Raw genomic sequence first — 72,089 nt, forward strand, 5'->3', positions numbered from 1 at the left:
AGCAAAAACAATTCACAACAATGTTAATCATCTAAACCAGGTTTGTGTGTATGTGGTAGTGTACGTGCGTAGGTGATTTATTAGCATTCACAAAATAATATATCACGTTCCTAAGACTGTTACTATGAAAACGAAAACTGATTCTTAGGGCAAAATCACACATGGTTATTTTGAAATAAGTGTTTATAATTTAAGCAGATATGTTTGAAAGTCAGTATACTTTTCACTACATGTCCGGTCTAAAAAGCTAAAATACCGCAACGATAGGATTCGAGATACTTTGACTGTGTCACCGAATGATGGCAGGCTCTGGCCCACGAAGAGCTGTTGGGTCGCCGAGTTTACTTTATCATGATATCCCTTTACAATTAAAAAACTGCCGCATGAATTTCAACGAATTCACACGTGTCTGTTGATGAACATTTTATTGAAGTTACTGGTTCTGAATCTTATTTTAGAAGCTACTATATTATCATAACTAATTGGCATTCTTCATTCAAATATTCTCAATACTGTGGAATATAGATTGTGATCAATCTTTTGAGGTGAATCTGTTGAACTATCTCCATGATAGTTGACTTGATAATTTATTACAGTTACAACATAAATAGTAAAGAACTGACTTTGTAAAAATGAATGAGAACATAACCTTGTGGTTTCGTACTAAACGAAAGTTGGGAAATTATTATTAGCATCTATTAACCTTTACAGTACTTCCCTTTTAAAAAAATACAAATGCATATAATGTTTTGATGCCCCATAAAATGTAATATAAAACTTATAAAATGAAGGAAAATTAAGTACAGTTTGACATTTGGCAATGGATACAGAGAAGTTTGCATAGTGAGCAGAAACTATTCCTGCCTTAAAGTATAAAAGTATTATCTTCTGAAAGCAGCAAAATTAAATCCTGTAAAACTGTGTAGGTCCTTGGGGAAAAGCAGTGGATTTTGTATGCACCACCAAACTATCATCCTCCAATTACTATTGTGTTTTCTAATTGCAAACGGCATGTTAAGGATCTCCGGTATTAAGTAAAAGGCTCTACTCCCCGTGTCGTATGTCTTCAATCTTTGATATTTCCACGGGTAACATTCATAAAAAGTCTCTTCCGCCTTTACCAATCTCTGCAAATACTACCTTTTCTAAATCTGAGATTCACAAGTAGAAAACTGAAATTGAAAGGAATCTGTTGCATGCATAAATATAGCCCAATTTACAAGCATTCTTATTTCAGAAGGTTTTGGTGAACTAGAGAAACAGTTGAATTATGTGAAGACTGATTTTCACATCAGCTACCCAGAGATTCGCGAAGTGTTGGATGAACAGATACTTCCCACCAACTTTTGAGTCGGCTGTCTCATTTGGTCTGAAAAATCATGAGATTGGTATGGATCGGATGCGAACCACATAAAAGGGCATTCAGTTAGATAAAAAAAGGAATAAAAAACCGACGAGGAACCGTATCGGAACCACAATGCAATTTGGTTTTCCCTTCTGTTCCTCCTTTCCTTTCCAAATGTGGTATGGGTAATCGTTCGGTACACGCACATCCTGAACCAACCGACCAACCTTTCCATGCAACTCGAAGATTACAACTTGCCGGCCGAAATCGATTTCAGGCGAGCAGGGCGGAATGAAGATGGCAAGGAAGGCGACATGAGCTGCTCCTGAGTGTCCCGGGCAAGGGAAAAAGAAAGAGGAAATTGACGGTTTAAGCCTTTGCTTCAAAATGAAAACGCGTTCACCTTTACCTTAATTTTCGTTGGGTGCGTCCATGCCAACTTCATACAAGCAAAACAGTAAGGAATCTGCTATCGGCTACAGCGCTACACTTTAAAGGGTGGTTTTTCCATGTCGAATTCCAAGGGGAGTGATATCCCCGACTGTTCCTCCATTCTGCAGAACAGATGAGGTATAGTGGTCCAAGTATATCCGCTTTTCAAGCTCTAACCCTGTCGATTTGTTCCATACGTGTCTTTAGACGAAATAGTTATTTTAAGAAGTCAACTTTTTAGATCAGAATCAAGTTCATAATAAGATTCCCTGTCTCAATAACGGAGTGGTTAGCATAGCACCCTATCATCATAGCTTATCATAATTCACCATTCATTAACCTACAGATGTAGAAAGGCGACTAAAATAACAAAGAAATACAAACATATAGTAGAAATAGATTGGATAAATGCCAAGAATGTTTTCTGCCACTCTTATTTGGGTAGTAAATAATTGTTATAACAGTCATAATCACTAAGTGGATTGTTTATAAATGAACATTATAGACAGAGATGGGTTTCGAACCACTCAATTTGCGTCCCAACCTGGGACCGAACCCATGAACCATCACAAAAATCATCAAATTCTAACTAACTAACTAACTCTCTAGGCTTCTTAAACCCGAAGGTTCATGGCTGCAGGAACACAGGCCTTCCATCTGTCCCTATCCTGAGCAAGATCTATATACTCTTTTCCATCCCTACCGATTTCCTTTAGGTCCATCTCAACGTTATCTCTCCATTTTCGTCTTGGCGTTCCTACTGGTCTTTTACCATCAGGTTTCCCAAAAGGAATCCTATAAACTCTTCTTTCCTCTCCCATTCGTGGCACATGGCGTTCCCACCTAAGTCTTCTTGATTTAATCATTCTAATAATATCTGGACATAAATACAAATTATGTAGTTCTAATTTATGTAACCTTCTCCACTCACCTGTCTCCTTATCTCTTTTAGGTCCATATATTTTCCTAAGGATCTTATTTTCAAATACTCTCAATTTATGTTCGTCTTTCAATGTAAGGGACCAAGTTTCACATCCATAAAATACATCAAATTCGGTTATTAATATTAATAACATAATTGCATAAACATAACTCTGGTGTGTAATTTCTTGCAAAGGTCTGGTAATTCATCCAGAATTTTCAGATTGGAGGTGTAATAAAATATTAGGTGAAGTGTAAAGATATACAAAATTATGGAAGGATTGGTCCAAATGATTTGTCATCAGTAGATCGTGAGGATGTCTCATTTCGAGCTGGAAAAAAATCTCGCCTTAGAAGAAAGGATTTCCATTTCCATATAATTATAATTAGTTGTGTGAGTGTATGCTAAATCGAGATTACATTTTCATCTTGTCTCAACCAGAGTCGAGGAGAGAATCGTATCGTATTACGAACTCAGTGTGCGGTCACAGACAGAAATAGCTATTTATTCTCTATGCAATTTCATTAATGAGTTGTAGCCCAACAAAGGGCACGATAATACTGAATTATACCCACCCACACACACAGAGAGGAGACGTATCAGGTTTTGTCCACACTTGACCACGGAAAACGGATTTCCCATTAACAATAATATATAAGGAAACTGAATTTCCTAATATTCTATAAAGTTGAAAGAAAAAACAAACCATGCAAAGCTGATTGCGAGGGAGACTGTCAATCCTCCGACGCAAGTAAAGTTGCCAACTTCTGAAGTGAAGTGTTTAGTGTATCGTACTGCGAAGCAAGGCGTCCTTCGATCGAAACCTGGGTAATCCGTGGGAGTGGCTTTGATTTTTCATCTATTTCGTCTATTCGCCATTCATATTTAAAGTCTCATTTAACTCGCAGAGATAGAAAGAGTAAAGAAAAATAACTGAAAATAGTGAAACACAACTCAACTCTTTTATAGACAGAATTGCATCGATTTTCCTTTCCGTTTAATGAAAAGAGCTATCGCATTTTCTTACTTTAACAACTGGTAAACTCATCAAGGCAGCCTCTCTCATGTGTGGAAATATAATCTGGCTATCTCCAAACATTTGGTGCCGGTCCGGAAACATGCTCTTTTGTTCCATATGTGGAAAAAAACATTTGGGGTCCAGATAAGTGCATTACAATATTATTATACAAAATCTTTGTACAGTCACGGACTTTACTAGGTGTCCATTGACTTTCAGTTTGATCGTTACAACCTAGAAGTGTTCTAACTGTACTTAAAGTAGAGAAGTTATTATAAGTAATATTATATTTACAGTAATTGCAATACTGTTTCTTCTTTTTAGAATGCTATAACGTAAATTGCTTTGAAACATGTCAAATATTATAATGTAATGGAGTTTTGTAGTATAGCTGGTGGAGTACTTTCAATTAAAAATAATATTAACCTCTCACCTCAAAATTTAACAAGTGTTTTGAAAGTTTAAAACAATAAAGTAAAATTTTTCACATACAATTAAAAAAAACACAATAAATATGTGTTCCTGACCAAACATTTGTTTAATTATTCGACAGATAAATGACTGTTAGATAGCAACAATTTTAAAATTAACTCTCTGAAAGTTACGTAAGGCCGCTATGCATTTTTTTAGTTTATGGATACCAAAACCTCAACCACAATTTTAAATTCATTTCAGTAAATCAGTTTATTTTTTAGCGTAACAAAATTGCGTCCCACGAAAAATTAATTCAATTTTAATCCCATTAACAAGGAAAGTGAAAGAAATTGAATCTTTATTATTTGAACACCAAAGGTTAAAAAGAAATAAAGATATTAAAACAGGTTTTAAAAATTCTTGTAACAGAAAGTATGCAAGTAAATATGGTATCTGACGAAAAACAAGAGAGTAATGTCTTCTGACGCTTGGATATTGGCCATACACAAAAGGTAATTGTTGTCTACATTAGGCCTCTCCCTCGCTAACGGCGAGAGATATTGCAACAGCGTGTTCCATAACGCCGCCCTTGTATTGACACGGAACATAATTAAAGCACCAATAATTGTCAACCGGCTGAATAGAACGTGAGAGAACGGCAGGATAAACAAGAAACACAGTTAAATTTTACCACGGGTAGAGCGGAAAAACGACAGGACATGATAAGTTTCACTAATGAAGCCAAATAGTGATCTGCGCGGGGAGAATTTCGTAGATGAGGCTGCGAACAATATTGAAGATAGTCTTGTATCGGTTTTTATCAATCCATGAGAAGAATGTCGTTTCTGATAGAAAGTGTATGTGCGTAACTAACAAACTTTTATATATTTATTATTCTTGAGCACAGAAAATAACTGGATCACGGACATTATCATTTTTTGTTCTTCATTTCATGCAGCCATGCTTGTAAACTTATGTTTCTTCGTTCATTCAGCACACACTCTTCTCGTTTATTGTATGAGTTTTGTTTGAAGTCCACTTTATGCAGAGGTGGGTTAATCGAGACTGGAATTACAGTTTAAAGTGTGATATGAACTACTATGTGCCTCCACTCTTCGCTGTTTGTATACATGGTGGTGTTATTGTATATTTGTTGCTCATGACAGAATTCCTATGACCTAAAAAGCACCAAAATCTGCAAAATAAAATATGCACTTAATATCTAAAAGTATATGTATGTTTTCTTAAGCGAATCAATCAAAACATCTGATTATGTTCAAAAGCATTATTGTCCTCGTCAGCTGATGAAACGTTTGCCCAGTGGAATAAAGATGAACGTAATTTCAAAAATTATCTATCTTCCTTATGTAATATGTGCGTGCCTTCCTGTGTGGAGGAAATTGTCACGTTATAACAGTATGGCAGTATGTTTCCAGAGACGTGACTACCATAATACCTTACTTTACATGGCATGTAGGTAGCGTCTGTTTGGTAGATGCCTCATAGAACCTCGGTGAAAAATACGCTGTATTTACTTTCGAAAAATGAATTTCAGTGTTTTCTATTGAATTGATTCAATTTTTTACAAAGATCGCCCTGACGAATGGTAATGTATTCTGTTCCGAGGCACAATAACATGACACGCACAACACAACGTTTTGTTCTTGTCCGTTGCACATTCCTGGGCGCCTATTCATTTTTTTGTCTTGTAAAATTGTGTGCATTGGACTTTGAACGTTTGACATTTTCGCTTTTCAACTATTTTCAGTTCCACAGTGAAGGCTTTTGAGTTCATTTGCTTTGTTTGTTTATTTTGTCAAGTTCAGGGGAATGCAAAACATAACACAAAGAGGACGACCTGGCGTTTCGTTTGAAAGCAACCGGATACATGTAGCTATTTGTATATATATACACACGCACGTACCTTGTTACACAAGATACCTGCTCCTAATTTGTGTAAGATTAGTATCTGTATTTTGCCAAGCCTTCGGTATAATTAAATTAACCCATGATCGAAGCGAGTGTTTTTCTTGTATATAAATGGTTTGCAAATTGAGAATTTATAAGAAGATGTGAGAATCTCTGTGTGTGTGTGTGTGGCTATGTAAAAAATGCAGTACGTCGAATTTCGGGAAGGAAAGGGTTGGTTATGATCAAGGTGGATTGGTTTATACCAGGTTGATTAAATCAAGATTTAAATCAGGTGATTTTTTTCACTGATTTAAATCACTTTAAATAAATAACTTATAGAATAATGTACATAACGCTTTTGTAGATATCAGAATCACTTTTGGTGAAATTACATTCATCTCGTAATCATTTAATGGTATTTATTAGGCTCTAAGTTATACGAAAGGAAATGTAAACACACATTTCTCCTGATTTAAAATTCAATAATTTTATAGGCATTAATAGCAAACCTTTTCTGTAGAAAAGTATACAAAATACTAATAATGTTAAACCATGAATAGTGTCATTATCATTTACTTCTCAAACTATCATCAAAGTAATCTCCAAAATTCAGCTACAAAGACTAGAAAAATATTTAAGTTACAATTATGAAGTACATCCAGAATGTTTCATTTTCACTGGAAGAAAAGTTACTGAAATTATTATAGTTTCATTAGCACATTCAACAAAGATTTCCACAATAGGTACAGTATCAGAAACAGAAAAACGTATATTTTTTATTTGCTTTAATCAAACTGTTCAAATATTTTACAGGACCGTTTACTAGAAAAAGCCTTTCTATAAAAAAAAACATATACGTGATATATGGTTCCAAAATCCATACAAGGAATTTAAGCGTGTCTTTTTTTTAAAAAAATCTATTTAAATAAAAAATCAACAAAAATTATTTTTTAAATAAAAATCATGATTTTTATCCACCCTGGTACAGATAAAAACGTGTATACATGTTTTCATAACATACTGAATCATCTAAAATTTATTTTATTTTGTGTCATTTAAATTCGAATGTGGATGGATATACGGGCCTTTTCCACGGTTTCTGAGGAAGTTTTTAGTGTTTCCTCATATTTTAATGTGTTGTGTTTGTTCTGTGCAGGTCCCTTTACAACTTTGCACTTCTAACCTTTCTCAAGGGGCTTTTTTTACAGCCTTTTTTACATTCGGGTAATGATTTTTAAATAAATGTTTTTTTTCTCGTTTAATTTAAAGGGTGCAAAATAACCATATGTGTCGATGCATACCAAAATTTTAACTCATTCATTCATTCATTCATATTGAGCCATTCAAAATTTAGTTTATTTTGTATCATTCAAATACTAATATTGATATAATAATTATAGAAATAAAAATGGATAAAACTATCCTTTGTGAATTGCACCATGCCATGAAGGCACATACATACAGGGTTCGGAGATAGAGCCTCACATATTCTCTTTTATCTCCCATTGTTGTGATGTTATCAGCACCACGCTCCAGCCGAATTGCCGCCTCAGGGTTGCCACCAGTACCCATTGATTAGAGGTTGTGCGTGTTCAAGAGTCGCTTTATGCGGGAAAATTGTCGGTAAAATCCCCACGTGAGATCAGCTACCCAGGGAATCGAACCCGGGTGTCCCGTGTGGCAGTCAGATGCCCTACCGAAAGAACCAATGCGGCAGGGTGTAAGCGCGGGCCTTTTCGGAAGACGCTCAAATGTTAACCTCTCTTCCGCATGATACATCCAGGAAACAGCATTTCTGCAGGCTAACGAGGCTCTGGCACGTTGACCAGCACCGAAGGATGGTATGATTCTAATATTCGTTTTCTGTTCGTTTTGTCCTAACTTGTTATTACTACGTGAAAAGTAGTTGAATGATCAGCAATTCGACTAGTTGCACCCATCGTCAGATAACCAGAAAGGTGGAAGTTAGATTTTGGCACAAATAATACGTCAGAATTAAAAAAAAAACAAAAAACACTAAAGTTAAGTTTTGAATAATGCATAACAAAATAGCAACAACCATCGAGGGTAATGGTTTTTAAAATACGATATTTATGGATATGTATGTGCAATACAAGGCAACGGAAGAGAGTGGAAACTATTCAAAATACAGTTATTAAAAACTACTACTACTACGTATATATTAATGAAACCTTATGTGGCACCGAAATTGTATTTGTGTCATTAATATATAATGAATATTTTTCACGTATTGAAAACAATATATAATTTATAAGTTAAAAGTGGTAGAAAAGCGACGCTAAATAACAATACAAACAACTCGCAAGGGACATCTGTGCAGGGAGTCGACCCTTGGCGAGACCGGAAGCCGACCATATAACATACTCTGCCACCGAGCCGGCATTTGGTTTGCCGGACATAATACTTCTTAAATATCTGAACCTGCAAGAATGATCTAGGTTACACATACATTTTCTCTTTATTTACGTGACAATTGTCATCACTCTCTTTCTCCCCGTGTATTTTGCTAGAAAACCTGGAGGTTTTTTCATAAATTCCTATTCTCTTATGCTTATCAAAATAACACAATTAACATATTCAATAGTTCCGAAATGAACTTCTAGATACGTCCATGTACATTTAGTAATTTTAAAAATAGAACCACATTCAGCGTTACAAGTAAATATTTAAGAATGATGGTCGTGTGTTTTGTCCTTTAATGTTGATTGGCTAATCACGAAGATGAGGATGAATGGTGATGGCATGGATGAAGGGACAATCACAAAAAGTTACAAACGACAGAACACAGGTCCTACAGAGGATTATACTGGCTGTGAGCCCAGACGCCAGAGCTTCACTACTCTGCAAAATGTAGTGCAGTGTGTATTATGTGGAAGAGAGGTTGACATTTAGGTGTCACATGGAAGGACTGGGGTGCAAGGGCCGACCCTTTACAGTGTATTATTATAACACGTAATAATTCTAAGCTGTTCGGGTAAAAGCACGTAAGTCAAAGAAATGTATATGTAATTTTACAGCAGACAGTTTTTAAGTTTATTCTTATAAAAGCAAACATTACAGTCATGATATGCATGTTGGATCATCACCGTTTAGAATCTTTGCACATGCCCAATATAATATTATAGTTATAATATTTTCTATAATTGATTCAGTGAGACTTGAAAGAAAGCAACTACAGTTTAAATATTTCATATTTAAGCATAAAATGACAATTGCATTGTATATTTATGGTAGAGAGAGAGAGAGCAATACAATTTTGCTTCATTATTTCTATCTAATGTACTGTAAATGATTATTTTTGTCTTTCCAGCTTTTCTTGTTTTTGAAGTGACTGCTGACCGGACCTTCATAGGACTTCAGAAACAACGGTAAGCCATAGAAAAATTTAAATGATTAAGAATCAGTCTTGACATAGAAAAAAAAAAACTAATATTAGAAAGCTAGGTTCTCGATGTCTAGAAAACCTTTCTTATTTATGGTCCTTTAATTACAGCATTTTCATACAGTGTGTCTTTGAGTTGATGTTTTAAGTCCACTTTATGCACAGTAAGGCTAATTGGGACTGGACCTACAGTTTAAAGTGGGATCCGAACCACTATGTACCTCCACCGGGTATCGAACCCGGGACCCCTTGATTACAAGGCGACGACGCTACCACTGCGCCATCGGGGAGACCCTATATATAGTGTGTCAAAAAATACCAAGAATAAACCTAAATAACGGTGTAATGGAGAGGAATTAAAAGAGTGTAATATTTATTGACAGAAATTTGCATTACAATATACTCAATGTGTTCCTTTGAAAATTTCGTCGAATGCTTTGAATATTACTTCAGTCTTTTATGTGAAAGACATGCAGCAATGAGTTCGCTCATCGAAGACTGATCCTGTATTGCGAAATATTTTAATTAGATTAGTCTAATCTAACTACAACGCTTAAGTTTGTATGGATTTCTATCCTCACCTTGTCCCGATTCACTGCGGTACGATATTCCTTCCCCCAATGAATATACGTACCTCCATGTCATACATTTTCATGTTCCAGACTTCTGGAAAGACAAACAACAACCAAATTCAACCAATACATACAATGTTAAAGTCGCCTCACATTTTGTGCACTTGTTGGGGTGTCATTTCTGTTCAAATTTGGTCGCTACACTTTGTAACAGCCTGTATATATATGATTTGTTATTTAACTGGTATGTGTTCTAAAGCTCAATGCCCGAAAGTGGTGTCACATATTATAAATTGTAATTTGATCTGAAGTAATGCCATTGGGCATAATGTCATGCACAACTTTTAATTTCACAATTAATCATGTAATAATATGTTCAGGCTTTCCTTCTTATTAAGTGTTATATCTTAGGAAAGGCAATTTTGTAAGCACTTTTACTTGACTCTGTACAGTCAGAAGCGAATTAGCGGAGCAAAGCAGTGCGCGCTGCTGCAAAAGGCTGCAGGAGAGTTTTCCCCCACATGCACTTGCTTCCCCTCTCACGCGTTCATTGGTCGAACTCTCTGGTGGCATATTTTCGTTCGCTTACTCCAGAGATTCCCTGGACAGAGTGTACTTAAACGTTGCCAAAATAAATCAAATACATTAAGGAAACAGGTACCCAAGAGATTTATTTACTTCAGATTATTAATTCCTTTATCGTTCTTGAACCTGCTTCTTGAATAGCTGTTAAAGCTAGTGTGGGTGGTTTTGGTAGGAGGTGCAGGCGAAGAAAAAGTCCAATTTCTCACTCCTTTCTGCGATAGCCGAAGTTATCTCTCAAAAAGCAAACTCCGTGGCCAAAGTTTCAATGAACTTCTCTTGTTCATCGTCTCACTTCACTGAACACGTCTCACGTCTGTTGTGTGTGTGTGTGTGTGTTAGATACAATTCCCAAGTTTGACAATCTAGCAACAGGTTTTGATGCTTTCGTTCTCCTTATTGAGACATTGTTTCAAGTGAATGAAGAATCTATACAGCTCGCTTGAACCACAGCCATTGTCGTCGTTTACTAAAGATTTACGTCTGGTTAAACGCGTCAACATTTACAAATTGTTTCTGGAAGACTTGTGCTTTCGTCCGATTATGATTCTTTTTGAGTTGGTGTTTTAAGTCCACTTTATGCACAGTAAGGCTAATCGGGACTGGACCTACAGTTTTTTAAAGTGTTATCCGAACCACTTGTGCCTCCACCGGGTATCGAACCCGGGACCCCTTGATTACAAGGCAATGACCCTACCACTGCGCCATGGGGGAGGCCCACATGATTCTTTTTGAGACTTGATGTGTGTATATAATGTTGTTTTCTGTACATTATTTTTTGGTTATACGAATTTATATCTTTTGCAAGTTCAACACCTAATTTCTGCTAAAGATGTATATTCAATGTTGCCAAACCATAAATGCCATCACACATGATGGCCGCGCAGGCAGAGACAAACGCTGCAGGACACAGACTAGGCTCTGTTCCGGGAAGCTGTGGAGCAAAGGAACGGAATCAAGTCTCTGCGCAGGTAGGGACTCGCAATGAACGCGCGAGAGAGGAAGTGAGTGCATTTAGGGAGAAACGCGACTGCAGCAACCCGTAGTTTGCAGCAGCGAGCACTGCTTTGCTCTGCCCACTCGCTTTCTCCCCTTCTCTAACGTCATACGCTGCCTTGCTCCACAGATTCCCCGAGACGAAGTGTAAGTACAAATAGAGATTCACTGCTTTGATCTGTGTATGGCATTTGGCAACAGAAGCTGAGCGTAATTCATGACCGGCATTTTTGTCACGGCTTTACTTTTATGTTATGACCTTAAAGACGTACTGTAAGTGTGCACAAAATCTGAATACAACAGAGGATTAGCAATGCTAGTGTTAAGTATTTGAACTTGCTCTAGATTGTACAATTAATGGACAAAATATGTGTTTGTGTTGGTGAGCCTGTCAGATAATTAAGTTTTTGATGCTCAAAACTCGCGATCTATTTCTTACAAGCAGACTAGTAATCAAATATCGTATCCCTTCTAAAGAAGAGAAAAGCAGAAAGAACGTAGAGACGTAGGAAAGTATTAGGTATTGATGTGATAAAAATAACAGAATTCAGAATATTTGGCGCCAACTCCTGTAGGGGTATAGTGGGGCATCTTTCTGCAAAATGGAGGGAAGAAGACTTTCAGGCTGATCCTAATATGTAAAGTTTCCTGGGTGAAAAAAGGCAACTTTCTATATGATATATCATCACGTAGTAAAACTGCTTAGAAGGAGCAAGTTATCAGCAATAATGAATGCAGAGACTGAGGGAATCGTAGGTTCAAATATGAAAGCTTTTAAAACTTGAAGGTACCGAATATGTGTACCGTTCATGTAAACAAGAGTAAAAGGATACCTCGATGAGTGTTCTTTGGCTTCAGAGTTGAGCATAATGCTTGGATCTCTTGAACGAGATTGTCACGAACCATACAGGAAGAACTGCGATGAAATTTTCCAATTCGCCTGAAAAAGTTGTGAAAGACAAGACTGATCTGGATTTTATGTTTACTGGACCGTAAGAAATCTCCAGATAGATGTGACTCGTAATATGCGCATATTGTAAACAAAGAAAACGAATGTCCATCGCTTCTCTGTCCTTCAGAGTAAAAGAAATCCTTAGAAATGTTGTTGGGCGCTACGATGTCGTCTGCATACTGATCTTCGGCGATGCAATATTCGCAGTCGACGATCGAATACTGTTATGATACCTTTATCGAAGACCACACACCATTTTCACACTATTTTTTTTCTATTGCTGGCCTCCGTGGCGGGGTGGTTAACGCAGTGCGCTACGACGCCAGGGGTTCCAGGCTCGAATCCCGGCCTGAACGTTGGTGCTCTTTCTGAGTGTCCGTTCGTCATTTTCATCATATTATCACTCATCTTTGCGATTAACCAAAAGTGGCGGAAATGCGAAGTAAAATAAACCCAATCAATCAATCATAAATAGGTTCCAGGTTTCATCCCTCCTTGGAAGCAAATTGCACAGTGGCTTGGATGCTAGTTTAGCTACAGGCAGAGTCCGGATTCGCATATCCGAGCATGAAGTGGACTTACAGAAAACATAAAAATAACTACGTTTTGTAAACGATTCGTTTTATTAGGAAAGCACAGATAAATGCTGTAGGGGCAACATTAACATTTCCCATGGACGATTTCTATTATTTCTTGGCTACAATCCTTATTTCGCTAAGGTAATGGTTGAATTGGAAAACGTTAAGACAACCAACCAATTCTTTCGAATGGATGGAAATCGTTTTTTCCTTCTCATGGAAAGCTTATCCATGATGTTTAGAGTGGGTTGTTAATAAGATAAACTTTTGCAGAGACGAGAAAAAATTGTTGCAACTCGATTTTTTATTAGCTTTTCCCCCAATCTAAAATTCTCCTAATTTGTATAACATGGACATCAATTTGTAACTCTCTTTTCTTCTGCAGTAATCGCATCTGTAAATTCAAGGGCTCGGATGTAAAACATGGTAAGTGACATTTTGGTCATTTTTGAGTTACAATGTAAAATGTGCCATCCTTCAATTTTCGAGTGAAATTGCCATGTTATGCAATTTGCATTGGACTCAGTGAAGCCTTCTGAAATTGGTAAACACAACACGTAAACAATTATCTACAGTATAGCTTCTAATAAACTTTTTTCTTAATGAAATCAGAAATGAGCAAAATGTCACTGTCCCGAGCCCTTCAATTAACGAGACTCTGGTGCCTGAACCTACTGTCCTCTGTGGGATTGTGTCTTGTCCTATGTTTTGTCTATATGTGTCTGTAAGAGCTTGTTTATCCTCAGCCTTTATTTTTAAAAAAATGTAATTTTAATTTTTATATTTGGTTTGCATTGTTATTGATCATTCATATATTCAGCTGCAAGAGCGTGGAATGAACTTCCTCCTTCCATGACGTCCCTCACTAATTGCAACAACTTCAAAGACAAACTGAAAAATCTATTGTTAAATGAACAATATCTGTGTTCCAGCACTCACGAATAATGGCTCTCACTTCTGAACTAACTTCCTAAAAACAAGTATTTTCATTTTCATTTTGCTTGTTTACTTTCCCCCTTACATGTTGCCAACCCTTTACGATATCAAACCAAGCACAACTGTGTCAATTAATTTGTGTATCCTTTGTGTATTTGTTTTCAATCTTTTTTTTCTTAGTGTGTAGACGAGCCTTTGTTCTCAATTTTGTATTTGTTCTTTTTGTGTCTTCTTTATGTTTCTATCTTTCTTATTTGTTTGTTATTGTACAAACGTTTAGTATGTAGAATGTATTTAGTATGTGTTGCATCCATCGGGGTTAGATGGTAGAACAGCATGCTGAACCTCGTCCTTTAATAAAGCAAAATTGAAATTGAAGAATTCGTCTCTATAAGATTTATAATAGTCAAGACATATGAGTTATTTCAATTTGATGCCTCAAATTAGTTTTCGTTCGTTTTTAAGGGGCTTGAGTTCCTACATTGGGTAAAGGGTGCAAATAACCTCAGTGGTTAATTTTAATAATCAAATCAATCATGGATGCTAGTGTCTCATTTTTTTATTGCTACCTACTAGGTTCCACAAGGTTTCTCATTTATATATCCTTCGCGTTTGTTATTTAATCTATTGCATCGTTCATGCATGTATCCTCGCTGTCGCAATTAGCTATAGAATTAGAAAACGACCTTTTAATCACAAAAATTCAATAACATTACAATAGGGAGTTCATACTTACTAGGAGAAGCATAGAAATAGACAGTAACGCATTAACAGATTTAAAATTCTGGTAATGGTGGTACTGCTGGCGCCTTGTAATCGAGAGTTCCGGGTTCAATTCCAATGGAGGCACATAGTTTTTTGGATCCCAGTTTAAACTGTAAGTCCAGTCCCAATTTTCATATCTGCGCACAAGGTGGAGTTATATAAAAAAAACTTGACCTTGACTTTGAGAATTAAAATTGCAATAATCTTGGCAAATTATGGCATCCATTGTCTCTTTCGTTCTAGCAAATGGTTTTTACTTACGCACGTCGAAGCTTTCCCCGTAAATATAAAGGTAAACGCATTGCTTTTGTGCGAATTCCTGAAAGAAAAAAAAATATTTTAAAGGGTGCGGTCTGGAGATGCTAATTTATTTGACTTGTCATTATTACACGAAGGTAGTCAAGGCAGATGAAAATTCGTCATGCACTGTGGTTCGCATATGGAGTACGTAAAGTTAGCCCCTCATTTTCGTAGCGGAAGAAAATGTTACAAGCCTGATTTGCGGCACGTTAATTAATTTCCGTTGGCGCGGTGGCTGTGGTTTCTGACGAGTGTGGCGTACGTTGCGCTGAACTCTGTGACGCGCCACGTTCTGCAGGAGCGGAGTAAATTCAAGCAAGAATTTCAACAGATTCTTTCTTCAGCTCCTGCACGACAACAGGCGAAGTTTGCTAAATAATACAAAAGGCACTAAAACCGAGACTAAGCTATGAAGACTTGGTACCTCTAGACGACGACTAAACCGGGATTGATATTTATTCGATTGATTGATTTAGTTTATTTAACATTGCATTTTTGCCTCTTTTGGCTAATCGCGACGATGAGGGTGAGATAAGATGAAATGTTTCAAAGTTTCTAAAAAAATGATTGAATCAGAATATTAAAACCAAGTACATTGTACTAATTTCGGTACTGCTTTTTTTCTAGTATATTCTACAATTATATATGTATTGTATTCAATATATGCAACTATTGCTCAAATCTTTGTTCTTGTATGGTGAAAGACAAGTAGAAGATTCCGATTGGTTAATTTGATTATTTTTGATTATGCAATTGATTATTAGTCTAGATATGTTTGTATGTATCTAATCGGGACTGGACCTACAGTTTAAAGTGGAATCCGGGTATCGAACCCGAGACCCCTTGATTACAAGGCGACGACGCTACCACTGCGCCATCAGGGAGGCCCGAAGAGAAAGACGTGATAGACATCAAAGTTTATGTGTCGAGACGAGAACGAGACGTACTGGGCTCGGTGCTTTGTTTCTCGAGACGTAGAGACCTAGCAAAATGTTTTCTTCATTTGATGTGGACATAGTCAAGTTGAAGTCCTGGACTGGACCTGCAGTTTCATGTGAAATTACCACCAGTTGCACTTGTGCCTCCACCGGGGATCGAAACCGGAATCCCTTGATTACAAGGCGATGACGTTACTATTACGCTACAGGTGAGGTCTGCAACTGATTTCGTATACGTATATAAGAGCATTCCAAATCTGAAGCCCGATGTGCAAGTAAGCAACATATTTATTCGATGCAAATCATTGCATAATTGCAAATCAGATTCCAGTGTCCCAGTTCGGATGGAAATAAATACTATTTCTGAAAAAAAAAAAGAACTGAAAAAAACTAATCTTGAAATAGTTCAGGAAATATATGAAACTCACGTCAGTCGTAAAAATAGTCACAACAGGAGTGGGTAGCGTTTGGTTGCAAAAAGAGTAACTTTGACTTTGAAGAGGCAACCCAAATCTCACAAGAAATTGGCACATTGGATATCCGTTACAATGGATACGCCCTATGACAAATGATTTTTTCTTTGTTAGCACGCGATGTTAATTGGATTGTCTGGTGCTTATACTTACTCTAACACTACGAAGAGATGCCTTCTCGAAAACAATGTTACAATAAGCATAGGTAACTAGATAACGAATAATGTCCAGTTAACATTGCATGTTAACAAAGGACTTTGGTCAACTCCGAAATGAACAGTGTGACATAATCGGTTCTTTTGACATTCTGTTCTATCGTTGCATCCCAAGATCCTCTGTTCCGTTTGTTCATATGAATGGTCAGGGGGAAGAAAATAACAACAGGAAAGTCAGTTTTCCGTCGTTGTGTCATTCGATTCAAGATGATGAGAGGTTATCACTGAGGCATCGTTTTATACATTTAGCACCTTCATTCTTCAAAGCATATGTGTTTATACCTTTTCATTTACATGTGAAATATGAGTCTTTAACATGGATCTTGTATGCCTAGTTCATATCGTGTTGTCTGTCTTTAAGTTTTTGGGGATGTATTATAGTCAAGGATACATTTTCTCAGTTGCTAATTAAATTGTAAGGACTTTTTTTGTGACTGTACAACTCATTGCTGGGGAAACTAACATCCCTATGACGCGTGTCTTAGATTCCCAAAATCATGGCAAATATGATGAATTTATATCAGGGCCAATTCTCCGACAATACCTCGTAAGAATTTTGAGGTCGGGGAAATTACCTCATATAATGACAATAAATGTGGCACTCTGTGCACCTCCGCACCGGATTCATGTATCTTCATGCGTCTAGTGGCCTAGGACGGAGAGGAAAATAATATTATTTTTCTTGGGAATAATATTTCATTTTTAGCTGCCGGAGAAATGGGAAAAATTTCCACTTTCCCCCAGAATAATACGACCCCCGAGCACACACAGACGGAAAGGCTGACACACGTAGATGGACATGTTGAGATCGAATAATGTTTTTCGCCAGGTCATAAAAACGAAAATGATACCATTTTCTGTGCTTGTCCGTTTGGATATGGACCAGACATATCCGGGATGAAGGGAAAAGGTGGGGGAAGAAGTAGATTCAGTAGAGTGGTGGACCGGCTATTGATTCTGTCAATTTTACAGGGTCCAATGGCTTGGAGTATGGGAGACGTTTTCAGGATTTACTTGATCTTCCCCGCCTTTCATTCTTCACGTCCGTGTATCGAGCGACTGTGGCAAAACAAACATGGCAGGAGCACATCAATCTCTTACTATTTGAACAGGAGGCTGTGCCACATTTCGGAGCTCCTTGTCATGAAATATAAAATAGAAATTGTATTTCGAATGGGGGAGAAAAACTATTCCCGCGGACACGTTTTTTTTCCCCTTTTGATGTAAACTTTCTGGTTGAAAGGAATTGAGTTTGCATTATTGTAAACAGTTTTGTTATTCTGAAAGAAGGTAATGCTTTTGTGTGATTGTTGTTTGCTGTATACAAGAATTTTGTTTACTCTTGCACAAGTAAGTATTCGAAGCAGAATTAATAAGTTGGAAACCTTCGTTTTGAATTTTTGTTTTACCACTGCAAAATTATATCATTACTCTGCATATCATTCTAAGTTGTCGACTTCCGATCTCGCCTCCGAAGTTCGCTGGTCTAAATCGTGGCGTGGGCATGGGTGTTCTTTGTGAGGTCCCAATAACAATGTCCTCATCCTTATAGTCGCGATTAGCCAAAAACAGAACAAAAACAACTCTGAATGGCAAGATAAATACACAAATAAAACCATTGTTTTACTGCTGATTTTTTTTTCTTAAAAAAAGAAAGTAGATCATTTGTATTGCTTAATTTTCAGGGAAGTCGCTGGGCTTCACTCTGTTTCGGGAATCTGAGGAGCAAGGCCGCGCATAACGGTAGAGAACTGGAGGAAGAGAGTGGGCGTAGCAGAGCAGTGCGCGCTGTCTCAAACATTTGGTAGCTGCGGTCTCGTTTTCCCCTCCATGCTCTCACTTCCCTCTCACGCGTTCATTGGTCACTCTCGAGTTACTACGTGCACAGAGACTTGTTTTCATTCCCTTGCTTCAGAGATTCCCTGGACAGAGTGTAGAAACAATGCAATAATCCAGATCCTGCCTGCTTTTATGTTATAAACTCGAGCTAATTATAAAATAATATGAAGATTTGACTGAAACGAGCGTTGAAAACAAACTGCAATAATAGTGTGTGGAAAATATTCCATATTGAAACGCATGACGTGTCTTTCGGATGATTGATTGATTGATTGATTTGGTGTTTTAAGTCCACTTTATGCACAGTAAGGCTAATCGGGACTGGACCTACAGTTTAAAGTGGAATCCGAACCACTTGTGCCTCCACCGGGTATCGAACCCGGGACCCCTTGATTACAAGGCAGCGACGCTACCACTGCGCCATCGGGGAGGCGTCTTTCGGATGAATATAGTTTCAGCACATGCATAAAATTGCATAAAACAATTTGATTTGATTTTTGTTATTTAGCGTTGTTTTTCTGCCGATTTGGCTAATCGCGGTGATGAGGATAAGTGAATATATGATGAAATTGATGAAGGGAGACTCACAAGGAACGCCCAGGCTGGGATACGAACCCGGGACCCTTGGCGTCGTAGCACTGTGTGCTAATCACTTCACCACGGATAAAACGAGAATGAGATCAAGATAGTTCTTATAATTTTTTTAAAAAAATATTCGATAGTTGGAAAGAATGTCTAGTTTGCAGACAGCGATACAACCGCGAATGATCAGTTAGCGCAGTCCAAGACACGCATTATCGAACGAATGCTCCGCAGGAAGACATAACGAGCACTCTATAGCCATAACTCTTGCATGTGGAACAACAACTGTTCCTCTGTCACAACAGATTCTGGAGAGCATTGTTTCCACCGTCAGTGCAAGTTTTAATTAAAAAGAGAGCAAAAAAGGGGGGAGAAGCAAGGTGGAGTATTTATTGCCTGAGCAGGACAGGACTTAGATGAGTTCAAATCCTGATTCGCCGCAAGCACCATAAATTTCTCCCTCGGTGACGGGCTACAAAAATAGCTGCAGAAGCGAACCGTCTTCCAAAGTGCCCCATAATATTCCACCTTTGCAGTGGGCCTTGTGGAGGCTCTTTATCTTTCTAATTACTTGCTTCCTACGGCGCTCCCTTCTAGGAGACAAGAACCTTGAGGAACGGGTAGGCTTGTTTTCGCCAACGGAAAGCAGGTGGGGGCTTAGATCTCCTAAGAGCCATACCATCCATGATCATTCAATGGCTCAATTACTTCTGAGGAGAAGGGAGAAAAGGCTAGTAAATAGTAAGTTTACTTCCAACAGATCTTTCATTCCTAATCACTTCCACTTGGTTCTTCCAAGTTGTCCCACTCTTGAAATAAGGGGTGTCCTTCGTTGAAGACAGCCTAAAGTCAACTTCACGTCGTACAGTCACGGACACTGCCGGGTTGTAATGAATACATTGATTTTCAAAGGAATCGTTACAACCCAGCAGTGTTCGTGACTGTACATTCCAGCGCGGTGCTACGCCAGGGTCTCGGGTTCGAGTCCTGGTCTGGGCATGGGTGTTCTTGTGAGTGTCCCTTCATCAATTTCAACACTCATCGCGATTAGCCAAAACTGGCAGAAAGTAAAATGAAACCAAATCAACAACAGTAAACAATCATCACTCATCCTCATCGTCGCGATTAGCCAAAAGTGGCAGAAAAGCGACGCTAAATAACAAAATCAAATTAGACGTAGTACACTGGTAACTGCAATCTTGAGGGCTAACGAGGCTCTGGCGCCTGGGCCCACAGCAAGCATAATCTCTGTGGCGTCGTGTTGTCCTGTGTTTGTCCTTACTTGTGCTGGTTGTCCCTTTACAGCCTCAACTTGCAACTAGGGTATGAATATTTTATCCTCGGAGAGAGTATAGTTGTAGTTCTTGTTAAGAAATATATGACTGTATTAGTTTTGAAAATTGAGTAAGGAAGTTTCCAACAGACATATTTTCTTTTCTTGTTAAGACATTGTCCTCAGTTTATTTTAGTTAAGGAATGTGTAATGGCAAATATAGCCTGTGTGTTGATGTGGATATCAAAATCACTCAATGAATAAATCCACTCTCTTAAAATAATATTCGCTTCATATCTCACTTTGTCCTCAGAATGTTAAAACTTTTGATTGATTGATTGATTGAGTTGGTGTTTTAAGTCCACTTTATGCACAAAAGGCAACTTTTGATTTATGTCAGTGTCAAAACAGATGATGACACACAATGAACCATCACAATCATAATATACGTATAAATCTCTTACATCAATACATTAAACGAATTGTAATAAATAAACATACATAAACGTTAATAAACATTTGGAATCGAGTAAATTTGTTTTGAGAGGGCTAATCAGACTAGAAATGGGGCATCGACTCACAAAAAAGTAAATGCACCAGTTAAAATAATGAAATGCATAACGTCTGTAGCTCAGATACAGTGTTTAAGTGCATCATCAAGAAAGATGCAGGAAGGTGAATCAAAAACTCATCAATTGATGCATTATAGTAGATCTCGGCATAGAATGAAATACCTTTTGGTTACCTTTACGAACGATGTACAAATATACATCAAACTGTAAACTTGATTCTTAGCAAAGCCCATAAAACACATCGATCGATGCGTTTCTGGTGCATCAAATAGATTTGATGCATTTAGTTTTCTCTGTGCGGATGGCGTAGTTATATTGCTGTTGCCTTGTAATCAAGGGGTCACAGATTCGACCCCAAGTGGAGGCACAAAAATATCTTTGATATATCTGATTTACACCAAGTTTGCACACTTGTGAAGTATTTATAATATGTCTATCGTTCTTCTGACTTTTAAAATACGGGCTACTTATTGAATTGTGTATATTCACTTTAGTTTTCGCCGCTATATATTCCGAAGTATTCAAGATGGAGGTCGTGTGATATCTTTTTGAACGAAACAGTACCTTGGATAGAATTAGAATATCAAGGAAACCCAAAATTTGTATTTTGAAAATTTTGAGCTTTTTTTTTATTTCGATTTTGCTTTGCTGTTTTTGCCATTTACAAAATACCACACCTCTCCACTACAAGAAGGCATATTTAACCACCAATGGTAGAACTTCTTGCACATAACTCAATGCTTTCCAAATCACACAGCTTTGACACCAGATCGAGCGGGAGAACTCGACTACTCATCCCCCTTCATAAATCAAATTTTTATTCAAAATCTTTCACCGTTTCCACTTCTCGTCTTTGGAACTCACTGCCCCTCGAAATCCGGAACTCATCGTCAGCATATGTCTTTAAGACACAATTAAAACACAAATAGTTAGCACCTTAGTGCAAGTTTATAGATGTTAGTGAAAAATTGAATACAGTTGCATGCAGAAAAACACTGAAAACCCTTATTTACATTAATATTTCAAATCCCTGAATAACCATAACCCCACAGCTCTACAGCACCTTGGCGGGCTTACCTACCGACTGCTGGTCTCCCTCCCACACTGTTCCTCCGTAACCTGTTATAGCGTGGAGGTCTCAGACCAGTGTTGGGGTGACGGGTGATCAGCCCGACGAACCCCCAGCCGTTGTTGTAGGTCTTCTCGACCGGGTTACGCTCACTCACTCGGAGCTTCCCAATTTCCTCACGATGGTGAAATCCCTGAATACTGTCGTAAATATGCGAGTGTGTGTGTGTGTGTGTGTTTTGTTGTATGCTCGTGAGTATAGGTTAGGCTTTCATTCCCGTGTTCATTTTTTTCTTTTCCTCTTTCTTTTTTGTAATTTTTCTTTGTAATTTTATATTTTTCTTTCTTTGTTTTCAATATTTAACTTTTTATGGATTTGGTTTAATGTTGTTTTCTAATTTTCATATGTTAAAATTTTGCTGTAAAGTGGTTAAATGGTAGAAAAGGCTACAAAGCCTTAACTTTGCCATGATAAACAAGACGCAATAAATAAACTTGGGAAGGTTTGTTTCTTATCAAATACATGACGTCGTGCCTGTGTGAAAACTATTTACACTAGTTCGAAACAGTTTCTATTTTATCTGATCCAACTCTTCCGTTTTCTGTGCAACGGAAATCCTATAGGAATGTTTTTCTGCTACCAAGTTTTCTTTTCATGCTCTTGAATCTTTTGCTCTTCGCGACTGCTACGGCTTATACTGAGCTCTGGCATTCGTCCAAACCATATCTATTTATCTGAAAGGTCAAGAACGAAGTTCAGGTCATGTCAGCATTTCGTTTCTAATACGGGCAGAGATTTTTCGAGGTCTCTTTATAGTTTGATTTTGAACTTTATTAGTGCGGAAACCATATATATATACTGGGTGATTTTTTTAACCTAAATCATTTGAATATCTTGAAAAAAAAAATCATCCTACAAAAAATTGTTCCAAATAAAAAGTTGATAGTTTGGAGGGGGAAGTTTAGTGGTGCAACAAAAGAACACCCCCTCCCCCTCTTGTAGGTTGGGCGGGGGGCAACTTTGAAATTTCAAATAGAAACCCCTATTTTTTATTACAGATTCGGATTTTACGGAAAAAAATACATACGTTTTGTCTGAAACATTTTTTTCGATTCGTGATAGATGGCGCTATAATCGACAAATTTTCATTTCTTGAATGTTTACACTTTAAAACCAATGTATTTCATTTCGCAATTCATTTAAAGTCAAAAACTAAAACATTCTCGTGCATGAACTTTGTACTAATTCTTGACAAATCTTTTTTGATTTCATTAAGCTGGTAATTCGCCTATTTACAACATTTAAAAGTTAGATTCGATATTTGTTTAATTTTTTTTATTGTTGTGTGAAAGATGCTTAAGAAAGTTACAACAGAAAAAAATAAAAAAATAAAACAATGTCAAGAAACAGTTCCTTTTTAGACTTTTCCTGTTAAATCATTGTTTGTTTTTCATTGCTTTTTAGATCACAAGAATGGTCCGAGCGATTAATTTGACTAAGCTGTTGATACTTTTTAATATCAATAGATGTATTAACTGTAGAAGAGAAAATTGAAATGGTTCTCGTGTATGGAAAATCTGGAAGGAATCTCTGTCAAGCTGTCGTTGTTTATGCTCAGCGTGTTTCAGACAGGGTGCGTTCTTTCGCTTCGTTTCAACGTACAGTCAATCAATTTACTACCGAAGGAAGTGTTAAACCTAAACAAAGGACCTGTCGAAGAACAGTTACTGAAGAAGAAAATGAAATTAATGTGTTAGCTGCTGTGGCCCATGATCCTCATGTCAGCTCATGAAAATTTGTCATTTCCTAATCTCGACCGCTAGAAATTATTTTCATATATATATATATATATATATATATATATATATATATATAAACACACACACTCAAACATACATATCTTATTAAATTTGATATTTCTAATTAATGTATTATTTTTGGTGTTGTGGCATTTGATATTTCCGTGGTTTCTATTTTCTATGTTTTTCCATTTCCTTAATATCAACCACTAGTCATTACTTTCAAGTTTGTGTTGATATATTGATCTCATAAAATAATATTGTCCCAGTTAAAGTATTATTTAATGATGTATGAGTTACTTAATAGAGCGATAAAAGTGTAAATTTTTATCCTTCAGACAGAGCTTCGTCAGTTCGAGATTTACATTTACACAATTTGAATTTTATGTTAATTAATTTTGTGTGTCGTATGAAAATTTTGTGTAATTTGAAACAAACAGCTGTATATGGGGTCTTTATGTTAAAATATTTCTTTTTATTTGACATTGGATCGCATACTGGGGTGAGATCTTTACGTATCTGATAAAAATCAGCCGAAATAGACAAACTTGATAAGGGATATTTTGACATGTTCTAACAATTTCGCGTTGTTACAACATATTTCTTCAATTTTCTCGTAATAAGACATATGTCTGTATAATTTCGTAATTGTCTTGCATATAATCAGTTATTTTATAATTTATTCTTCGTACCTTTAGCGCAACGGATACTTTATATTATGGATGGCAGGATAAGAAAATTTCGGACGAAGAAATTTAGTGCAACTTGTTCTGACAATAATTTTGTAGGCTGTTTTCAGATTCCACATAGTTCAAATCTGCCTAAAAACGTTGTGTTTGTGTATTAATTGCCTAGATTTACCAGATCTGTAGCGAGCTGCAAATTATGCTTTCGTTTCCACAAAGGTGTAAATCTGACATAATAGTTAATGAAATTAGTATAATTGTAGTAAACCTCACAATATTTTCAGTATTTTCCCACTACATTCTTCAGTTAATGGGATTCTAACTTCATTTAATACTCCATCCCCACCCTAGTCGATATTTCCTGAAAGATACTGACCTACCATATAATGAGAAATTCGAAAGTACTGTTGTGCATATTTCTGGCTTTACTGGGAATATTTCTGCATTTTTCTGACATATTTTTAATTTTTTATGACATATTTTTAAATTTTTGGCACATAATTACATACATATTTTACAATTTTATAGGACATAAAGTCCCAGGCCCTAGTGATAACAAACGATCAGTTAGTAAGTCAAAGTTCTCTGTATATTACATAATTGTTTCATACCTTGTTGTAGATAGTGACTAAAGCTGTCGCCTTGCAATTTTGGAATACCGGGTTTCATTCCCTGTGGTTACATTGCACAGTAGTTTTGATGCCACTTTCTTACGCGAACCTTCAAGTTTTCTTGCTGCCAACAGCCGCCCCCCGTGGCGAAGTGGTTAGCACATCGCGCCATGACGTCAGGGGTCCCGGGTTCGAATCCCGGCCTGGGCATGGATGTGGCACAAAAGCGAAGTAAAATAAAGCAAATCATAAATCTTGCTGCGAACAGTCTTCTGCAGGCAAATGCTGGAGTTGTATTTAGCGCAAAATACGCATTTGCCTACGCTTTTCCATCATTCACCAATTGCCATTAGACACGCACGACATATGATCAACACTAGATCATAACTTCCAAGATATTTTTTCTCTAAAATTGTGCATTTGCGAACAAATCGTGAACATTCCTTCGCTGTGAGTCTTTGCATTTCTCGCCAGAATCTCCTGTGATTTCCACGTCGGTCGTCCCTTGTTTGCTGGAAGTGGTATTTCCCCCGCAAAATAATTGCCCTCTGCCTCCACGACTCTCTCGATGCTCCCTCCCAGCACGCCCGCATTTTCCCGTGGTTTGCCGGGCGCATGACCACCACAAGGTCGAGGTCACTTGACCCTGATCCTCAAGTATGCATCTCCTCGCCAATCAAGCTTCAGTGTGGGAAACGGACGAAGCACCACCCGAGAGTATGTCTGCGAGTGTTGAGCGCGGAGAACCGAGGCGTTGCAGCATTTTGTCGGCAATCTCACGGTAAAATGTCCATGAAAGAAAGAACCGTGGTAGCAGCCCTTCAAGAGCCAAAGACTGCCAAAGCGTGGTCTGGTCATCGGGTCGGATACCTACATCCATGGTATAGGTTTTTACTGAGTTTTATTATTTTTAAAGTATACTTTATTCACAGAAAGGCTAATCGCGACTAAACCTACAGTTTAAAGTGGGATCCGAACCACTTCGTGGGACGTGTAAGGAGTGACCTTCTGGTAAACCCAATGTCAACCTCACTTCCACGTAGAACAACCCGGTGCTTTTGCAGGCCAACGAGGCTCTGGCGTCTGGACTAACGTCCAGTATAATCCTCGGTAGGGCTAAATCTGAGTCCTGAGATTTGTCTCTATATGCGCTGAGTGCCCCTTTACAGCCTCAGCATTTATCTCAGGTAGGGATATTTTGGTCCTCGGTCACGAATATATTTTAGTTATGGTAAGGGGCTGGGCCCCGAATAGTGCTTAGCAAAATAGCCTAAGTGCTGACGCTCCCACAATTTTCAATTCAACAAGATAATCGAGCAACTTTGTGACTCTGCCGGGTATAGAACCCTGGTCCTCTTGATTGCAAGGCGATGACCGTTACCACTACGCCATCGAGGAGGCCCAGCATATGTTTTGCATTGATGGGAATCTTTCTGAAGTTAATCGCGTTTCCTGAAGGGCCGACCTTCGTGACGGAGTGGTTAGCACATCGCGGTACGATGCCAGAGGTCTCTGATTCGACTCCCGGCCCTGACGTGGGTGTTCTCTGAGAGTGTCCCATCATATAGTTCACCATATCACTCATCCTCATCGTCGCGATTAGCCACAAGTGAAAGAAGAGTGGCGCTAAATAAGAAAAATCGACGTTTCCAGAAAGGAATTTTGGGGGCCTCCCGATTGTTTCGTGATAGTGCTGTCGCCTTGCATTTGTGTTTGGGTCTGGTGCCAGGCACACCGAGCTTCGACCAATCGCTAAACTAAATGCTAAGAGATCTAAATCTTGCCCTCCTAACCTAACAATTCTGCTTAGGTCTAATAATGCATGTATGGTTAGGTTAGGAGGGCCAGGTTTAGAGCTCTTAGTATTTAAACTCTTTACCAGCTAACTGTAGACCAGGCGAACGAGAACAAGTCACTGCGCAAGTAGGAACGCGAGACGGCTCCACCAATGAACAGTGAGAGAAACGGGATTGTGTAATGGGCGACGGGAGTTACCCGATTTCCTCCTTCTTACTGTAAGCGTTGCAAACTTTTGAAAACGATAATACCGAACGCACATTGCAAACGCACCGTATTTTTGTCTCAAGGTCCGTACGATTGGTTTTAGAATTTCTTAGGGAAATATTAGAGATACAACTGCAAATCAAATATTGACAAGCCGTGCATTTAGCGTACGGACTAAGGTCTGGACCGTACATCAGTACATGCACGCTCAGGACCGTACGGTTGGCAACGCTGCGCTTTCACATCTCGATTTTCCTCGTCCTCCTCTGCCGATATGCGCGGCCCTGCTCTAGAGTTAGCTGGAACAGGGTATAGTTTAGCGTTTGGTGGAAGCTCCGTGTGCCCAAACCCATTTTTTTTTTTTATTGAGCATTGCTTTTCTGCCACTTTTGGCTACTCGCTACGATGGGGATGATTGATGATTAGCAGTGCTAAGTGGAAATGCCTTCTCCACCGTTATGTGCATCCTTGCTCCACATATTCTCGATTCGGAGTGTAGTTTTCACGGTTAACATTCGATGGTCTAATACCTCGGTCTGGTTCGCTGCACTTTTTGACTCCCTCTGCACTCGCGCGTCTGGTTGGTTACTTGGTGCAACACCGACTCGTCTACTTCGTTAATTTGGTGTCAAGTAGTGTATTTGGTGTCTGCACCGTTTACACTACATTATGGAGCGGTGTTGTGTGTGGAGTATTGTCACGTGGTGCGTGCTAATTAATCAAATGAACGTTTATAGCAGCAGACAGGCATTTGTTGAATCTTCTGAACTTGTACACCGCTTGTCTACTTGGTTGAACGTCGTTTCTATGCACCAGTCTGACACCGCACACAGAAATCTAAATCCATCATACCGATTGATGCACCAGAATGCATCGATTGATGCACTAAAGTGTGTTTTATGGCTTCTTCAAAGAATCAGATTGTCATTTGATGCATTTTTGTATGTCGTGAAAGAAACACCAAAGTGCATCATATGATTCAAGGTAGGATTTCTTTCAGTCGAGATACACTTCAATGCATCAGTTGATGTTCCTTGATGCACCTTCCTGCATCTTTTTGGATGATGCACTTAAACGTTTGGTCTGAGCTACAGAGTTTATGTATCTCAGACGAAACGTTTAAGTGCATCATCAAAAAAGATGCAGGAGGGTGCATCAAAACGCATCAACTGATGCATTGAAGTTAAGATGTAAGGTATGAAAGGGCAATCAAAAACACACAAGAACAGCACACAACACGAGCCACTGGCCGTGTATAGAGGCCAGAGCCTCGCTAGTCTGCAAAATGCAGTCCAGGGTGTACTACGTGGAAGGCAGGTTAACATTTGAGTGTCTTCGGAAGGGTCACCCCTTTACTTGCCTCTATTCTCCTCCGTATCATATGAAAACGTGTCTCTATGTACCGATGCGGTGAACGCACAGAATTTCAAAAAATGAAAGATGTATGAGATGCAGTATCCACACATTAGCTGACGCTGGGCAAATAATAATTAACTATATCCGTTTTGATTAATGGGCCAAGCATTATTATTTATCAGCGTTTTCGACTGATCATTTGGATCAAAGAGAAAACACATTAGCGACACGCTGGGGCTGAAACCGTTTGCATCCATCTTGTTTTCAACCAGGACATTGGTAGCGTCAATACTTCCAACAAAGGCCTTTGGACATCGTGTGTTTTTCGGTTGAAATCGCAGGAAAGAGAACATGCGTAAAACACATTGGTGTCAATGGATTTGGCTATGCGCCCTTCCTGCGACATCAAAGCCCAGAAAGCTCATTTAATTATGTTAGCCAACACCATTGTTCTGTCATGATTGATCGCCGGTGGATTGGCGCTGATCTGTCGTACAATCCACGTTCCTGTGTCCTACCTCGTACGTAGTTCCCTGACTAAGGAATTTCAATGCTGATTACGACTTAGTCGCAGAAACATGAGGACCGAGTTCACAAGCGGAGCAGGATAAAGGGAATAAATTGGGTTGTAACGTTCTGGATGGAACAGTAACAAGACATTAGCCCCGTCCAGTTCGTTGCACTTTCTGACACTAGGTTTAGTGCATGTGTATCCCGCACTCAGAGAACTAAATGCATCATATCGATTGATGCACTAAAGTGTGTTTTATGGCTTCTTTAAAGAATCAGATTCTCATTTGATGCATTTGGGTGCATTTTTTGTATGTCGTGAAAGAAACACCAAAGTGCATGGATTCCTTAGAATCTAGATGCACTTCTATCACTATTCATACTCATCTTCGCGATTAGCCAAAAGTGGCAGAAAAGTGAAGGTTTGGTTTGGTTTGAGTTGCTGTTTTAAGTCCACTTTATGCACAGTAAGGCTAATCGGGACTGGACCTACAGTTTAAAGTGAGATCGGAACCACTTGTGCCTCCACCGGGTATCGAACCCGGGACCACTTGATTACAAGGCAATGACGCTACCACTGCGCCATGGGGAAGGCAAAAGTGAAGGTAAATAAAACAAATTAATTAGTCTTTCGTTCCCATTTTTTTGCTTAACTCTAATTTTATTCACTTGCTTTCCGCCTCTTTGCTGTAGTAATTAGCGCACGGTACTGCTAAATCAGGTATCTTGGCTGCGAATCCTATATGTAGGCATGTTCTTGTGTTCATTGATTGAGTGATTGTTTTGCTTTATTTTACTTCAGTTTTTTGTGCCACTTTTGACTAATTTACGATGATAGGGATGAGTGATGAAATTGATGAATGGGCATTCACAATAATCCATGCCCAGGCCGGGATTCGAACCCGGGACCCCTGGCGTCGTAGCGCGATGTGCTAACCACTGGCGTAGTGATAACATCGTCGCCTTGTCATCAAGGGGTGCCAGGTTCAATACTCGGTGTAGGCACATAGTGGCTTGGATCCCAATTTAAACTGTAGGTCCAGTCACGATTAACCTCTCCGTGCATAAGAACAACAATTAATTTCAATTCAGAGGTTTGAGATAACATCACTTATTATAATGAAGAATCACACTTCTAAGATGTGTATCATACGTGAAACGAGTCTTTAAACAGCAAGACCGTATTTTTCTGCGCCAACTGTCTAATGGACGGAAGTAATTGGGTTGCAACCAACGAGAGAGTTTCCGGTGAGCGTTCATGTTTGACGTTGGCATTCTGCAAATCAGCGAACAACCAAACACGTCACGCTTAATGAGCGTGTCAACATACGCAATTGCGTTAGGCGAACGAAAACAATTCGTTGCATTATATCAAAGTGACCACGATCTGATGCTCTGCCTCCGCCCCAAGGAGGGCAAAGGGACCCCCTCGGAGACGTACATGGTCACTACCCACCGTGACCTCTGAACTACGTCGCCCCACAGTAATCGCCCTTCTGTAAAAGTTCACCTGGCTTCCACTCTGGGGGTGTAAACAATGGAGAACTGGACGGCGACGCGATGGAGCGTTCTTATATCAGGTTGCGATCAAAGGTCGAATTTCAACGACTGACCTTCTGTGCGTGGTGCGCCTCGGGCGAAACGCGAATTTTTCTGCTCGTGACTTTGTTTTTTTGACATAAACTCCGCCTCTGTTCTCATTGGTCGATGCGGAGAGGATCTCGCAGAGTGGTTGACTGCACGACGATACAGAACCGTGAATGAAATGAAAAGCAATCCGGTTGAGACAGAGTCGGTGGCGTACCGCGGGCTATTGTCCCCCGCAGGTAAAATATAAGGTGCCTTTAGTGTAAACATGGGACGTTTGATTTGATTTTTTTTGTTACTTATCGTCGCTTTTCTGCAACTTTTGGCTAATCGCGGCAATGAGGATGCGTGATGATGTGATGAAATTGATGAGAGGGCGCACAATGAACGTCCATGCCCAGGCCGGGATTCGAACCCTAGATCCCCGACGTCGCAGCACGCTATAATAACCACTGCGTAAATATGGGGCTTTGACAGACGCCCAAACAGGCAAGATAAGATTTTACACATCAAATTTGCCACCCGTACTTTTCTACTTTCACTTACAAGCAAACGTAGCAAAGCCTTTTTCTTAAATCAAAATTTGCATATATTCCATTAAGATCCGTCAAATTTCTGATGCCATCTAAATTTTCAAGAACTTATAAACAACCTTACGGGGGCCATTAGAACTTGCCACCCTCTTGATTTCAGATGGGAATTTTTCCAATATTCCTGCATGGAACAGCTCTAGGGTTCACCCAGCCTCTAATAAATGGGTACACAGGGGGGAGGTGAAACCGGCCGGAGCGTGGTGCTGATCACATCACCTTCACAAATGACCAAGATTGTGAATGTGTAGGGGCCCTACCTCATATATTCATGGCATGTTGCAATGTGTGCCGAGCGCGTGCTGATCTCCGTGGCAGATTGGTTAGCACAGCGCGCTACGACGCCAGGGGTTCTGTGTTCGAGTCCTGGGTAGGACATGGGTGTTTGTGTTTGCCCTTAATGAGAAAGTTGAGAATTAAGTAAAAAAAAGTTACATATGTGAAAACAGAGAAAGAGATTAACGAGGAAACTACAGCTTAGGGATTTTCCTTTATACATAATATATAAAAAAGCGCGTTAAATGGTCGACTTTCAATCTCGTCGCCGAAGTTTCCGGGTTCGAGTCTCAGCCTGGCCATGGGTGTTTTTTGTGTCATTTCATCAATTTTATCATCACTCATTCTCATCGTCGCGACTAGCCAAAAGTGGCAAAGTAGCGACGCTAAATAAAAAATGCAGGATGGACATTTTTGCCTTTTTTTCATCAAGTAAACAGGTTACCTCCTGCCGTGTTTATTTCAACAATCCTTCATTTTATTATAAAGAACATTAAAATTGAATTAAAAAGATAATGTGAAATACCTGACTGACTCAATGGAATGATCAATAAATTATTTTATACTGAGACGGGAATTTTGGATGAAGTTGTTTGGAGATTTGAAGCATGATAGTGCGAAAGAAACCACCTCAGAATGTCTTTTCATTCACCCCCTTCCCCCCCGCTCTGTCAGAGTGTGTGTTGTTGTGGATGATTCATTTATTTGATTTGAGTTAATTATGACAAAAATAAATAATTCCAAGGTTCTTGAAGACAACTGCGCCCTCTCTGTATGTTTAATCCGCTTAGAAGAAACAACTTAGTGTAATTGAGTGCACTGGCGTACGCAGGGGGGGCTGAAGGGGCTACAGCCCTCTCCGAAATTTTGAGAAAAGCAGGGAAGAACTTGGAGAAAACAAAGTTGGTAAAGGCAAATTCGCCTCAAAATGACCCCCGATTGCCACTTTTGAGAGTGGAAAGTTTTTAACACACGAAATATTTAATTGTGTATGCCGTCCCTCTAGAAAGCAGTTATGCACCATCCACCTTTACAATTCCAGTTCCTCCCGAAATAAAATCCTGCGTACCTCAGTGATTGAGTGTAGAACTTCAGTGATTCTCCTATTTATTTACCATATTTACCTACTTATATATACACTGGACTTTTCTACGGATAGGGATGTACTGTACAGTAGTATCAGAAAGCAACAAAGGCTTTTTCTAGGCCCTTTTGCACAGTAAATGATTTCCTTTAAATATATCCTTATAAATTGTATTTCAAATTTATTATTTCCCCTGTCCGAGAGTTTTGTAATAACTCAAGCACACAAGGAAACAACTCCGATAATGGTGTGTCATTTTACGTGAATATATTTTACTGTTCGTGGGTAAACCTTATGCATGTAATTCTGATCTTTCTTTAGATCGTACAATTGGAGAACATTTTCTGTTAATTTATTTATTATAATTATGAAGCTGCTTATTTTTGTTATTGGTAACTGCGAAAAAAGAAGCAATTATTACAAAACAAGAACGTATCATACAGAATATTAATTAGAGTGGGCATTAGGTTTTCAAACCAGAACCTCACAAAATCGAGACCAGTTATTTAATTACCTCGGTGCATTTCTCTTGAGGAAAGCAAGGCAGTGAAACCTAAACTTTCATTCCTATTGTCGAACCAGACCCTCGCGAAAAAACACCCATTCCGCTGAGTTTTCCTTTTCTCTCCCCGCCCCTCTCCTATTTAAAGGAAAGAATGAGGGGCAACTGCCGACAAGTCCGTAATTTGGTTCTCAAGTTAATGTCTTTGAAGAAATAGGCTCCTTTTGGCAACATTGACCCTGGTCCTCCACGCAGGCCTATCGTTGATCTAAGGGACACTAAATTCACAATCGGAGTCATTTTTCTTCAGGCAGTCGCTCTGGGAATGGGGGAGGCGGGGGCAGGGGGTCCTCGGGCAGAAAGTCACGCAAAGGATAGCTTGAGGGAAGAATGAATTGTCCCGTGTCGATAAGAAGGCACAAAGGAAGAGAATCAAGAAATGGTCTTCTCCAATTTTTTTTAAAAAAAGATATTCCAATCGCTCTACCACAATGCATCAGATTCCAGAGCGGAAGGTTCCTTTTGTTTTGTATTTTGTGTGTACTGCCGATATTTCATTGAAGGAACTGGAAAGAAGAATTATTTTTGTCAATCTCTGTTCCATTTTTATGGAAAGTCGTAGAAAGACCTTCATATCTGAGTCTCCATGCAAGCATTCAAGTGAACTCGGATGTTGCAATGAAAGCATTATGCACACAACATTTGCTCCTTACGGCTTATTTCTATGGACGGCTACTTCTCTTGCAAAGGTACGTTTTCCACTGTCTCTATGATTACAATGCCGGCTTGAAATCGTTTTCGAGCCATGGGTTTAGTGTCAAATCTGTTCAGATGTTCGCCTCAGTGACACTGTGAGCCATGATATGGATGAAGGGAAAGACATGTCTCTGTTTCTGTAGTTTGATTTGGTCCTTTGTGAGAATGCTTTTTGCCTACACTCTATCTCGGGAATCTATGAAGCAAGGACGCGCATAACAGTAGAGAAGGGGAGAAAGTGAGTGAGCGGAGCAAAGCAGTGCGCGCTGCTGCAAACCGCTGGTAGCGCCCTCTTGAGTCAGTACTTGCGCAGAGACTTGTTTTCATTCGCTTGTTTCAGAGATTCCCTGGACAGCGTGTAGACGCTCCGGCCTCCGTAAAGGAGTGGTCAGCGTAACACGCTACGAAGCCAGAGTTCACAGGATCGAACCCTGGGTAAGGCAAATGTGCATCGTTCTATTTGCCACGACATTCATTTCATCAGTTCATCATCCATCCTTATCGTCGCGAGTAATCTCGGATAGAAAAGTGACGCACAAGATTATAAATATAAACAATCAATATTTTTTATATTCAGCCTTAATCAAGTTTATTTTCAGATATTTTTCTCAATCAATTACGAGATGGTGTTTTGAGCATAGATTGCGGACAATACCTTCAATATCTTTGAGACTTCATTTCCAAATATAAACTGGTGTTTGTCTCATATAAAGGAGAAGACAAGTAGAAACGAGAGTTTCTACTTGTTTTCTATTGATTTTTGCTCGGTTTTGGAGGTAGCGTAGAAATTAGCCAACTAAATTGATCTACTGTTCACAGTGGGATAGTTGAGACCATGAATTATTTTCTTTCTTTTTTACTCATTTTGGAAACAGCCCTGATTCCAAACCGTTTTCCTTTGCTTAGTTGCATCAGTAGAGAGCAAAACCGGCGCTTATTAATTTCTCTTGCAGTCAACAGTCGCTTTCTATGACTGTTTTATATTGTTTATATTGTTCTTGCTCACTATTACTTAATTCCAAATTCTTACCGTAGTTCGCACTTTATATTTTTCTGACAGCATTCTGCCACAGCCCTAACTCGGTGAGGTTTTATTGTCGATATTCTTTATGTAGTGTTTTTTTTTTCCTCGTCCTCAAATATAGGATTAGTATTTGACATTGAATCATTTGTTTTGGTGTTCTTCAGTCTCTGCGGCCGATACCATTGACTGTAGGCGTAACTTGGCAGGGTAAGGGGAGGCTCTTGTCTCACAATATGCAGTTTTATTCACTGGTATAATTAACCCCCTGGGACCTAAGGAACAAAACAATAACGACTAATTTTTATGATTTCGCGAATGTAACAGTTATTTATCAAAATTCCCTAGACGTTATTTTTGTGGCATGTAAAACTTCTCGATTCTGCCCCCACCCCAAAGTTAAGCCCAAAGTTCCATTCTGCCCCCCCCCCCCCCCAACTTAGGTCCCAATTTACTCCCAGGACATAGAGTATCTGACGAAGGTTCTAGATTTAATCAAGATATGGGTGTTTTCCCCTTGATTCCTTTTAGCAAATCATTCTTAATTCTCATCGTTCCGATTAACCTAAAATGGTAGAAAAGCGACATTAAATGTACAAGGATAAAAATGAAATGAAATAGCATGTGTGTTGTTAGTGCGTGTGTATAATGTCCCACTATAGTAACTCTCTAGCTTAAGCCTGCAAGTGATGAAAAAATAATAAAACTCTCCTACATCGTAGCCATTACTTACACCATTTCAGTCAATATTCACCTACGATCTCTCATTGGCCGTCCATTTGAATGTGTTCGTTGGCTTTAAGATTTATTGATCTGGTGACCAGACCTCTGTCAGGTTGACGGCGCTTAGAATGCAGTCTATAATTCTAATTTTGCAACGCCGTGGTGTGCTTTCTGTCGAAGTAGTCGCACAGTTTTATCATTTATTAAGAATTGAATAGAGAATTGGGGTGCATATATTAACTCCTGCACAGGAAAAATAACTGATATTCTCTAGTTTCCATTACAGAATTCTTGTTGGGAAACCTGATGGTAAGAGATCTGTAGGAAGGCCAAGACGAAGATGGAGGGACAACGTTGAGATGGACCTAAGGGAAATCGGTAGGGATGGAAAAGAGTATAGCTATAGAACTTGCTCAAGATAGGGAAAGATGGAAGGCCTGTGTTGCTGCAGTCATGAACCTTCGGGTTTAAGAAGGCTAGAGAGTTAGAGTTAGTCAGTTCTCTAGTTTCCATGGAGGAATGGTTAGCGTAGCGCATTACGATGTCATAAATCTTATGTTGGGATCTGGGTGAGGCATGAGTATTTATTTCATTGCGCTTAATCTTCTATTTAATTAATTTATCATTCATTCTCAGCCTCACGATTAACATAGAGTGGCACAAAAGTTATTCAAGAATATTCAAGAGAAGTAGCCCTACTTTGTTCACAGAGAATTCGGTTTTATAAGATTCCTATACAAATGGGATATACTCGTATTTACTGAATTACGGACTTGTACAGTAGTGAATCATGGAATATAGATGCATAAATGAAAATGCAAACTGATCATTTCATTCCTAAATGTTTTATATTAAATCATTCATTCATTCATTACATTGCGAGCCGACCTCCGTGGCGGAGTGGTTAGCACAGCGCAGTACGACGCCAGTAGTCTCGGGTTCGAATCCCCGCCTGAGCAAGGGTGTTCTTTTTGAGTGTCCCTACATCAATTTCATCTTCATCGTCTCGATTAGCCAAAATTGTCAGAAAAGCGACGCTAATTACAAAAATCAAATAAAAGTACATTGCGAATTTCTATGCATGTCGATTGCACCGAAGGATGCTTATTGACGTTCGTTTCGAACGCTTTGAACCGGCCCCCGTGGCGGAGTGGTTAGCACATGGCACTACGACACCAGGGGTCCCGGGTTCGAATCCCGGCCTTGGCATGGTTGTTTGTGAGTGTCTATTCATCAATTTCATTATATCATCACTCATCCCCATCTTCGCAATGTAGCCAAAAGTGGAACAACAAGCGAAGTAAAATAAAGCAAATCAATCAGTCAATCGAACGCTTTGAATCTTTTCCCGGCCACACGTGGTCTTTAACCCTAGAGAAAATCTTCACTTCAGCCCTTGAAGATTAGAGTGCCATTAACTCTAGAAAGTTTGGCCTCTTCACCTGATCTCACTTGATCGTTAACCTGATAGAAGCTCTTCACTTCAATCCCTGAAGATGATAATGTCGTTAGCTTCCGATAGTTCGGAATCTTCTCTACAACACACCTGATGGTTAACGCGATTGAAAATCTTCACTTCAGCCCCTGAAGATGAGTGTTGTTAGCTTTCGGAACTTCAGTATCTCATTCCCATGTCATCTTATCGTTAACCCGATAGAGAATCTTCACTTCAGTCCCTGAAGATGAGTGGCGTAACTCCCGATAGTTCGGCATCTTCTCCAGAATACACCTGATCGTTAACCCGATAGAAAATCTTCACTTCAGTCCCTGAAGGTGAGTGTCGTTAGCTCTCGAAAGTTCGGCTTCTTCTCCAAGAAGATACTCGTTGCTAGCCCGAGAAAACATCTTCATTTCAGTCCCTGAAGATGAGAATAGCGTCGAAAACTTTTCTTCTGCTTCAGAACCTACTTGGTCGTTAACCCGGAAGAATGTTCTCGTTGTTTTTGGATTTAGCGTGTCTCGTAGTGTAGATTGAAAAAGGGAATCGTACTTCCAAAATACAAGGTGGTTGGAAACAGGTCATTACTTATAAGATCCGATGATTTTCCTATTTACACAACAGCAAGGTAGAGAGGCACTCAAACGTGAACCTCTTCAACGTAGTAGAGTGGAATGCATAAATATTACCATATTGTACAGTCACCGGCAATAAAATTGTACACCTAGATCCTGAAATGCTTGCTTTCCTGCAAGACGTTCCGTGTGTGTTGCCTACCTCTATGGCTATAAGTGCGTTAATAGCAAATTTTCAATGGAAACTTCTACCACCACCGTGCAGTTAGGCAACACACATAACGCCTTGCATGGAAGCAAGGTTCTAGGTTTCCCATTTTTATTGCCGGTGACGGTACATCACCATGTTAGTTGTATTTGTTTTGCGTAACGAGAGCTTCAAGAATTGAAAAACTCGCTAAACAAGCTGCTGACAACCTCTGAACGAGAATACACAAAACTCCAGTGCTTACAAATACGTACGATGCAAGGGAAATATTAATGAAAATAATCATTGACAATTTACCGAGCAATACTCATGGATCCCACTGTACACCCTGGATATTTGTGAATATTGCAACTACATAGCGCACCGGATTGTGTAATAAAGCACAGGTTCGATCCCGACCACTGGCAAGAAGAAGACGAAAAGAGGTGGTGTTTCGAAACGCAGTAATGTAGGTAAAAAGACAGCCAATGGAGAATGAATAATTAAGATTGCGTGCCAACAGCAAGAAATCCCAGGTTCGAATCCAGGCCTAGGCCACATACCCATGCGAGTGTTCCTTGATGAATTTAATCATATCATTGCTCATCCTCGTCGTTGCGATTAGTGGCAGAAAAGCGACGCTAAATAACACAAATCAAAATAGCAAGAAATCCTGATTTACAACGAACATCTGTATTCCTTAGCTGCCAGAGCCAGATTCTAAATGAAATGTCAACATAAATTTGAGGTTTACAAATTAGTACTTACATTTCCAACACAATTGTTCATCAACTGGTACAGGGTGTTTCAATTAAAAGGTAACTGAACGTGGTGTGTTTTTGATACTTTCAGTTACCTTTTTATTGAAACACCCTGCACAAAAACAGGGTGGTCCAGGAAAAGGAAACCGAAATACTGATTACTTAATACTTTCGATTATCTTTTTGGGCCACCCTGTACAGTCACGGATACTTCTGAATTGAGATCGGTGATCGTGACTGTACAAAACATGGGAGACACGTGCAAATTAATAAATATATGTATTTTCGACGAAAAAGTTGCGTATAAACATCGCTGCTCACTTCAGTAATAATATGGCCCCTGTGCCCCGAGTGCGTAAGGTACATTTTCTACTTACCTTGCCTTTAGACGCACGGCAAGTTCCTGCAAACTTACAAACTCAATGACGCAATTAAGGGGCTTATTTCCCAAGTGCTGCATGGTTCTTAGTATTTACTACACTCTACCTATCATCCTTACTTAAACTTAACGATCGCTTTGTAGCGTTTCACGTACAGAAAACAGATTCTCTATAGGTCAACTCCATTAACCTCATTAGAGACTTCGGCCTGAGATACGCAACTTGCGAGGGAAATATACTCAGGCAGATTTCTTGGAAAGTAAGAAAGCTTGTTCGGTTCCTACAGGGATTGGATTTATATTGAGAGAGCGCAAATTACTTACCCTATGGATAATAATAAATGAACCTGCACGGCCAACAGAATTAGAAACATTTCTATTCAGGGATTATAAAGTTTAATAAGAGAGGAAATGCTCCAGAACTATAGGTTACCACTCTGTCATTTTTCTTTAAAGTAAAAAAATCACGAATATAAAGAATAATATTAATATATTTCCATGATACATGATTGTCATATTTCTTTAGTTCTATTTCTGTTATTTTAGGTCGCTTTTTACCTATTGGGTTAATCACCACGATGTGTGTGTTATTGATCTGTGAGAAAAACGTAGGATTTTTTTGTCTCTGGAAACGGACTTTTGAATGAATGACGAACAGACACGGTGACACTGCCATGCTTTACCCAGGGATTGAACCTGGGACATCTGGCTTCGTAGCGCGTAACGCTGACCACTCTGCCACTGAGGCCGGCTCGCCCTGCACATCATCAGAATCTTCACATGTCAAGATTGCCTTTACATGTCTTATCAAATGCATCATAATGATGGGCACAGCGAGCCAACTCATCTAATGCATAGGTTATTCTGTGGCATAGTTTAGAAGAATTATCACCAAATAACCTATGCCACCAAATTATCTTACTTTGCCCTATATGAAATATCTGTAAATATTTATGTAAGTATATGCTCAGGATGTCCGAATAAGTTGCATAGTAAAGTTATTTATGTTTTGAAATCATAGCTACATGCATAGGCGTAGCTACGGGGTGTGCCTAGGCACACCCTAATGGGCTGCTTTATCAAAGAGAATTAAAGACAGATATTTTAATAAGAGAGAAAATAAGCGGCAGTTTGTAAGAAGTTGAAAATGTCATTACTTGGTACCAACGTGTGCATTATCGCTGATGAAACGAGTGTCTATAGTTTTTCGATTTTTTGATGTCATTGGAGAAAGAATATATTTACTGCATTCTACTCTGTACTGCAGCGCTTTTCTTCTATACCTGTCACAAACTGCACGTGTGAGAGAGCTTTCTCCAAGCTTACCCAAGTTAAAACTAAATTAAGAGCAACGCAGAAGCAGGATAGATTGGATGCCCTGCTCTTGCTATTTGTGGAACAGAAAAAAGCTTAGTCTATTGATGTAAATGAAGTTATTGATGAGTTTAAGAACATAGTATCTTTTGACAGACGTCTCTTGTTATAGATGACGTGTATTTTGATGTATTTGTTTTTAACATTTATGAACATTTTGTGTGTGTGTAATTTCTAAGCAATTTGATTTTTTTCTACTACATATATTCAGAAATTTTCAACACTGTCTTTTAGTGAATTTATATTCCTTTACAAACATCAGTGCAGTTAAAGAGCCAAGTGATTGTGTTGCAATATATGCTATTAAAAAGGTACAATACCTCATTTTTTTCTTTGTGCACACTCAAATATAAAGTTCTAGCTACGCCTATGGCTACATGATATTTTAGTACTCTCGAGTAAGACCGAAAGTTTCTGACAGTAAGTCTTGTCTTGTCTGTCCCACTCTTGGATTAGTCTCGACAAGTATCGAAAGGTATGGTCTCGACGATGGGGGTGAATGGTGATATGATGAAATGGATGAAGGGACAATCGCAAGCATACATGGACGACACAAGATGAGCCCCGCCGAAGATTATACTGGCTGTGGCTCCGAGTCAGGCGCCAAAGCCTCGTTAGGCAGAAAAATGCAGTTCGGTGTGTACTACGTAGAAGAGAGGTTGACATTTTGGGTCTGCACTCCCAAGTTACTTGTTTGATTTGATTTTTGTTATTTAGCGTCACTTTTCTACCACTTTTGGCTATTCGCGACGATGAGGATGAGTGGTGTTATGAAGAAATTGATGAATAGACTGGACACTCGCAAATAATCCCATATTTGGCCGGAATTCAAATCCAGACGCCGGCCCCCGTGGCGGAGTGGTTAGCACATCGCGCTACGACGCCAGGGCTCCCGGGTTCGAATCCCGGCCTGGGCATGGATGTTTGTGAGTGTCAATTCATCAATTTCATCATATCATCACTCATCCCCATCTTCGCAATTAGCCAAAAGTGGCACAAAAGCGAAGTAAAAATAAAGTAAATCAAGACATTCAATCAAAAATCCTATCCATGGCCCCTGACGTCATAGCGCACAGTACTAACCACTCCGCCACCGGAGTCGCAAGTTACTTGTTGTGTCAGCTTCTGCGATCATGAAGAAATCTGAAAGATGGGGAAAAAATCCATCTGCCGAGGCGCTGACGGCCGAAACCCGAGGATTGCTACACTTTGTCCTCCTTCCATTCCTTCTACGTTGTTTGCCCCGTGTTGCAGTTCCTTTCTTCGGAATAGTCGAGTTGATTCAGATTTCACGCCAGGATTTCCACGGGTATATTGGAAGAGATGGAAATTCGGCTGCGTTGGTATTCCATTGGCGTTTTCCATTTCGACATGCCACGGAAGAAGCTAGCGCGGATACACGAAGACAGTGGAGGGGATGAAGAAGAAGCGCTTTGATCATATCCGTTTGTGAAAGTGGGTTATGATGCATCCTCCCTCTTCCACATATAAAGCGTCCATCTTCCTACTTGCGTTATGTCCGGAAGAACGTCATAAAGGTTAATAAAAGAAAACTGAACTGTTGACCATTGGCATAGATTGTGGCTTAAACGTGGTATACGTGGCGAGAAAAGGAATATTTGTCTATTACGTACTCGGTTATAGAGGACATATAATTATATGCTTGGTGATGTTAATAATTCCCGCATTTGTAAAGTTGAAAGGATACATGTATAGTCACTGACACTGCTGGGTTGTAATGATTCCATTGAAAGTCAATGCCTACACTAAAACCCAGAACTGTCCGTGACTGTACAGTCGCCGGCATTAAAAAATAAATACTCGCTTCCTTGTTTGGTGTTCGGTGGAGGCACATAGTGATTCGGCTCCCACTTTAAACTGTAATTCCAGTCCCGATTAGCCTTACTGTGCATAAAGTGGACTTAAAACACCAACTCAACTCATTCCTTGTTTGGTGTTACGTGTATTGCCTAAAACTACAGCATTGCTGAACGCTTCCTACTGAAGTTCGTCCATCTCCATAGAGTGAGGCAACACACAACACACTGCAGGGAAGCAAGTAATTTAGGATATAAGTGCGTCATTTTTTATTGCCGGTGACTGTACATGTACATCTTGTTCAGATCAAGTGCCACACACTTCAACTGTACAACATCATAAAATGTGCCACTTTACGTGAACATGAGGGTATCAATTACATTGTTCGAAACAGATTTCGATACTGAGGTGCCATTCGGCAACAGAAACAGAACGTCACGAACATAACGACTGATGCAGTAGCAAATATATATTTGTATGCATGTCTTTTAGGGCCACATAACCAAGCAAATTAAGTCAATACGAATGTATATTTCAATATTCTAATTTGAAACGTATTGAAACGTAATTCAAAATATTGAAGTTTTAATTGTGTTAAGTCCACTTTTTGCACAGATAGGTTAATCGGGACCAGACCTGCAGTTTAAAGTGGGATCCGAACCACTGTGCCATTTGCCATTACCGAGTATAGAACCCGGAACCTCTTCATTACAAGGCGACGAAGTTGCTACTACGGCATCAATGAGGCCAAAATATAGAAATTTTGAAAATTTTCATCATCATAAGTCTTAAAAATAACCTGCTGCTATGCGCGAACACAAATTGAATGGTAGTGTGAAGTTATAGGTTCTGAATTCGAATCCAGACAAAGGGATTCTTATGATTCCTCTCTAAAGAATTCCTTTACACGAGTATATATTTAAACAATAATAAAATTGATTTGCGAAAGAAATGTAAATAAAATTAACAATTGCCCAGTAACCTGAAAATGTAAATTAGTCCAGGCCACCATTTAAAGATTCATGAGAACATGCAAAATTTTCATCATATTTAGAAGGATCAGAATTTCATATTGGTCAATATTGATTCAGTTGGGCGCCGAATTGAATATTGACGCTTTCAAAGGCTGATTGATATACGACATATACAGGTTGGCTGATTTTTGTAACATAGCTTTAAATTTGCTTCTTTGTATATTTTAAAGTCCAATTTATTTTTTTAATGGCGAATTGGGACTGGTCGTACTGTTTAAAGTAGGATCCATACTATTAGCCCCCCTTCCGGGAATCGAACTAGGGACAGCTTGATTATAAAGATACAGCGTTACTATTACGCTACAGGGAGTTCCAACACATTTTTAGCATTGGCCTGACTGGAAAGAAAAAAAATCAACTGTCAGGATGATGGCATGAGAGGTTTCACCCGTGGCCGCCCCGATAGGAATCTGTCGTCATACCAGCAAACATTCCCGCAGTTGCCATTTAAACATTAGAAAAGATATAAGTATTGGATTTCCACTCGCAAAGATATAGATGCTATGGAAACTATGGCTTACTGCAATTTTCACACCAAAAGTCGAAAACAGGAACTCAATTAATCTTGAAGACGAATCGCCCAGTCTCTCGCCACTGTCATTTGCCACCCGGCTGTGCATATGTGGCTCTTCCTCTGCACGCAGCTGTTGCAGCAAAGTTTCAGTAACTAGAGGAAGTATGAGATAGAAGCAACATCTGACTTTCCTACAAAACTTCCGTTGCAACAAACTCTAGATCTGCGCAGACGTCAAGAGAAAATGAAAGACTAATCTAGTAAAAATTGCATAAAAGAATAAAGAAGTATTTCCAATGACAATTTCGGGAAAATAATTTTTAAGTGAAAGATCTCAATCTTAAGATAGAAGAGAAGAATTTTCAGAAATTGTTAAAGCCCTTTTACACAGTACTAACATGAAAACAGACGACAGATAAACACCGAGTGTTTATACAGCTTCATCAATAGCAATATTTATTTTTTATTTGTTGTGTGTGTGTGTGATTTCTTATCTATACTTACACAAGACATACAAACACGTAGGTTCAAATTAAACAACATAACTTTAATGCCTGGAAGCCATTCACGTACATCTTACACACGGTTACTATGACAACCAATCAATAACATGCTACAAAATAAAAATTCTTCTTCTTCCTCTTATCATGCGTCTATCATCTCCTCCTGGAGTATCTTTCTTTGTTTTAAGTGCTGGTCTCACCATATCTATCAGGAGGTCTCCTAAGTCTATTCGACCTTCTGAGTGGTGCATGTCCATCGTCTGTGTTTGGTTGGTTTTCGTTCTCTCTTCTTCCCTCTGCATCCTTAGGTCTCTTGCTAGCTCTTTTAGCTGGTCCAGACCGAAAGGATCGTCTTCATCTTTGTCAGACTGAACAGGTCCGCTGTGTGCTGCTCCACGGTCCGTGCCACTGAATTCCTTGTCTGGGACAAATCTGTTTGTTTTCATTATTTTCTCCAAATCATCTCCATACACATCCTTGTTCAGATCTCTTGATGGTCTGTAATTATGTTGGCCCAGAGTTCGTGCATCCCACCAAGGTTTATCATACACGTTGTACGTTTCGTCATATCCGTATCCTCTTTGATTGGTTGAACAGCCTCTGGTCAAAATGAGTGTCCTCACTGCCCATGCTCTTAGCTGGCATTCCAGCTGGAATCTTTTCACTAATGTCCCTCTCCCTGTCTCTCTGGAGCTTCGATCTTTTATCAGGATCTGCTCTGGCCAAATTTTGTTTTCCTTGTCTATCTTTATGTTTCTCATATAGTAGTTGGTCACGTTCCCTTGATTCATCATCCATATTTGCCATTGCCTGTGTTCGAATTCCAGCTCTCTCTTCTCTCGCCTTCTGAGCCAACTGCCTCAGATGCTCTTCTTTCTCCGCCAGCTGCGCTCTCAAACCTTCACTTTTCGGTATTTTAATTAACATCTGCGTTATCATTTCGTCCGGATCCCGTATTTGTGAACACTGTGTTACATTGTGCTAACATGTTTTTCCAACCTGGATGAATTCTGTCGAGCCATGAACGTCCAATCACCGGATAACGCAGTTATTCTTCACACAATATAACCGGTAATTTATACAATACATCATTCAATGATAAATCAATGAAAGCTTGACCTTTCAACTTCAAAGTATTATTATTCACACCTCGTAACTTTAGTGTAGTGAATTGTATTCGCCGATGAGGAAACATTTTTTGGAAAGACTTGCTATTGAACAGCGTAGCTGTAGATCCAGCATCTACTTCATATTATACAATTCGCTTATCAATACACAGTGATTAGTGATTCTCATCCACCAGAAGATAAGCACAGACAATTCACAAGTGGAAGATGCTACGCTCACTCTTTCAAAAGCAAGGAGCGTTAGTTTCAAGCCAAAAACAAAAGTTATAGATGGCACTAATGTTCTTGTGTCAGCGGAACCGTGCATAGTTGATCTGTGTATTGATGAAATAGTGCAAGTATTATCTTCTGGTGGATGAGAATCACTAACTTCAACGTGCAATAAAGACAAACCATGAAATTCGTTATGTATGTTTTGTTCACTAACATAGCGTCTAAAGGTTTAAAATTAGACTTAAAAGTTTGATCCGAGGTAATTGTCTTACTCGTAAGTTCATGGTTATTTTTCCTACACTTGCATTTTACATGCCAATGACCTTTCTTTTGGCAAAATGAACATATCGAATATTTTGCTGGACAATGTCCAAGATCATGCCTTCTGGAGCATCTATCACATTCTTCAGTGCTTCTATTACTTTTATCTGAGGATTAACGAAGTTCTTTTTGTGTGCTTGCGAGGACTGGTAACCTGGTTTAAATTTCTGTGTCCCAGCAAATGCAACTAGATTAGGACTACATTTCTTTTCACGATGTACGAACATTTATGTTTCTCGTTCAATTAATTCCTTTTAAAGCACAACATCTTGACATTTTACTGGAGTCAATGTAGGTTCAGAAAGTAATTTCTTTCTAAAGCCGTCAAGACCGAACGCCTACAATTATTTGCTCTACAATGGCTTCCTGTAAGTACTGGCCAAAACTACATATAAGTGCTTCTTTCTTAACACGTACCATAAATTGTGTTGCATTCTCGCCACTTTCTCGCATGCACTGCCTAAACTTGAAACATTCCACATATTTGTTTATTCTCTGGTCATAATGTTTAAGCAGATTGTCCCTGATGGTCGAATACGTTTGCAGTTCAACTGGTTCAGGTGCAAGGATAGTTTGCAACACTTTAAAAGTTTCAGATCCCATAACTGCAATCAGTATGGGTACCTTTCTGGCTTCATTAACATCATGAGCCAAACAAGACTGTTCAAACCTCGTTAAATAATCTTCTGTGTCTTCCGAATCTGGCCGGAACCCAGAGAATAAATTCAAACCGAACATATTCATAATTGAGTACTAAAAGTGGTAAACGTTGTAAGTGCCAAAAGAGAAAGTGTTGAGAAATCGCATCGTTCAGCACATCAGTCCGTAAGAACGTTCACACTAGTGACCTCTTTACACGCCCTTTGAACTACTTAGAGGACTACCAGCTACTTTTCACGTTTACCACATTATAAAGCATGGCACATTTCACAGTTTAACGTGGAAAACGTGTTTGAATTATTGTGGCACTTACAGCGTTTACCAATTTTAGTCTTCAATTGTGGACAACTTAATATCACAACATCGTAGACACAATCCTTATCACACTGATTTAAACTTGCCCTTGTACCATTATTGTAAAAAATACACAAACCGTGAAATCTTGGTTTCTTACCGTAGAAATTGATCAAGCCGACACAATTTCTCTTTGCATAAGCCTATGCTGGAATGATGATCGTCGCGTACTCTTCGTGACGTCTTCATCCATACTTCTTCTCACGAAGAATCACCAAGAATATCCTGTACGACTGCGCCATAGATGTAAGCCTTGTTGTGTGTGTGTGTGATTTCTTATCTATACTTACACAAGACATACAAACACGTAGGTTCAAATTAAACAACATAACTTTAATGCCTGGAAGCCATTAACGTACATCTTACACACGGTTAATATGACAACCAATCAATAACATGCTACAAAATACAAATTCTTCTTCTTCCTCTTAACATGCGTCTATCAGGAACTTCTTGAAATAAAGTACTGGCATGGGTCTCACTGATTTTCCTTAAAATGTAGTAAAATTAATTAATTAATATCGAGAAATTATCACAGTGACATTATTCGAAGTTCGAATGATTGATGTCAAACAAAACTGAGCTTTACAACCAACATCTTGGAATAGTTGATTGATTTGGTCTATTTTACTTCGCTTTTCCTCCACTTTTGGCTAATCGCGAAGATGATTGATGATATGATGAAATTGATGAATGGATACTTACAAAGAACGCCCAAGCCTGTATTTGAACCTGGGACCATTGGCGTCGTGGCGCGCTGTGCTAACCACTCCGACACGAAGGTGGGCGAATAGTGATTATGTGATATTACAATAGTGACTATCTAGGCTGCAAACTCTGTAAGTAAATTAATTATTCGCAAATTCGTGTAATTGTATCTGTTCATTCGTGCATATTCGCAGAGAAAGTAATCAGAAAGTTTCTCTGCATTTTCTGATTTACAAAGTCTATGATCATGTGAAATTCAAATATACCATAATTATTCCCTACTAATGCTCTTGAAGATATGAGAGATAAAAGAATTGGAAATTTGAGACAAAATGTTCTGGTGTTTGAACCTGGACCTCCCGAATGCGATTCAAACACCTAATCGACTCGACCATTTCACTGCATGGCACAGTTTCGGCTTCTCCCCTCGAGATGCTAATGCCTTTCTGGTCCTCGACACACTGCCCAGTTAACGTAATTTTCTGTTTCCTCATATTGTTTTGAGCGGAGTGTTCGCCCTGCGATTTGCATCGGGAGGAAGGAAAATGGCTTTAATCTCACAAAGCCAACTGGAATTAGCGAATTACTCATGCTTTTCTAAGTCTGTTAAAGTTCAAATACGATATGCCACCCGTGTGTAAGAGGTTGCTTTCCATTTCCCATTTTCTGGGTCGTGCAACGCTTTCCAGGAAGTCAAAACTTCACCCCGTCCTAAATGACTCGAGAACGCTTGACGGTTACTCTCGGCATTGGCAATAAATTTCAATTTCCTTTGGATTTCGCAACATAAATACACAAACAACCAGTACAGCATGGTAAGAACTGTTCGTAACCCGCATGAACTGTTTTCAAATTACAACTCCTATGTTACAGCGCCGTCTCATGTATTGATTGCTTGAAATTAAATTTCTAATCCCGTCAGCACCATCTCGCTTCTGACGCCACACTGTGACAACAAAGAAATACAGGATAAGAAAGAGTTCTTGAATGCACCTCATATTGTACAGTGAACACCGTAATAATAGCAAAATTAAGGCTATCTGAGGACTGAAATTTCCAACCTTAGAATCAACACTAATCATTGAGGATGTATAAGGTCACTCCGAATCAATATGGACAAAATAGTACAGTCATGGACACTCCTGTGTTGTAACAATTCCATTGAAAGTTATTGGGATTGTTACAATCCAGAAGTGTCCGTGACTGTACACCTCAATATGCAGAGGCTTGCAGCGGTATCTTTAAAAAATGTCGTCCTTTATGCTCTGCTTCATATATTGCACTAGCACAAAAAGTATAGTACTTTATTTCGATTCTCTGATTAGAATTGAGTAATGCCGGCCTCCGTTGTGGAGTGGTTAGCACAGCACGCTACGAAGCCAGAAGTGTCTGGTTCGAATCCCTGCCTCTGCATGGATGTTCTTTGTGAGTGTCCCTTCACAATTTCATAATCGTCGTTATTAACCAAAGGTGGCAGAAAAGCGACTCTAAAAACAAATCAAACAATTGGATGGAGCATTGGGTAAGATCTGCAGACGCTAACGGTGTCCAACCAGTTTTACTTTTCTCAGGATGGACAAGACAAGTACATTACAAATTAATAATATTCAGTAAATTCAGTAATAATTCAGTAAATAGATCGTATTTACTGAAACAATTGAAACGTATGAAAGGCCCTGTAAACTTATAATTTTTCTTCGCTTGCCTTTACAGTTAGGGCTGAGCCAATACAACTTTGAATCTTACCGATTCATACCGATAACGATACTTGAAAATTGCAATAATTAAAAGTTGTTCAAAATATTGATTAATAATATTTTGTTATAATTATATGCATCAATTTACCAAGGTTTTTGCTTTAAAATATTTAATTATTAAATCAGAATATTAAATTACATGTTATTACAAAATTTACTTCTTCACACAAAACTGGTGAAAAATTAAGAGACTTCGACTTTTGCATAATTTCCAGGATAATTAGATCACGAAAGCGTCGTGCAGCATTTTTGCTGAGCTCGTGAAAGACCAAAATGCCAGGAAAGTATCGGCCGGTATCGTAAATAAAATCCAACCGATACTTTCTGATTCATCGCTATCAGCTCAGCCATACAATGTTCGTACCGATGAAGATCCATTGATGAAATAAAGAGATGGGACAATGCGAAAAAGTGTGCTGTCTAAGAATAGAACCGAGGTGATTTCCTGACGTTTTGCGTAAATTATTCGAGCGAAAAAAACCCGAAGAGATTACCAACGAAAATGCGTTCCCTCTGCAAGAAAAGGTAAACATTTCAACTTTCATATGTATTTCGAGTCAACCTCCAGGAACGTGTTCAATGAATGTAACCCCGTTAAGTTATGCAACCCAACTTACGTCTTTTCAGCCAAGCACTGCTCGTAGGAGAGAGAGACTCGCTTCACAGTGACTGCGTATCCATCAGATTTCTGTGTTGATTATTATACATCGTTTTAATACTTATCTAGGTTAATTACGTCAATAAGGATGAATGATGAAGCGAGATGAAGTAGATGGGACAAACTCACATTAGAGATTTACAAAGATTTCGCATAAAAAACCCTAAGCGTAATACGCTTACTGCTTCGTTACAGGGATCGCCATACAAGCTATGTTCGAGGTACTCTTCGAATATTGAAGAAAAAACATGACTAACTTCTGAAACGCAAGAAAGTCACACAAATATATGTCAATATATGAGAGAGAGAGATTCAATTAATATAACTTTGTGTATTTTTAAAACTAGGATTAAAAAATAATGTTAAATACATTGAAGGAAATCGCCATGGCCTTAGTTAGGTATACCGCCCTGGAATACTCCTTCTCATAGACATAGTTTATGTTAATTTTAATTATTTTTCCCTCCCTCTAGCCCCCTTCCTCTCATTTTGTTCTACTTAGAAATCAATGCAAAATATTCATGGCCAAGCAGGACTCAAACCGGATCTCTGGCATACCGTGCCATTGCTATACCAACTAAGAGCTCATTTAACCTGGTATTTAATTTCCACTGGTGGAAAACTACATCATAAAATCTGAAAATCGACAATAACTAATGCTTTATATATTGAAAGAGTCATGTTACTACAAATATAAGTTAACCTGTGAAAAAAATTATGAGAATTCTGAAACATAAATTTTAATTCCTAGTAATGCTTATTACTTTAGTTTCATTTATGTTTCATTTTGAACATCCTCTGCAAGCTCAGAAAGGAATATCACCTAATAGACTGTGAACTCTACATAACGAAATATCTACATTTAGAAAAATATATTTTAGGTAGCGTTTGTACAAAGTAATGCTCTTTCGTTTATTTGCATTATTCCTGTGAAATTAAAATGCTCATGAATAACTTTAAACTTAATGCATGCTTAGTTAGAAAGGAAAACCTGTATTGATATCTAATGCTTGGCTCACCCATTTAACATATTAAGCATACATGTGCATATATATATATATATATATATATAAATAAATAAAGAATCAGCAACCCATGTGTGCTATATCTTCTTATATCAAAACTGATTTATAAATTATGTGTATACTTGATGTAATCAGGCTTCCAACTTTCTATCTAATGACGATTACTGATTTTATGTATGTATTCATTTTACCTTCACAGCGTATTGTTGCCAGTGCTTTCTGTAGGCCCTGAGCTCTCAGTAAGCAACGGAAAACAATCTTCCGAATGAAATAACGCTTTCGAAGATTTCTTAATATGTCTCTCATCGTTTAGGTTCTTTAGTGCAATTCACAAGTCTAATATATATATATAACAAATACTGTATTTCCATATGTAGAGTAATTTGCAATCTTATCATAATACATTCAACAGAACACTTCAAAATCGAAAATTTTGTTTGAAATAAAAACACGAAAAGCTACTACTAAACCCACTACTGCATATAAAACGTCTGCGTAAGCCAAGCTGCGTTACGCATTGCGCGTTCCACATCCTTCGGGTTAGCCGGTGAAACAAAATTATTCCTCGAAAGTAAGATACATTGCTTGCGTTGGGGTGGACCATTAGAAGCTCCATAAACGGCTGAAGACCTACATGCAGCACAACAGTTTTTCACAGACCTCCCTTCTAATCCGAAAGTGTTGCCTCTTCGTTCATAGTTCATGGTTTTAATAGCCTGGAAAGAAAAATTAGCGCTCATCACATCACGTCCTCTAAGTCCTTTAATGATATCTAATTAAAGCCTTAATGGTTAATTAACCGTGGAAGTAACCTCGTTTCTTTCGAGAGCAGCAAAAATATTTGCCTACTACTGCTTTCGAATATGGAAGGGGGAAAGGTATTTTTAGTGCTGAACAGTTTCCAAAGAAATATTGCACAAGAAAGGAAAGACTCTGGAAAGTTTTAACCTTGTAAGATTGAAGCATCAAGCACGTTACGATTCAAATAAATATAAATTAGATTGTACAATAATTCATCCCTTTAAATACAAGTTTATACGTGGAGAGAACGTGAAAAATTCGTTTCAAATTTGTTAAAATTACACTAAAATATTGTTCATTGTAAATGAATCTTATGAGTTTCGGTGAAAAAAATTGCATTGATCTTGGTTAGCACGATCCCATAGTAATAATAAGATGAGAGAAATTAAATATTTAATAAAATAAGAAACAAACAGTCAATAAAACATTGTATCACATTTACGTATTTAAAATAAAATAATTACTCTAATAGTAACATTGTGCATACCGAATTGATGCGAAATGCATACTTGAAATTCAGAAATGCATATGCATAAAATGTCTTGATTAAATTCTATGCTACTCATATTTACACCTTCCTTATACGTAGAATCAGATTATAATTTTTCAGAGTAAAGAGAAACGTAACGAACAGAATCTTGTTATCACAATTTGTTCTCATTTAAGACTCTCTTGTATAAGCATTCTTAGCAGAAGACTCTCTTGTATACACATTCTTAGCAGAAACATGTTGTTACAACATGAAATAAAGTATATATTAGTTTGTCATCTTCAAATTTGATGGGGGTGAGATATGAATAACTGTGGCGAGGTGTTAATAACATCACCTTCTTTATTGCCCGAGTTTAATAATGTGTGGAGTCCAACCTCCAGATCCCTACGTATTTTTCGTGACGCGGCGCATATTTACTCTTATTGTATGAGTAACATTGTCCAATACTTTATCGTTACCTTCGTAGATGAAGTGTAGTGATCTGCACCATTCTATCTATCCTCTTTAAGGTATATTTCTCTATTAGTTAATTTTTCACTTTAGTAGTACGGTTATTGGGCCTTCCCAATGACGTAGTGGTAACGCCGTCGCCTTTGAGTCAAGGTGTCCCGGGATCGATCCCCGATTGAGGCACATTGCCTATTGGTTCGGATCCCACTTTAAACTGTGGGTCCAGCTCGATTAGCCTATATGTGAATAAAGTATACTTACATGTTGTCAAAGTATTACGGTTAATAATTCTTTATAATTCTGTTATTGTGACAAAGGTTGTGCACTTTTAATCGATGTTCAGTTCCCCAACGTTTTGTTCAAGACGGAATGTGCACCAAAGTTTCAGGTTTGAGTCCTGTCATGGACATAGGCGTCCATTCATGAATATTAACATCATTCATGTTCACTGTTGCAGTCATCCTAGTGGCGGAAATTGGACGTAAAATTAAAAGAAATACAAATATATTTATAGAAATATATTTTTCATAGACATTTGTTGTTAGAAGCCTTTAGTTTTTGGAATTATACACAATATCCCTTGGTAACAAATTCCAATGAGAAGACAAGAACAAGAAATATTAAGTCGCGAGAGAACAATTTGTTTCTGAAATAAAACGTTGATCGTAGTTTTTATTACAGCTTCAATTTCATGAAGAAAAAAAAGGTCACATTCACCATACATTCACACGTGCATCCATCCGCGCGAGCGCGCGTGTGTGTGTATATATATATATATATATATATTTGCAAATATCAATAATTGTGATCTAACCTAAGGAATTGTTTTTTTTTCATTTTTTAGAAAGCCTGAAGGATTTGTGCAATCTTCTGATTATTTCTAAATTAGTTGCTTCCAAGACATTCTTATGTCACACACACACACACACACACACACACACTATATATATATATATATATATATATATATATATATATATATATATATATATATATATATATATAGAGAGAGAGAGAGAGAGAGAGAGAGAGAGAGAGAGAGAGAGTGTGTGGGTGTGGGTGTTTGTGTGTGTGTGTGTGTGTGTCTGTAAAATGTAAAAGCATTTCCTATGCTAGATCACAATTATTGATTTTCGCAAAAATAATAATTATAGAGTAAGTTAATTAACTATTGAAGTTTCAACTTATGACCTATAAACCAAATTATAGTATAAAACAACTTAATAATTCAGAAATCTTTTATCTACAAATTTGGTCAAGGTGCTACAGCTTATTACGTCATAACTGCGGAAAAAATACTCAATTACTGCACTTTTTGGTGATCGAACTTATATTACCGCATCGTAGCCAAACACCTTACCCCCACGGCGATTCCTTATTCGACTCGGCCTCCTCTGTGCCGTCCAGACATCCATTGTTATTCTTTTCTTACATCCAACGTCATAAGCAGCACTCACACCGGAGGAATGAGTGACGTAAAACGCTCGTATAACAAGCCCAGGTCCTCCTTTGAAAATGCACATATCCCGTTTTCTCTCTTCATACGGAGGGTCAGAATACAAGGCGTTGGCTGTGATGCTCATGGCTGGGGAGGCTGAAGTGAGATCCACTCCTCTGGGATCCGACAAAGAGTTGCAGCAGGCTCTAGAGTGTAAAGCCAAGAGAGGGAGGAGAGAGAGAGAGGCCAAATGCATGAAGAAACCAAGCGAGAAATGAGGAAATACACAATTTATGGTTCAAAGGGTTGGTAAACCCAAGGTTTACTGCGTCCGGGATGCCGCTTCCAATGTTCGTTTTGCAGGTTGCCAGGAAGCGCAGTAAAAGACCTAATTTCCCTTTCTAAGCTTTCAAAATCTAGTTATCGAGAAGAACTAAGTCCGCATTAAAAGGATGCTCCTGCTCCTTACAACAAAGAGGCTGGCGGATATTGCCGCAGCTTTTGACTCCGGAGACTAACAGGTGGAAACTCGCCTCTGCGGAGGCACATCTTATTTACAAAGGTCATCTCTTTAAAATGAAGTCGTTAATCAGTGAGTTCGGGAGGAAATTGAGAGGTTTCTTTTCGTGAAACAGGCAGATATAATTAATAAGGAAGCATCGGGAGGAGCCGAAGAGAGGAAGCGGTAAGCCGCTGGGCTCGTTCGCGGGAGAACGCTGCTTTAAACCATGGATATGCAGCTGCAAGTGTTCATTCTCACAAGACAAGAGAATTCCTTATCTTATTTTTTTTAAATACTTTTTTGCAAATATGAATTTACACCTTTCGCAAATTGAAATGTGATTATCATTGAAACAGTCCTCTGTTGGTTCTATCACCATCTATACTCTACCTCGGGAGTCTCTGGAGCAAGCGAACGAAAGCAAGTTTCTGCGCAAGTAGTTACTCGATAGGACGGGACCAATGAACGCGTGAGAGGGGAAGTGAGTGCATGGAGAGGAAAATGCGGCTGCAACTACCAGCTGTTACTGCTTCGCTCCGCCCACTCGCTTGCTCCACTGATTCCCGGGACAGAGTATACTTCATTAATTTACAACGTGTTAAGACTCCGCTGGACTTTTGGCCACCAACAGGTCAGCTGTTTTAGAATTTTCCTCCCTTGTCGAAAAACCACGATGATATTCCAATATTTAAAGAATTACATGTGCTTAGAATTCCACCTAGCCAACAACGAAAGCATGCCACACGAATATTCACGTGAATATTCTAAAATGAATTTTACACTGTGAGCAGTTTTGGATACAAATAAATGTGAACAAAGGGTAAACAAGTTGATGGCTTTATTTCCTTGGATGCATCCATAAGCAGTGATATGAGCTGCAGTCAGAGAATCAAATTGAGAATAGCAGTAGCTAAGGAAGCGTTTTATGGAATAAGTGTTCATTATGGGTCTCTGAACAAAGAACTAGCAATAAGTATTTTGTGCCCAGTGTAGTCTTGTATGGCGAAGAAATCTGAACGCTATGAATAAGTGAGGAAAACCAACTAGACGCTTTAGAAATATGGCAATGGCGAAGAATGGAACATGTGAAATAGACAATATAGGAAATGAGACTCTGCTGGAAACAGTTGTTGAAAAAATAGAGAAGCTGGTAGTGATCAGGATAGGAAAAAAAACTGCTTGCTAAAACGATGTTGGAATGAATGGTTAATTGGGCAAGGCTCCGCGGAAGAAAAATATATAAGTTGATAAATTATATTAAATTAAGCAGATCTTATATTGGTGTGAAGATGAAGGCGCAAAATCGGAAAGCCAGCAGGTTGCAGTGAAGAACCTATACATTGGGTAGAAATGAATGAATGAATAAAATTATTGAAATATTTGAATGTAGTATGCCAGCCAAGGCGGCGAAGTTGCTGTCGTGGCTCTCTGTGAAGCCAAAAATCCTAGTTCAAATCCTGGACAAGGCATTATTTCATTGTTTCTGAAGGTCCGTATATTTGATCAATTAACCATTGCGATAAACCAATATATGTTGATTGATTGATTTGGTTTATTTTACTTCGCTTTTCTACATCTTTTGGTTAATCAAGAAGATAAATCTATATATATAGGAGAGCAACGTAATTAACTAACTCTCTAGCATTCTTAAACTCGATGGTATATAGCTGCAGCAACACAAACATTCCATCTGTCCCTATCCTGGGCAAGATCAATCCAATCTCTTCCACCCTTACTGATTTCTTTTAGGTCCATCTCAACGTTATCCCTCCATCTTCGTCTTGGCCTTCCTACTTGTTTCTTACCATCATGTTTCCTAACAAGAATCCTATAAACTCTTCTCTCCTCTCCAATTCGTGACACACGGCCTGTCTATCTAAGTGTTCTTGATTGAATTATTCTAATAATATCTAAACATGAATACATATTATGCAGTTCAAAATTATGTAACCTTCTACACTCACCTGTCCCCTCATCCCTTTTAGGTCCAAATGTAGGAGAGCAACTTATGAACAACAAAAGTATATTACACACTCTTGCGCACGGGATTTGATATTCACTTTGCCAATATTTTGAACTCCAGAGACGAGCATCAACCAACCGCCATCATTATGAACACTCTGAAACAATATGTAGAGGAAGCTGCATTAGCTGAACTGGTATGCAAACTTTTTCTCCTTTGTATACATAAGACAAATACGTAATCTGTTAAGCAACGGGAAGCAATTTCCATCCAAGCGTAACATTTCCATTCATTCTCCTTTAAATTTGCTGAAGCTTCAAATCCGAGACGTCACCGCGTCTTTGCCAACCAAGTAAAAAAAGAAGCATCCCCTAACGACCTCTGTTTGTTGTTGAGTTTGACATTAGCTGCAAACATCGATGCTACGTTCGCAGCAGCGGCTAACTGAAATTGGTTCCCATGGAAACAGGCCGGGGAAAAAGGGAACAAGAAATGCGCTACCTGGAAAGGGTAAGCAGAGGGAGGGAGAGAGAGAGCTTCAAATTTCGGAAGTGTCTTGATGTTTCGGCTCATGTTAAGAGTTGGGTTCCCCGCAGTGAGAGGCTGATTTGATAGCTCCGACATAGGAAATCGACGAGCTGTACCAGAAGCCATTAAGTCGTCATCAATCTTTGCAATTATGAAACTGTAGCAATTTCTGTAACGTTGGTAATTTGACTCTTTTTCTAATATTACCCCTTTTTCTCGTTCCCTTTCTAGGTTTTTGTAACGTATTTGCCAGAAACAAAAGAAACACATTCTTGTAGTTGTTATTTCATTAAAACTTCATTTTCTTATGCTGCACCCGAAAAAATGACTGAACAGACCCTCCCAGATAGTGTAGTAGTAACGTCGTCGCTTTGTAATCAAAGAGTTCTGGGTTCTATAGCCGATGGAGGCACATAGTGGTTAGGATCCCACTTTAAACTGTAGGTCCAGTCCCAATTAGCCTTAGTGTTCATAAAGTGGGCTTAAAACACCAACTCAATCAATCAATCTATTAGCCCATTCGTGCATAAAGTATACGTAAAACCTCAAGACTCAAGAAACGGCTGAACACATGTGGAAATCAATATTGTTTAAGGTTCAGCTCTTTTGACAATACTAGAACCAGGAACACTAAATTTAAATGTAACATTAAGACAAAAATATAACTAAAAGTCAGAACTACACCTCTGTTAAAATTATTAACCGAGGTTATCTGCACGATAACTTTACTGACCCTATTGGACAGAAAAGAATTTGTAATTTTCACTGTTCATTTATCAACAATTAAACAACTTGTAATGAAAAAGATTTGGGGTTCAAACTGCACAAGGTTACGTTAAAACTAAGCACACAATCGTGTTCCTCGTGAAATTCTATCCTATTTTGATATGTCGCATGACCACCATTCCATCTTAAAAGATGTTCTTGACTCAAAATTGCCGCCATGTTGGTAACATATCCAAAAAGTTTTCTCCCTCTCCTATATCATGCATCAGGGCATTTGATTCATGTTTTCTCACCCGTGTTTGTTTTTTAACGGATGTTTCAACACTTATGGACCATTCTGTATTCCTCCTTTGTACTGAAACAATACAAACACTAGTCCCATGGTTGTTCATAACTTGCTTTGTATGGAGATGGTCGCGCCTGACGTCTCATGACCAACTGCTTCATTTCCAAGGTGAAACCTTACTCTCCAGTCCCACATAAAGAAATCAACCGTTCCTACAGTTCCTTATACCGCCTAACAGTGTGTGGTAGAATACATTAAAATTGAAACACGCGTGGGTCATCGACTTCTGAAACCAGACGTCTCGCTCTAAAAAAAAAACAACTGAGTTACCATCGCTTTTGGTGGCAACATGACACTCCTTTTTGATGTTGCAAAATTGGCTTTGATCTTTGAGGTCTTATTACACCATTGACTGTCAGACAACACCAAGTATAGAGGCCTTTAACACTCGATTAGTTTCACACTTTTTACAGATACATCTCCAACCCTGCTTTGGCCAGTCAGCATACAAACGAGGATCAGTGTAGCACACGCACTGGGAGAACTGTATGTCCACAACCATTCAGGGTCTGACAGTAGCACATAAGCGGCACTGAAGGATTTTTTTTCATTTTTCATTTTTTTGGGGTTGATATCCTACAGCATCAATCCTTTGACAAGGTGGAGCTTGGGCCACCGCAACATAATCCTGCCTGGCAACCTACATACAAAAATAGGTCTTGACGAGGCCACCTGACGAAGTGGAGCCTGGGCCACTGATAATCCTCCCTGGCAACTTCATGTACATCGAGATCCTTTTGACAGACAGACGAGGTGGAGCCTTGGCCACCGAGAATATTCCTCCAGGGCAACCATTTATAGACACCATATGATTTAATAGACTACACACTACCCTGAAGACGGAGGCAGATTCAGCCTCTGAAACGTTGGTATTTTAAAATTAAAACAGTGGTTAAAAGTCCAAAAAGTAAGACTGAATAAATCACCACTGATCAGCTACAAAGAAGATTAGTTGTTTTACACCAATTAGGAATCTAGGTGGCCCGGATTCAATACCCGCTGTGGTTCGTATCCCACTTTAAACTCTAGGTCCAGTCCAGATCTGTGCATAAAGTGGACTTAAAACAGCAACCCAATAATTAGGGTGTTACACTACTTTTTGTGGCAAACCAGTGGCATATTTTTTAGGATGATGAACCATATATGGATCACGGACAGTTACCCTGACCTGAATAGTTTTATTCGTAACCATTAAGCGCTATTTGAGAAGTAATGTTGCCAAAAATTCACTTGTATTTTCACAGTAGTTTTAGTTAAAAGGAGTTCCTATTCCACATTGACTGCCACGTTTTCTTGACATAGACCTGGTTCTGGCGATCGCACACCTCTTGCCCCCTATGGCGTCGTCGCTGTTTTTGAGCTACAATGGCTTTTTGTTGTAAAACAAAATTCTCCCATCTCGTGTATTGTGTGTGTCATTTACCCTCGAGGGGAAACTCAGATGCATTCAACAGACGCACACAAAAAAAAAACGATGTGATTCTTCTCATTGGTGTGTCATTATGCACTGTAGTGTTTAATTCTCAAATTTCGTAAGCATGCAAGCCTGTGCATTAAACCAACTGTTGGCAGTAACTTACAGATGTCGAAGGTCAGATGTTCTTGGTATGTTTACAATAAATTTTCAATAAATAAAAATACAGACAAGAAAATTGTGGGGATGTAAGCCGCGACCCTTTGCAAGGCACACAAATGTTAATCTCTTTTCCACCTGGTACACCATAGACTGCATTTTGCAGACTAACGAGGCTCTGGCGTATGGATTCGAAACCAGTGCAATCCTCTGTGTATTTTTTTTGCGTTCTCCCCATGTGTGTTTGTGAGTGTTCCTATTTCATATTATTACCAATTATTCTCATCTTCGCGATTAGCCAAAAGTAGAAGAAAAGTTAAGTAAAACAAAGGAAATCAATCTAGTTTCCAGGACGTCTGGTTCCCGGATAGGATGTTTTTGACAATATCTCTACATAAAGACGCTCTGGGGGCTCACACAGCTTACCCTGGAGGGGAGTAAAGTCAGCTGGGGAGTGGGGACTGATCATATCATCCTTACCATATCTGTAATAGAGAATATGATGAGACCTATCTTGACATCCCCTATGTGCCTCTGTGGTACAGTGCGATACACAAGGGATGGCTTTACCTTCACACAACAAATTTTCGTGTAGAATTTTCAGCCAGAATACAAGTTCAAACAGGATTGGAACTCTACATTCTGGCACACCGTATCATTTCGTTCCAAACCTATTTCTACGCTACTTCCGAGGATTCTCACATTTATGAGTGTGTGTGTGTGTGTACGCACCCCTCCCCACACATACAAACACACATAGTATATCTGTCTGAGCTGGATCAGTGGTGGAGCGCGTAAAGTGGTCGAATTTCTATCTCGGCACGGAAGTTCTCCGGTACGAATTCCGGGCTGAGCATGCGTGTTCATTGTGTGTGTCCTTCATCAATGTCCTTCATCCTCATCGTCGCGATTAGCCAAAAGTGGTGGAAATGCGACATAAAATAAACTAAAATACAAATATAAACACACTGAGTGAAAGCGTGTTGTTCGGCGCTAATCTCGATCACCAGTTCCAATCATTTCTGCTCGGTCCCTTTCTCAAGTCACGAGCGAAAGTCTTCTCCCTTGCTGTCTCACGTTTCGTTGACGTCGTGTTCTCATTGGATGATTGTTGGGTTAAACCATTGTTGCCTTGAAATCATTTGCAATCTGGTTTGGAGGGAGAAATCGCTTGGTTCCTTAATTTACTTTGGGAATTTTTATCATTATCTTCAAGTCTCTAGACAGAGCAGCATCTAGGCTCACGAAATACGAAAAAACTTCAAAAGTCTTATTGAGATGGGTTGAGCCACTGCTGCTCTAAACTCCTCAATTGGAACACTCGTCCCTTTTTCATGAACATTGAATTGGCTTGAATTTTATATTTTGGAAGCTCGGATTGAATTTAATTTTATATGCTTAAGGCTCGATTGGACCTTTGGTCGACGCCAAGGTAACTGTTTTCCAATTTTCCTCTCCTTTCAAAGAACCGCTATGATATTCCAAAATCTGAAAAATTTCATATCCTTTGAACTACTTCTAGAGCATTCACGTGCATCTTTGTGTGGTTTGCTTTACTACTATATTGATATTCTTAAAAGTTTAATAGGATTATGTAGCCACGAAACGATTGTGAGTGTCTAGACAGTAGTGAAAGCAAACCACACGAAAATTCACGTGAATGCTCTAGAAGTAATTCTAAGGATATGTAATTTTTCAGATTATGGAATATTATAACGGTTTTCTAAAAGGAAAGGAAAATTCGAAAACGGATTCGATGAAAGGTCTAGCCGAGCCTTAAGTTCGAAAATCTGTAAAATAACTTTCTACTACAGGTGCTCTACTTGCTGTTCACAGGCGTGATGGTTTTGTTGTTTGAAGCGGCGGGCAGAGATCATCCTTTGAAGGGGAAATGTAATCTCTGCTTGTAGAGATATTTTGTTCTGCAGGGGAGATCACGGCATCAGTTTACACCCTACAACCAAATCTTCCGTGGATTCAACCAATCCCTGTCTGGACAAGAGTAAAAGCGAGGTGGGGCAGTTAATCGCATTGGAGATAAGCACTGGGCCATATCACCTCATGCACCATCATCCACACCAGCAAGCCTTTGGTGAGCAACGATGAAAGCTATACACTAAGCGATCACATTAAAGTTTTAAAAGAAGTATTTCGGTGCACCTTTAGCTGAGGTGATCTGACAATTTCATAAATACATTTTCTTTTCCTGAAAAAGTAGTCCAAGTATTAAATCCGTTCAAAACAATGAGGTACCCTTGCAAAGTGTCTGATCCATAATTTGCATTTTCCCGCTTTGTAAACTTCAACTTTTTTAATCCTAGTATCCGCACAAGGAAGATCAACTTGCATATATATTGCCGGCTCTAAAAATGTTTCTAGATAATTCTTTCTGCAGTTTTTAACGCGGAGATTATCATCTAGAGCGATTGCCGGCTGACGGGTTGTGAAATGGGAAAGTTGCGTGTTGAACTCCGGAGCAGAGTTTGGGATGAGTTCCACGCACGACACGGCCCATTAACATATGACAAAGAGTTTTGAAGGACTTCGAGTGATTGTAGGATTCATGTCGGAATAGTAAGGATTCCCAAACTTTCCAGGGGTTGCTTTCAGAGATTCGGATGAGTGGGCGGTTAATGTTCAAAACAACTTGGAAGTGGTGTGAAGGGAGTTGTTTCGCGGTGAAGTGTATTGGGGATTCGCTCGTAGGGAAATCTTCATTCTTTTCCGCTGCGTGGAAGATTGGAGCCGAAACATTAACGAAGCGGTTGATCGATGACGCTCTGTGGAATTGCATTCCGGGAGCACCGAGTTCGACCCTCTGGGATGTGAACCGATTACCAAACGAACCATGTTATAAAATATTACAGCATGAAGGAAAACCGCATTTGCGCATTTTGGGACTATTATATGATGTTTCCATGAGATTACAAATCACTTTAATGAATTTTTTGTATTGGAAAGTTCAATAATTTAAATTTGTTCGTGTGAACATTTTGTAGATTGGAAAATATGATTACGGATAAAGTTGAGATAATTGAATCCATCTCGTTTTAATTTATCACATTCATGGGGATGTTGCTATTATTGTTCCTTTTTTAAATTTCGTGTTAATATCTTCCTTATTTCTTGATTTGGTTCATATTACTTCGCTTTTCTACCACTTTGGATAATCACTATGATGAGGATGAGTGATGGTATGATGAAATTGATGAAGGTGCACTCACAAAGAACACCCACGACCATGCCGGATTCGAACCTAGAACCTCTAGCGTTGTAGCGCCGCTATGCTAACCACTCCGTCACGGAGATTCTTATTTGTATTCAACGTCAGAGCTACAGATGCACGAAACATAATTTGTTGCAAGTTTGAAACCTTTAGATGTTCAATCGACAATATTCTCCATTTTGTGTCCTCCATAAATTGAATATCGAACTTTTCAAAATATTGTACTCTGCGTGTCCCTTTGTCTAATATAATGAACAATTGTTGCTAATTCTAAAAATATGTATTTATTCCAAAATGGGTTTAAAAATGCATATTTCTCCCTTGTAATTGATGAACCACGTTTCCTTATGATGGGCTACCATCATGGTCGGATATTATAAAATAGTAATATTTCTCTGGCATAAATACATACGCACAATGTATGTACAAATCTGTTCTCAGCATCGATACGTAGAGACACGTTTCGATGAGATACAGGGCAGAATAGAGGCGAGCAAACAGTTGGAGAAAAAGTTATCTCGTATTTTGAGCAATGTGAATAAAAACACTCCATAACTAGTGAGCTGTCTTTGTCTGCAATGAAGGTGGAGAAAGAAAATAATGTAATTAAGACAGTTGCTTGACTTTGCTCTCAGACTAAATTCAAGTTCATTTCAAAATTTACGTTTGTATAAGGTTCAAATATGAATTATATTTCCTCATTTCACCGCCATTTTCTGGTTTCGTGGCCTTCCAGCAGTTTGACAATTTTTTTTCACGCGTCCTATATATTCCCCTCTAATTTTTAATAAATAAATTTATTTGTTTTGTGATGTTTCCATACGTGCCGTCACCCTTATTCATAATTTTCATCGCCTGATACAACATAAATTCTCGTAAATTAAATTAAATTGAAACCCAATGAGAAATACATAATATCAGAAACGTATGTTATGGAAATCAAAGTTCTGAATGCAACATGACATTCTCTTATAATAGAAACCTACTTTGCAGCAATTCTTAATACTTTTTCATTTATTATAATTATATGTCCTGTTTATGCTCAGATAGGCTAATCGAAAACTAACATACGGTTTAAAGAAGGATAAAGGGCACGGTTCAATATGCCTCCACCAGGATCGAACCCAGAACACCTTAAATACGAGGCACAGCCTTAGCCACTTTTATCGCGGAAGCTCGGGGCTGGTGATGAGAAAAGTTTGCATGCATGTTACATAGTTATTTCCGTGTTCAGATACTGCTAGAAAGAAGATGATAAAGCTACACCATGCCGGAAATCTCTGGAAAAAGTCCGCGCATAAGAATAGAGAAGAGGAGAAAGTGGATGGGCAGAACGTAGCAGTACACGCTGCTGCAAAGGCTGGTAGCTGCAGTTGCTTTTCTCTCTCCACGCAATCCCGTTCCCTCTAACGCGTTCATTGGTCGAGCCCTCTCGAGTCACTGCGCAGGAACTTGTTTCATTTACTCGCTCCAGAGATTCCAGGGATACAGTATAGTTTAAAGAAAAAAAGAAGAAATTAGAAAAAAACTCTTGTTATCAAATGTTCTACAGGTTCACCTTTAAATAGTTCTCATATCCAGTTTTCTATAAGTTTTTCAGATGATGGTAAGAGAGCAAAGTGTATGGATATTTTTTCCCGTTGTTCCTACGAGCAAGAATCCATACATTAATACACTCTAACTTCCGAGATTCAGATTTCAAAGTCCCGCCTTTGTGTCTAAAATGTCCACGTATATCTAGAGGAGAGTTAATAATCTAATTTAGTTCTGCTAACAAAACCAATGCAAACTAACCCAACATTGCGAGTTCAGCTCTGTAACACGAAACATTCGCGTGTGCTGGGGATGTATTGTCAACAATGCATAGCGAACTACGTTTTCCACAGGAAATGGGAAAGAACAGTCGCATCACAGGAGAAGGGTACTATTTCATCTGATTGATGGAATCATCCCCCAGCGGCAGGTTAATTTTGCTTCTGTGACGACAAAGATCCACGCACATCTGACCGATGCATCAGCCACAAGCAACGACCATTTGGTTTCAGGGGTTTAAACCGCTAATGGATGTGGCACAGTTAAGCAAGCAGCTCTTTGGAAATTGCGGCACGTTTGTTTTCAAAAGCACTGCCATATTAATATACTTTGTATGGAATATTAATCACTATGATATTTATTAATCGTGTCTCTGAAAGTATGTACGAAAAAAGACCTCAACAATATAGAAAGAATCGTAAATGTGAAACTTGAACAATGGCCGAGGGGAACTGAAGTTCCTATACAACTGAAATCTTCACGATATTAAAGCTTCTTTCCTTATGATGTAGCGAAGCATTTTAATATTAAGTAGTAATGGCAGCATTATATTCCTACGCGTCAGCAAAAATTTGATGCGGCTGGTGTTATGTTACATCCGGTCGTAGCGGGCCACGAGTGGTTTTATTGTTGAGTCAGCAGAACGTGTCTGATCACCTTGAAGACATCGGAAGCGGTGGGGGGAGGGGGTCAATGGATTTGTCACGTTGTTTCTTGATGTATGCTAACCTAACACGTGTGTGTGTGTGTGTGTCTTTGGAGGAAATGCGCGCGCAACCATTGCGTATGATTCAAAGACATGAAGAAATGATTTAAAGATGGCGCCGAAGGTGTTGTACCCCGAAAGTTTAGCGGCTAAGGTTATTGCTCTGTAAAACAAGAGGCGTCGAGGGTTCGATTCCTGGTAGAGTCAATATTGATTGATTGATAGATTGAGTTAGTCTTTTAAGTCCGTTTTATGCACGGCAAAACTAATCAGGAGTGGACCTACAGTTGAAAAGTGGTGATTCGGACCACTATGTGCCTCCACCGAGTTTCGAACCTGGGACCCCTTGATTACAAGGTGACGATGTCAATATTGAATGGTCTCGATTAGCCTGTGTGTAAATAAAGGCAACAAAATGGTTGAGTTCGAAAATCGAGTTGGGTTAGTGGTTAATGTTGTCACCTGGCAATGAAGAGGTCGCGGGTTCGATTCTCTAGGTAGTTAAATTAGGCCAATTGTTTAATCCCGCCATTATAGGTTCCGATTAGTCCATCTGTGCATAAATAGTGTTTGAATAAAATCAATATGGCGGCTTTGGGGTAGTGGTTATTGTTGTCGCCTGGTAATGAAGAGGTCGCGGGTTCGATTCTCTAGGTAGTTAAATGAGGCCAATTGTTTTGTCCCGCCATTATAGGTCCCGATTAGTCCATCTGTGCATAAATAGTATTTGAATAAAATCAATATGGCGGCCGCGTTTTGTGTTTAGCGGCGGCGGCGGCGGCGACCGGGGCGCGGCGCGGGGCGGAGCGGCGCGGCGCAGGGCGGGGCGGCGCGGCGCGGGTGTTTTTTATTCCGCGAGATGTTTCAACCAAGTGGTTGAGGGTTCGATTCCCAATGTTGGTGAAAATTGGATATTCAATTGTATTTGTTTAAAAGTTCCGATTAGCTTTTTTGTGCACAAAGAGAAAATGAACTAATTGGAAATAGGATGTTTATGCTGTAATGAAAAGGTCCCGGGTTCGATTCACAATGTCAAATTGGCTGATAATGATGTTGTTTTTTTTTTTTAAAAAAAAAAAAGAAGTGTGTTGAGTCCCCATTAGTATTTAGGCAGGAACAGATATTAAAAATCAAAACAAAATGCCTTTTGATTACAACGCAAAGACTTTACCGCTAATGTATAAAGATAAATTAGAATCTGTTGTTTTGCCGTGTGGGGCCCCCAGTACCGATTAGCTTAAATGCATAAAGAGGTAAAATAAGCAAGATGGCCGTCACTATTGTTTTGTGATCAAAGAGGAGTCACAGGTTCGATTCAATCAAAGGAGGCAAGATTCTATGTTTCAATTCCATGTAAAAGTCTAAAGTTATGTTTCGATTAACCTCAATGCATAAAGAGGAATTAAACAAAATCAAGCAAAATGGCGACAGATGTGATAAAAGAAAAATTGAATTAGTTTTTTATAGTGACAAGAAAAAATAGCGAATCATTGTTAGAAATAGAATGAAAATAAAGATACTTGCCTTTGCGTGTCCAGCGCTGTGCAGAAAAGCTCTCATGCTTTATCTCCGACAAGTCCACAATACACATTTTTTTATTGTATAGTTAATTATTAATGTTGTTATTAACACAGATTCTTACCAGTGTGAAGAAAAGCTCTCATGCTTTATCTCCGACAAATTCACAATACACACTTTTTCATTATATAGTTAATTATTAATGTTGTTATTAACACCGAGTTTTACCAGTGTGAAGAAAAGCTCTCATGCTTTATCTTCGACAAGTCCACAATACACACTTTTTCATTATATAGTTAATTATTAATGTTGTTATTAACGATTGTTACCAGTAAAAATATAAACCATGAGGATTTTTAAAAGGGTGATAAGTGAAAAAAGCCAAGACATATATTTTATCCCTGTTTATTACCAATATTTACAAAATTCAAAAGAGCCGCACACACACACACACACACACACATACATATGTAAAATGTTTATATTGTGTCACCAGTTTATCAGCATGTTATTTAACAAGTTTTTATTCTTCAAGTTTGTTCACTCACCCACATAAGGAATTGTGTCACTATCATATCCATTTTCTGCTGCAACCACTGAATTAAAATGTTTCACTATTTTTTCCACAAGCATGTTCTCGCAAAAAACAAACACTTCTTTGGAAAGTCTTTTTCCGTCGATGTTTTGTATAGACAAAGGCTCAGGTTTTGTACATCCATGTAGATGGGAAAGCACAAACTTCTCCTTATTACATGCATGGACAGGGGAAATATCTGTGCAACCGAAACATTGTTCGCGAAGGTCGAGAATGCAAGATTCCACACAGTTTCCAAAATATGATTTCAGATACGGCGACACTGTTTCACACATAACTTTCGCATGCTCGATGCATACAAATATCTTCATAAAGTTCCGCCACGAACTTTCTGCGATGAACACTATCTCCAGGGAACCGTAAGCTGGTTTCTTCCTTATAATGATCTGACGGCGATTGTACAGTGTGGTTATCAGCAATTCATGTTGCTCACTTAGTGGGTAGGAAACACGAGGCTGCTCACCTGGAATAGCGATGTAATTGTCGATTACTGGAAACAATTCCTGAAGAGCGTGCCACTCCTGCAACTGTAGTTCAACACCGGCCGCCCCGCTTCTGTGTAGCCTGACCACAGGTTGGAAATCCAGATGAGAGGAAAGTCCGATTGAGATAACTTTTGTTTTCGAAGCATTCAAATAGTAGACGTGATCAAATAATATCGACTGGCGTATAAGACTAGTTACTTGTTTTTGTTCTTCATGTAAATGCTGATCGCTCTCTTTCTGAAGAACCCCTTTGAAATTAGTGTACGGTTGAAATCTTTTTTTCAGCGGCATCGAAATAGAGGATTCCATGACTAAGAACTGCGAGATACTGCATGTCGCAGCGTGCAGGTATACATTTGAAGAAATGCGTGGGTGTGTTTTTGAGACGCATGCGCGCGTAGCAAACCAAGCATGTGCTGGACAAAAAGGTGGAGGGGGCGGGGCATTACAAAGATCAATGGTGAGAGAAAAATCAGCAGAATATCATAAACGTCATATTGAGGAAATATTGGATAGCAAATATTAATTAATTTAATTAAAGTATCAACCGCATTGTCGATCTGAAATTAGGTTTATAGACAGAGGGCAAAATGGAAAATATCGACGATGTTCTAGTATTGGATTGTTTCTGTATTTCCATCGGTATAATCCTCCACCACATTTGAAGCATACTGTTTTATCCTCTTTTTGAATGTAAAATAATCCTGCTTCGGACAGAGCTTCTACAAACGGGAATTCTTTTGATTGCCAGTTTCTGAAAGAGGACAATCTAGCATTGAAAGATCCCATCTCTGGATATTGCGTCATTGTTCTGTAAAGACACAAAACAAGATAAATATTATAAGTAAGCTGTTGTAAACTGTAACGCTACAAAATTATTAATATACTATTAGGACTATATGTAACTTGTATAAAATTTCAAACAGTATTTACTGTCAATATTTTCTAGTATACGTACCGAGTATTATAAATTTAGTTTACGAGTCAGCAAATAAGTTGTTATAATATTGTCGTTTTTTATCGGTACTGGGAATAAAATTTGAAATTTATGCATGGGTTTACCAGAGGCTCTATGGAATAAATACAGAAAACAGTAATGCCCACAGTACACAGACCCGTAACTTTGTATCTGATGAGTGTTGTACGTATAGAATTTAGAGTTATTTTCCAAAAATCGCAAATGGTTATGCACATGTGGAGGTTTTCCGTAACTATCAAAAAATTCCCCCCGGGAGTTACTGTCTATGTAAATTGCTACCCAGTGCTTCCCGGGGCTATCTTTGGGATCTGTATTTACAATCAACGCTGCTGGTAGTTCCACATGTACAGGTAATTCATTAGCTGCGAAAACCCCAACATGATGATTGTCAAAGGCTCTATTTGATATTAACCCGTGAAGCAAATTTAAAGTCGACAGCATTGCTGGACACTAAATAGTAATATTGTGCAACTCACCTTGTTATACAATTAATCCAGATGAATATCTCTTTGATTATTAATTTCCACGAGAGCGTCAAATTCAGAGTAGATAACACAAGTCACAGTAGATTCCAAAGCCGATTTGAAGTGGACTTCCAAGCTAACAGCCCCTTGCCGTTGAAGACTGCAGTGGGATATGGCACTTGCAGCTGCGTCTGGTGTTATATCGAAAACAAGTAATGCGTATCCCTGGGGGTATTCCTCACGCGATATATTGTTTCCTTCATCCATATAGTGTATCCCTGTTCCAGAGAATAATGTGTGATATGCTGTTATGTACTTGTTGTTTTCAAAGTCTGGTTGAAGTGGTTTGCCGGGAATTTGGACTCCATCAACATATAAAGTAAAGAAGTTGTAATTGAAATGTTGAAAATTGAATGGGTTTGTAGACAGTGTGCCGTTGAATGCATCGTTGGTAACAAACCCCACAACTAATCGTTTCGGAAGACGTCCAAGTATCACATTGTCAATTGTTTTTGAAACAATATCTTTTGGAATAGTTACAGCTTTAAGTTGTACTCTTGTTAGAGGGTATTTTGCTGTATGTTTTTGCAATATGCGATTGTGACTAAGTTTGATGGATGAACTGACCGATACTTTTCTCACATATAGTGTAGCATCCAGAATTTCCACTTTGCCTTCACTGTCATCTAATCCCATCAAACAGAAAGTGTTTTTCGAAGGAATCAGTTTTATTCGCATTTCCACTCCATTGATCAAAAATTTCTCTTGATTGAAAATATCAGAATGCAAGTAACCAAACATATCAAATGTTTTACTCTGTTTTGTTAGTTGGTTACGTTTTGTAAAGCCTTTGTTGTCTTCCGAAACGTTATCAAAAGCGCCTGCTGTATCCTTGTACCACAATGCACTTTGGAGATGAGATGATTTTGCAGATATGTCATAGTTCAGTGCTTTTTCAAAATAAGACCTGTATGGGTGCATGTGAGATGGAAACGAGATGAGTTTGTTATTTAAGTAGATTTGTACTTCGCTGAACATTGCATTGAGAAAATCATTGACAGGTCCAATTGTTTTATCTGTGGGTAGCAATAACTGACCATTCGCTTTTACAATTCTGGCATCTATATTCAACATTGTGTGTGCTAAATCCATATAATCATCACCATGTCCAGGTATTACAAACTCGGTGGGGTCATTATCTGCCAGAGAACTAACAGGTTTGTATCCGATGGTGTGGTGTTCTAAGATGCTTGTCTGAGTAGGTTTTACCGAGAAAATATCCAATTCACTTTTAAAACACTCACATGATTTCTCCCTAATTAGCGCCATATCTAATCAAAAATATCTGATGTTATTTGAATTTTCTTACGGTTGCGTTTGGTTGTTTTCTTGGTGTTTGTATTGGCACTGGATCTCTTCTTTCTCTGAGCGATCCTTCCAGTTCGCTGTCCCGAAGCAGAGTGATTCCTTTTGAAATGTTTATGCCCCTGATAACCTGAACCAATCATTTCCTTTAGCTTTGTTTCAGCTTTTCTTTTAAGATTTGATCTGGCATCCGAAATTCTGGATTGTAGTGACTGTTTTAGGGGTGTTTTGTCTACAACATCACCTAACACATTTACCCCTGTTTTTAACATTTCTTTCCCTACAGCTTTCGCTCCTTTTTTGATAAGAGGCAAAGCTGACCGAAAAAGTCCTCCAAGAAAACTTCCAATGCCATGTCCTTTTTGATAGGCAGCACCGTAATATATGTTACCTACACCAGATCCAGCTTGTTGATGGTAGTATTGAAAATATGGGTCATTCATAATCAGAGCTTTTCACCACAACGTCTAAAATGAAGTTTCAAACACACTAGTCCGAAGGAGAATGGGATGTGTGCACCAGTGCTATCCCTTAAGTCAATTTCTATTTGTTCGAAATTATGTTTCTGCACTGGGATGTAATGTGGTGAATCGAAAATTTGCACACCATCACTTCCAAAAGTATGTTCCATAGGATTAATGTTTATAATACGTAATAGAGGGGCGACAGCATCTCCCACCATATGTGATTCCGCAATATCTGTGTAAATATACATCTGGGAAGGAATTTCTCTCACAACATTTGGAGGCGAGCGTCCAATTTTTACTTCTGATAGATCATCGGTCGGTTTAAAACCTAATATCCGTGCCAGTTGAGGTGACAATCGTACATTTATGTTTCTCTGCTTGGTAGATATATCAACAGTCACATGTTTGTACGCAGGATGATTTCGGAGACTAAAATTTAATGTTTCAGAATATTTATTGATTTCTGCAACAATGCTGTTTATAGATGCGTAATAGCCTTCGGATATTCGAAGTTCGTTCCATTTGACATCATCCATAGATTTATATTGAATATAGTTGTTAAATCTTGTAATGTTTAGTATTGAATAAGGATAATGCACTTCTACCAATGCCATCTCCCATTTGTTGGTGTCCAACTCCACACGGTTCTGAAGC

General features: G+C 38.8%; 1 pseudogene; it reads right to left on the bottom strand.

Annotated features, from left to right (window-relative positions):
* Positions 1 to 44,358: 44,358 nt before the first annotated feature.
* On the bottom strand, positions 44,359 to 45,114 carry LOC145981318 (puff-specific protein Bx42 pseudogene; annotated as a pseudogene).
* Positions 45,115 to 72,089: the final 26,975 nt, after the last annotated feature.

This window comes from Lepisma saccharinum, chromosome 2 (genome assembly GCF_977018435.1).
Source record: "Lepisma saccharinum chromosome 2, izLepSacc3.1, whole genome shotgun sequence".
Lineage (NCBI taxonomy): Eukaryota > Metazoa > Arthropoda > Insecta > Zygentoma > Lepismatidae > Lepisma > Lepisma saccharinum.